This window comes from Petromyzon marinus, chromosome 1 (genome assembly GCF_048934315.1).
Source record: "Petromyzon marinus isolate PM22_M1 ecotype Great Lakes invasive population chromosome 1, UKy_Petmar_22M1.pri1.0, whole genome shotgun sequence".
Lineage (NCBI taxonomy): Eukaryota > Metazoa > Chordata > Hyperoartia > Petromyzontiformes > Petromyzontidae > Petromyzon > Petromyzon marinus.
Window position 1 is genome coordinate 14,595,549 of NC_133667.1, and position 72,089 is coordinate 14,667,637.

At 50.4% G+C, this 72,089-nt stretch overlaps 3 protein-coding genes across 3 annotated transcripts in view; 1 reads left to right on the top strand and 2 right to left on the bottom strand.

Moving 5' to 3' along the window:
- Positions 1–23,556: 23,556 nt before the first annotated feature.
- On the bottom strand, positions 23,557–35,195 carry LOC116944907 (histone chaperone ASF1-like). Its single transcript, XM_032958857.2, has 4 exons — positions 34,512–35,195; positions 30,819–30,934; positions 29,462–29,638; positions 23,557–27,954 (listed from the first exon to the last, which is right to left on the bottom strand). The coding sequence occupies exons 1-4, from the start codon at positions 34,618–34,620 to the stop codon at positions 27,688–27,690; spliced, it is 669 nt and encodes a 222-aa protein (XP_032814748.1). The 5' UTR covers positions 34,621–35,195; the 3' UTR covers positions 23,557–27,687.
- Positions 35,196–38,936: 3,741 nt separating this feature from the next.
- LOC116941611 (hemicentin-1-like) lies at positions 38,937–59,319 on the bottom strand. Its single transcript, XM_076062823.1, has 18 exons — positions 58,010–59,319; positions 55,895–55,978; positions 54,895–55,050; positions 54,579–54,734; positions 53,418–53,573; positions 52,915–53,070; positions 52,594–52,749; positions 51,373–51,528; positions 50,819–50,974; positions 50,331–50,486; positions 47,779–47,934; positions 47,261–47,416; positions 46,078–46,233; positions 44,954–45,109; positions 44,436–44,591; positions 43,109–43,174; positions 42,489–42,582; positions 38,937–41,797 (listed from the first exon to the last, which is right to left on the bottom strand). Exons 1-18 carry the CDS (start codon positions 58,047–58,049, stop codon positions 41,710–41,712), a joined length of 2,400 nt encoding a protein of 799 aa, XP_075918938.1. The 5' UTR covers positions 58,050–59,319; the 3' UTR covers positions 38,937–41,709.
- A 3,013-nt stretch (positions 59,320–62,332) lies between these two features.
- The window catches only part of TRAPPC13 (trafficking protein particle complex subunit 13), a 26,851-nt gene continuing 17,094 nt past the window's right edge, over positions 62,333–72,089 (top strand). Inside the window, 1 exon segment of the mRNA XM_076062881.1 lies at positions 62,333–62,441. Within this exon segment, the coding sequence (XP_075918996.1) occupies positions 62,399–62,441 (43 nt within the window). The 5' untranslated portion in view covers positions 62,333–62,398.

Genomic DNA, 72,089 nt, shown 5'->3' on the forward strand with positions numbered 1-72,089 from the left:
CAGAGACCCACAGAGACTCGCAGAGACCCACAGACTCGCAGAGACCCACACAGACTCGCACAGAGACCCACACAGACTCGCAGAGACCAACAAAGACTCGCACAGAGATTCACACAGACTCGCACAGAGACGCATAAAGACTCGCACAGAGATTCACACAGACTCGCACAGAGAACACACAGACTCGCAGAGACCCACAGAATCGCAGAGACCCACAGACTCGCAGAGACCCACACAGACTCGCAGAGACCCACAGAGACTCGCAGAGACCCACAGTATCGCAGAGACCCACACAGACTCGCAGAGACCCACACAAACTCGCAGAGACCCACACAGACTCGCACAGAGACCCACACACACTCGCAGAGACCCACATAGACTCGCACAGAGATTCACACAGACTCGCACAGAGACCCACACAGACTCGCACAGAGATTCACACAGACTCGCACAGAGATTCACACAGACTCGCACAGAGACCCACACAGACTCGCACAGAGATTCACAGAGACTCGCAGAGACCCATAGAATCGTAGAGATCCACACAGACTCGCACAGAGATTCACACAGAGTCGCAGAGACCCACAGACTCGCAGAGACCCACACAGAATCGCAGAGACCCACAGAGACTCGCACAGAGATTCACACAGACTCGCACAGAGATTCACACAGACTCGCAGAGAGTTCACACAGACTCGCATAGAGACCCACACAGACTCACACAGAGATTCACACAGACTCGCACAGAGACCCACACAGTCTCGCAGGGATTCACACAGACTCGCACAGAGATTCACGCAGACTCGCAGAGACCCACAGACTCGCACAGAGATTCACACAGACTCGCAGAGACCCACAGACTCGCAGAGACCCACACAGACTCGCACAGAGATTCACACAGTCTCGCAGAGACCCACAGACTCGCAGAGGCCCACACAGACTCGCAAAGAGATCCACACAGACTCCCAGAGACCCACAGAATCGCAGAGACCCACAGACTCGCAGAGACCCACACAGACTCGCAGAGTTCCACACAGACTCGCAAAGACCCATAGAGACTCGTAGAGACCCACAGACTCGCACAGACCCACACAGACTCGCAGAGATCAACACAGACTTGCAGAGACCCACAGACTCGCAGAAACCCACACAGACTCGCATAGACCCACACAGACTCGCAGAGCTCCACAGACTCGCAGAGACCCACACAGACGCGCAGAGACCCACAGAATCGCAGAGACCCACAGACTCGTAGAGACCCACACAGACTCGCAGAGACCCACACAGACTCGCAGAGACCCACAAAATCGCAGAGACCCACACAGACTCGCAGAGACCCACACAGACTCGCAGAGACCCACAGACTCGCAGAAACCCACACAGACTCGCACAGAGACCCACACAGACTCGCATAGACCCACATAGACTCGCACAGAGATTCACATAGACTCGCACAGAAATTCACACAGACTCGCACAGAGATTCACACAGACTCGCACAGGGATTCACACAGACTCGCACAGAGACCCACACAGACTCGCACAGAGATTCACATAGACTCGCACAGAGACCCACACAGACTCGCACAGAGACCCACACAGACTCGCAGAGATCCACACAGACTCGCAGAGACCCACACAGACTCGCAGAGACCCACACAGACTCGCAGAGATCCACAGACTCGCAGAGACCCACACAGACTCGCAAAGACCCATACAGACTCGTAGAGACCCACAGACTCGCACAGACCCACACAAGCTCGCAGAGATCAACACAGACTCGCAGAGACCCACAGACTCGCAGAGACCCACACAGAATCGCAGAGACCCACAGACTCGCAGAGACCCACACAGACTCGCAGAGACCCACACAGACTCGCAGAGACCCACAGTATCGCAGAGACCCACACAGACTCGCAGAGACCCACACAAACTCGCAGAGACCCACACAGACTCGCACAGAGACCCACACACACTCGCAGAGACCCACATAGACTCGCACAGAGATTCACACAGACTCGCACAGAGACCCACACAGACTCGCACAGAGATTCACACAGACTCGCACAGAGATTCACACAGACTCGCACAGAGACCCACACAGACTCGCACAGAGATTCACAGAGACTCGCAGAGACCCATAGAATCGTAGAGATCCACACAGACTCGCACAGAGATTCACACAGAGTCGCAGAGACCCACAGACTCGCAGAGACCCACACAGAATCGCAGAGATCCACAGACTCGCAGAGACCCACACAGACTCGCAAACCCACACAGACTCGCAGAGACCCACAGACTCGCAGAGAACCACACAGACTCGCAGAGATCCACACAGACTCGCAGAGGTCCACAGACTCGCAGAGACCCACACAGACTCGCAGAGACCCACAGAATCGCAGAGACCCACAAAGACTCGCATAGACCCACACATACTCGCAGAGATCCACAGACTCGCAGAGACCCACACAGACTCGCAGAGACCCACAAAATCGCAGAGACCACACAGACTCGCAGAGACCCACACAGACTCGCAGAGACCCACAGACTCGCAGAGACCCACACAGACTCGCACAGAGACGCACACAGACTCGCAGAGACCAACAAATACTCGCACAGATTCACACAGACTCGCACAGAGACCCGCAAAGACTCGCACAGAGATTCACACAGACTCGCACAGAGATTCACATAGACTCGCACAGAGACCCACAAAGACTCGCACAGAGATTCACACAGACTCGCAGAGAGTTCACACAGACTCGCACAGAGACCCACACAGACTCACACAGAGATTCACACAGACTCGCACAGAGATTCACACAGACTCGCACAGAGATTCACAGAGACTCGCACAGAGATTCACACAGACTTGCAGAGACCCACAGAGACTCGCACAGAGATTCACACAGACTCGCACAGAGATTCACACAGACTCGCAGAGAGTTCACAAAGACTCGCATAGAGACCCACACAGACTCACACAGAGATTCACACAGACTCGCACATAGACCCACACAGTCTCGCAGGGATTCACACAGACTCGCACAGAGATTCACGCAGACTCGCAGAGACCCACAGACTCGCACAGAGATTCACACAGACTCGCAGAGACCCACAGACTCGCAGAGACCCACACAGACTCGCACAGAGATTCACACAGTCTCGCAGAGACCCACAGACTCGCAGAGGCCCACACAGACTCGCAAAGAGATCCACACAGACTCCCAGAGACCCACAGAATCGCAGAGACCCACAGACTCGCAGAGACCCACACAGACTCGCAGAGTCCCACACAGACTCGCAAAGACCCATAGAGACTCGTAGAGACCCACAGACTCGCACAGACCCACACAGACTCGCAGAGATCAACACAGACTCGCAGAGACCCACAGACTCGCAGAAACCCACACAGACTCCCATAGACCCACACAGACTCGCAGAGCTCCACAGACTCGCAGAGACCCACACAGACGCGCAGAGACCCACAGAATCGCAGAGACCCACAGACTCGTAGAGACCCACACAGACTCGCAGAGACCCACACAGACTCGCAGAGACCCACAAAATCGCAGAGACCCACACAGACTCGCAGAGACCCACACAGACTCGCAGAGACCCACAGACTCGCAGAAACCCACACAGACTCGCACAGAGACCCACACAGACTCGCATAGACCCACATAGACTCGCACAGAGATTCACATAGACTCGCACAGAAATTCACACAGACTCGCACAGAGATTCACACAGACTCGCACAGGGATTCACATAGACTCGCACAGAGACCCACAAAGACTCGCACAGGGATTCACACAGACTCGCACAGAGACCCACACAGACTCGCACAGAGATTCACATAGACTCGCACAGAGACCCACACAGACTCGCACAGAGACCCACACAGATTGGCAGAGATCCACACAGACTCGCAGAGACCCACACAGACTCGCAGAGACCCACACAGACTCGCAGAGATCCACAGACTCGCAGAGACCCACACAGACTCGCAGAGACCCACAGAATCGCAGAGACCCACAGACTCGCAGAGACCCACACAGACTCGCAGAGACCCACACAGACTCGCAGAGACCCACAAAATCTCAGAGACCCACACAGACTCGCAGTGACCCACAGACTCGCAGAGACCCACACAGACTCGCACAGAGACCCACACAGACTCGCACAGAGATTCACACAGACTCGCACAGAGATTCACACACACTCGCACAGAGATTCACATAGAGTCGCACAGAGATTCACACAGACTCGCAGAGACCCACAGAGACTCGCACAGAGATTCACACAGACTCGCAGAGACCCACAGATTCGCAGAGACCCACAGAGACTCGCACAGAGATTCACACAGTCTCGCAGAGACCCACAGACTCGCAGAGACCCACACAGACTCGCAAAGACCCACAGAATCGCAGAGACCCACAGGCTCGCAGAGACCCACACAGACTCGCAGAGACCCACACAGACTCGCAAAGACCCACACAGACTCGCAGAGACCCACAGACTCGCACAGACCCACACAGACTCGCAGAGACCCACACAGACTCGCAAAGACCCACACAGAATCGCAGAGACCCACAGACTCGCAGAGACCCACACAGACTCGCAGAGACCCACACAGACTCGCAGAGACCCACAGACTCGCAGAGACCCACACAGACTCGCAGAGACCCACAGAATCGCAGAGACCCACACAGACTCGCATAGACCCACACAGACTCGCAGAGATTCACAGACTCGCAGAGACCCACACAGACTAGCAGACACCCACAGAATCGCAGAGAACCGCAGACTCGCAGAGACCCACACAGACTCGCAGAGACCCACAAAATCGCAGAGACCACACAGACTCGCAGAGACCCACACAGACTCGCAGAGACCCACAGACTCGCAGAGACCCACACAGACTCGCACAGAGACCCACACAGACTCGCAGAGACCAACAAAGACTCGCACAGAGATTCACACAGACTCTCACAGAGACCCATAAAGACTCGCACAGAGATTCACACAGACTCGCACAGAGAACACACAGACTCGCAGAGACCCACAGAATCGCAGAGACCCACAGACTCGCAGAGACCCACACAGACTCGCAGAGACCCACAGAGACTCGCAGAGACCCACAGTATCGCAGAGACCCACACAGACTCGCAGAGACCCACACAAACTCGCAGAGACCCACACAGACTCGCACAGAGACCCACACACACTCGCAGAGACCCACATAGACTCGCACAGAGATTCACACAGACTCGCACAGAGACCCACACAGACTCGCACAGAGATTCACACAGACTCGCACAGAGATTCACACAGACTCGCACAGAGACCCACACAGACTCGCACAGAGATTCACAGAGACTCGCAGAGACCCATAGAATCGTAGAGATCCACACAGACTCGCACAGAGATTCACACAGAGTCGCAGAGACCCACAGACTCGCAGAGACCCACACAGAATCGCAGAGACCCACAGACTCGCAGAGACCCACACAGACTCGCAAACCCACACAGACTCGCAGAGACCCACAGACTCGCAGAGAACCACACAGACTCGCAGAGATCCACACAGACTCGCAGAGGTCCACAGACTCGCAGAGACCCACACAGACTCGCAGAGACCCACAGAATCGCAGAGACCCACAAAGACTCGCAAAGACCCACACATACTCGCAGAGATCCACAGATTCGCAGAGACCCACACAGACTAGCAGAGACCCACAGAATCGCAGAAAACCGCAGACTCGCAGAGACCCACACAGACTCGCAGAGACCCACAAAATCGCAGAGACCACACAGACTCGCAGAGACCCACACAGACTCGCAGAGACCCACAGACTCGCAGAGACCCACACAGACTCGCACAGAGACGCACACAGACTCGCAGAGACCAACAAATACTCGCACAGATTCACACAGACTCGCACAGAGACCCGCAAAGACTCGCACAGAGATTCACACAGACTCGCACAGAGATTCACATAGACTCGCACAGAGACCCACACAGACTCACACAGAGATTCACACAGACTCGCACAGAGATTCACACAGACTCGCACAGAGATTCACAGAGACTCGCACAGAGATTCACACAGACTTGCAGAGACCCACAGAGACTCGCACAGAGATTCACACAGACTCACACAGAGATTCACACAGACTCGCAGAAAGTTCACACAGACTCGCATAGAGACCCACACAGACTCACACAGAGATTCACACAGACTCGCACAGAGACCCACACAGTCTCGCAGGGATTCACACAGACTCGCACAGAGATTCACGCAGACTCGCAGAGACCCACAGACTCGCACAGAGATTCACACAGACTCGCAGAGACCCACAGACTCGCAGAGACCCACACAGACTCGCAGAGACCCACACAGACTCGCAAAGACCCATACAGACTCGTAGAGACCCACAGACTCGCACAGACCCACACAAGCTCGCAGAGATCAACACAGACTCGCAGAGACCCACAGAATCGCAGAGACCCACAGACTCGCAGAGACCCACACAGACTCGCAGAGCACCACACAGACTCGCAAAGACCCATACAGACTCGTAGAGACCCACAGACTCGCACAGACCCACACAAGCTCGCAGAGATCAACACAGACTCGCAGAGACCGACAGACTCGCAGAGACCCACACAGAATCGCAGAGACCCACAGACTCGCAGAGACCCACACAGACTCGCAGAGACCCACACAGACTCGCAGAGACCCACAGACTCGCAGAGACCCACACAGACTCGCAGAGACCCACAGAATCGCAGAGACCCACACAGACTCGCATAGACCCACACAGACTCGCAGAGATTCACAGACTCGCAGAGACCCACACAGACTAGCAGACACCCACAGAATCGCAGAGAACCGCAGACTCGCAGAGACCCACACAGACTCGCAGAGACCCACAAAATCGCAGAGACCACACAGACTCGCAGAGACCCACACAGACTCGCAGAGACCCACAGACTCGCAGAGACCCACACAGACTCGCACAGAGACCCACACAGACTCGCAGAGACCAACAAAGACTCGCACAGAGATTCACACAGACTCGCACAGAGACCCATAAAGACTCGCACAGAGATTCACACAGACTCGCACAGAGAACACACAGACTCGCAGAGACCCACAGAATCGCAGAGACCCACAGACTCGCAGAGACCCACACAGACTCGCAGAGACCCACAGAGACTCGCAGAGACCCACAGTATCGCAGAGACCCACACAGACTCGCAGAGACCCACACAAACTCGCAGAGACCCACACAGACTCGCACAGAGACCCACACACACTCGCAGAGACCCACATAGACTCGCACAGAGATTCACACAGACTCGCACAGAGACCCACACAGACTCGCACAGAGATTCACACAGACTCGCACAGAGATTCACACAGACTCGCACAGAGACCCACACAGACTCGCACAGAGATTCACAGAGACTCGCAGAGACCCATAGAATCGTAGAGATCCACACAGACTCGCACAGAGATTCACACAGAGTCGCAGAGACCCACAGACTCGCAGAGACCCACACAGAATCGCAGAGATCCACAGACTCGCAGAGACCCACACAGACTCGCAAACCCACACAGACTCGCAGAGACCCACAGACTCGCAGAGAACCACACAGACTCGCAGAGATCCACACAGACTCGCAGAGGTCCACAGACTCGCAGAGACCCACACAGACTCGCAGAGACCCACAGAATCGCAGAGACCCACAAAGACTCGCATAGACCCACACATACTCGCAGAGATCCACAGACTCGCAGAGACCCACACAGACTAGCAGAGACCCACAGAATCGCAGAAAACCGCAGACTCGCAGAGACCCACACAGACTCGCAGAGACCCACAAAATCGCAGAGACCACACAGACTCGCAGAGACCCACACAGACTCGCAGAGACCCACAGACTCGCAGAGACCCACACAGACTCGCACAGAGACGCACACAGACTCGCAGAGACCAACAAATACTCGCACAGATTCACACAGACTCGCACAGAGACCCGCAAAGACTCGCACAGAGCTTCACACAGACTCGCACAGAGATTCACATAGACTCGCACAGAGACCCACAAAGACTCGCACAGAGATTCACACAGACTCGCAGAGAGTTCACACAGACTCGCACAGAGACCCACACAGACTCACACAGAGATTCACACAGACTCGCACAGAGATTCACACAGACTCGCACAGAGATTCACAGAGACTCGCACAGAGATTCACACAGACTTGCAGAGACCCACAGAGACTCGCACAGAGATTCACACAGACTCGCACAGAGATTCACACAGACTCGCAGAGAGTTCACACAGACTCGCATAGAGACCCCCACACAGACTCACACAGAGATTCACACAGACTCGCACAGAGACCCACACAGTCTCGCAGGGATTCACACAGACTCGCACAGAGATTCACGCAGACTCGCAGAGACCCACAGACTCGCACAGAGATTCACACAGACTCGCAGAGACCCACAGACTCGCAGAGACCCACACAGACTCGCACAGAGATTCACACAGTCTCGCAGAGACCCACAGACTCGCAGAGGCCCACACAGACTCGCAAAGAGATCCACACAGACTCCCAGAGACCCACAGAATCGCAGAGACCCACAGACTCGCAGAGACCCACACAGACTCGCAGAGTCCCACACAGACTCGCAAAGACCCATAGAGACTCGTAGAGACCCACAGACTCGCACAGACCCACACAGACTCGCAGAGATCAACACAGACTCGCAGTGACCCACAGACTCGCAGAAACCCACACAGACTCGCATAGACCCACACAGACTCGCAGAGCTCCACAGACTCGCAGAGACCCACACAGACGCGCAGAGACCCACAGAATCGCAGAGACCCACAGACTCGTAGAGACCCACACAGACTCGCAGAGACCCACACAGACTCGCAGAGACCCACAAAATCGCAGAGACCCACACAGACTCGCAGAGACCCACACAGACTCGCAGAGACCCACAGACTCGCAGAAACCCACACAGACTCGCACAGAGACCCACACAGACTCGCATAGACCCACATAGACTCGCACAGAGATTCACATAGACTCGCACAGAAATTCACACAGACTCGCACAGAGATTCACACAGACTCGCACAGGGATTCACATAGACTCGCACAGAGACCCACAAAGACTCGCACAGGGATTCACACAGACTCGCACAGAGACCCACACAGACTCGCACAGAGATTCACATAGACTCGCACAGAGACCCACACAGACTCGCACAGAGACCCACACAGACTCGCAGAGATCCACACAGACTCGCAGAGACCCACACAGACTCGCAGAGACCCACACAGACTCGCAGAGATCCACAGACTCGCAGAGACCCACACAGACTCGCAGAGACCCACAGAATCGCAGAGACCCACAGACTCGCAGAGACCCACACAGACTCGCAGAGACCCACACAGACTCGCAGAGACCCACAAAATCTCAGAGACCCACACAGACTCGCAGTGACCCACAGACTCGCAGAGACCCACACAGACTCGCACAGAGACCCACACAGACTCGCACAGAGATTCACACAGACTCGCACAGAGATTCACACACACTCGCACAGAGATTCACATAGAGTCGCACAGAGATTCACACAGACTCGCAGAGACCCACAGAGACTCGCACAGAGATTCACACAGACTCGCACAGAGATTCACACAGACTCGCACAGAGATTCACATAGACTCGCACAGAGACCCACAAAGACTCGCACAGAGATTCACACAGACTCGCACAGAGATTCACACAGACTCGCACAGAGACCCACACAGACTCGCACAGAGACCCACATAGACTCGCACAGAGACCCACACAGACTCGCACAGAGATTCACACAGACTCGCAGAGACCCACACAGACTCGCACAGAGATTCACACAGACTCGCAGAGACCCACAGACTCGCAGAGACCCACACAGACTCGCACAGAGATTCACACAGACTCGCAGAGACCCACAGACTCGCAGAGACCCACACAGACTCGCACAGAGATTCACACAGTCTCGCAGAGACCCACAGACTCGCAGAGACCCACACAGACTCGCAAAGACCCACAGAATCGCAGAGACCCACAGGCTCGCAGAGACCCACACAGACTCGCAGAGACCCACACAGACTCGCAAAGACCCACACAGACTCGCAGAGACCCACAGACTCGCACAGACCCACACAGACTCGCAGAGACCCACACAGACTCGCACAGAGATTCACAGAGACTCGCAGAGACCCATAGAATCGTAGAGATCCACACAGACTCGCACAGAGACCCACACAGACTCGCAGAGACCCACAGACTCGCAGAGACCCACACAGACTCGCAGAGACCCACAGAATCGCAGAGACCCACACAGACTCGCATAGACCCACACAGACTCGCAGAGATTCACAGACTCGCAGAGACCCACACAGACTAGCAGACACCCACAGAATCGCAGAGAACCGCAGACTCGCAGAGACCCACACAGACTCGCAGAGACCCACAAAATCGCAGAGACCACACAGACTCGCAGAGACCCACACAGACTCGCAGAGACCCACAGACTCGCAGAGACCCACACAGACTCGCACAGAGACCCACACAGACTCGCAGAGACCAACAAAGACTCGCACAGAGATTCACACAGACTCGCACAGAGACGCATAAAGACTCGCACAGAGATTCACACAGACTCGCACAGAGAACACACAGACTCGCAGAGACCCACAGAATCGCAGAGACCCACAGACTCGCAGAGACCCACACAGACTCGCAGAGACCCACAGAGACTCGCAGAGACCCACAGTATCGCAGAGACCCACACAGACTCGCAGAGACCCACACAAACTCGCAGAGACCCACACAGACTCGCACAGAGACCCACACACACTCGCAGAGACCCACATAGACTCGCACAGAGATTCACACAGACTCGCACAGAGACCCACACAGACTCGCACAGAGATTCACACAGACTCGCACAGAGATTCACACAGACTCGCACAGAGACCCACACAGACTCGCACAGAGATTCACAGAGACTCGCAGAGACCCATAGAATCGTAGAGATCCACACAGACTCGCACAGAGATTCACACAGAGTCGCAGAGACCCACAGACTCGCAGAGACCCACACAGAATCGCAGAGACCCACAGAGACTCGCACAGAGATTCACACAGACTCGCACAGAGATTCACACAGACTCGCAGAGAGTTCACACAGACTCGCATAGAGACCCACACAGACTCACACAGAGATTCACACAGACTCGCACAGAGACCCACACAGTCTCGCAGGGATTCACACAGACTCGCACAGAGATTCACGCAGACTCGCAGAGACCCACAGACTCGCACAGAGATTCACACAGACTCGCAGAGACCCACAGACTCGCAGAGACCCACACAGACTCGCACAGAGATTCACACAGTCTCGCAGAGACCCACAGACTCGCAGAGGCCCACACAGACTCGCAAAGAGATCCACACAGACTCCCAGAGACCCACAGAATCGCAGAGACCCACAGACTCGCAGAGACCCACACAGACTCGCAGAGTCCCACACAGACTCGCAAAGACCCATAGAGACTCGTAGAGACCCACAGACTCGCACAGACCCACACAGACTCGCAGAGATCAACACAGACTCGCAGAGACCCACAGACTCGCAGAAACCCACACAGACTCGCATAGACCCACACAGACTCGCAGAGCTCCACAGACTCGCAGAGACCCACACAGACGCGCAGAGACCCACAGAATCGCAGAGACCCACAGACTCGTAGAGACCCACACAGACTCGCAGAGACCCACACAGACTCGCAGAGACCCACAAAATCGCAGAGACCCACACAGACTCGCAGAGACCCACACAGACTCGCAGAGACCCACAGACTCGCAGAAACCCACACAGACTCGCACAGAGACCCACACAGACTCGCATAGACCCACATAGACTCGCACAGAGATTCACATAGACTCGCACAGAAATTCACACAGACTCGCACAGAGATTCACACAGACTCGCACAGGGATTCACATAGACTCGCACAGAGACCCACAAAGACTCGCACAGGGATTCACACAGACTCGCACAGAGACCCACACAGACTCGCACAGAGATTCACATAGACTCGCACAGAGACCCACACAGACTCGCACAGAGACCCACACAGACTCGCAGAGATCCACACAGACTCGCAGAGACCCACACAGACTCGCAGAGACCCACACAGACTCGCAGAGATCCACAGACTCGCAGAGACCCACACAGACTCGCAGAGACCCACAGAATCGCAGAGACCCACAGACTCGCAGAGACCCACACAGACTCGCAGAGACCCACACAGACTCGCAGAGACCCACAAAATCTCAGAGACCCACACAGACTCGCAGTGACCCACAGACTCGCAGAGACCCACACAGACTCGCACAGAGACCCACACAGACTCGCACAGAGATTCACACAGACTCGCACAGAGATTCACACACACTCGCACAGAGATTCACATAGAGTCGCACAGAGATTCACACAGACTCGCAGAGACCCACAGAGACTCGCACAGAGATTCACACAGACTCGCACAGAGATTCACACAGACTCGCACAGAGATTCACATAGACTCGCACAGAGACCCACAAAGACTCGCACAGAGATTCACACAGACTCGCACAGAGATTCACACAGACTCGCACAGAGACCCACACAGACTCGCACAGAGACCCACATAGACTCGCACAGAGACCCACACAGACTCGCACAGAGATTCACACAGACTCGCAGAGACCCACACAGACTCGCACAGAGATTCACACAGACTCGCAGAGACCCACAGACTCGCAGAGACCCACACAGACTCGCACAGAGCTTCACACAGACTCGCAGAGACCCACAGACTCGCAGAGACCCACACAGACTCGCACAGAGATTCACACAGTCTCGCAGAGACCCACAGACTCGCAGAGACCCACACAGACTCGCAAAGACCCACAGAATCGCAGAGACCCACAGGCTCGCAGAGACCCACACAGACTCGCAGAGACCCACACAGACTCGCAAAGACCCACACAGACTCGCAGAGACCCACAGACTCGCACAGACCCACACAGACTCGCAGAGACCCACACAGACTCGCAAAGACCCACACAGAATCGCAGAGACCCACAGACTCGCAGAGACCCACACAGACTCGCAGAGACCCACACAGACTCGCAGAGACCCACAGACTCGCAGAGACCCACACAGACTCGCAGAGACCCACAGAATCGCAGAGACCCACACAGACTCGCATAGACCCACACAGACTCGCAGAGATTCACAGACTCGCAGAGACCCACACAGACTAGCAGACACCCACAGAATCGCAGAGAACCGCAGACTCGCAGAGACCCACACAGACTCGCAGAGACCCACAAAATCGCAGAGACCACACAGACTCGCAGAGACCCACACAGACTCGCAGAGACCCACAGACTCGCAGAGACCCACACAGACTCGCACAGAGACCCACACAGACTCGCAGAGACCAACAAAGACTCGCACAGAGATTCACACAGACTCGCACAGAGACCCATAAAGACTCGCACAGAGATTCACACAGACTCGCACAGAGAACACACAGACTCGCAGAGACCCACAGAATCGCAGAGACCCACAGACTCGCAGAGACCCACACAGACTCGCAGAGACCCACAGAGACTCGCAGAGACCCACAGTATCGCAGAGACCCACACAGACTCGCAGAGACCCACACAAACTCGCAGAGACCCACACAGACTCGCACAGAGACCCACACACACTCGCAGAGACCCACATAGACTCGCACAGAGATTCACACAGACTCGCACAGAGACCCACACAGACTCGCACAGAGATTCACACAGACTCGCACAGAGATTCACACAGACTCGCACAGAGACCCACACAGACTCGCACAGAGATTCACAGAGACTCGCAGAGACCCATAGAATCGTAGAGATCCACACAGACTCGCACTGAGATTCACACAGAGTCGCAGAGACCCACAGACTCGCAGAGACCCACACAGAATCGCAGAGACCCACAGACTCGCAGAGACCCACACAGACTCGCAAACCCACACAGACTCGCAGAGACCCACAGACTCGCAGAGAACCACACAGACTCGCAGAGATCCACACAGACTCGCAGAGGTCCACAGACTCGCAGAGACCCACACAGACTCGCAGAGACCCACAGAATCGCAGAGACCCACAAAGACTCGCATAGACCCACACATACTCGCAGAGATCCACAGACTCGCAGAGACCCACACAGACTAGCAGAGACCCACAGAATCGCAGAAAACCGCAGACTCGCAGAGACCCACACAGACTCGCAGAGACCCACAAAATCGCAGAGACCACACAGACTCGCAGAGACCCACACAGACTCGCAGAGACCCACAGACTCGCAGAGACCCACACAGACTCGCACAGAGACGCACACAGACTCGCAGAGACCAACAAATACTCGCACAGATTCACACAGACTCGCACAGAGACCCGCAAAGACTCGCACAGAGATTCACACAGACTCGCACAGAGATTCACATAGACTCGCACAGAGACCCACAAAGACTCGCACAGAGATTCACACAGACTCGCAGAGAGTTCACACAGACTCACACAGAGACCCACACAGACTCACACAGAGATTCACACAGACTCGCACAGAGATTCACACAGACTCGCACAGAGATTCACAGAGACTCGCACAGAGATTCACACAGACTTGCAGAGACCCACAGAGACTCGCACAGAGATTCACACAGACTCGCACAGAGATTCACACAGACTCGCAGAGAGTTCACACAGACTCGCATAGAGACCCACACAGACTCACACAGAGATTCACACAGACTCGCACAGAGACCCACACAGTCTCGCAGGGATTCACACAGACTCGCACAGAGATTCACGCAGACTCGCAGAGACCCACAGACTCGCACAGAGATTCACACAGACTCGCAGAGACCCACAGACTCGCAGAGACCCACACAGACTCGCACAGAGATTCACACAGTCTCGCAGAGACCCACAGACTCGCAGAGGCCCACACAGACTCGCAAAGAGATTCACACAGACTCCCAGAGACCCACAGAATCGCAGAGACCCACAGACTCGCAGAGACCCACACAGACTCGCAGAGTCCCACACAGACTCGCAAAGACCCATAGAGACTCGTAGAGACCCACAGACTCGCACAGACCCACACAGACTCGCAGAGATCAACACAGACTCGCAGAGACCCACAGACTCGCAGAAACCCACACAGACTCGCATAGACCCACACATACTCGCAGAGATCCACAGACTCGCAGAGACCCACACAGACTAGCAGAGACCCACAGAATCGCAGAAAACCGCAGACTCGCAGAGACCCACACAGACTCGCAGAGACCCACAAAATCGCAGAGACCACACAGACTCGCAGAGACCCACACAGACTCGCAGAGACCCACAGACTCGCAGAGACCCACACAGACTCGCACAGAGACGCACACAGACTCGCAGAGACCAACAAATACTCGCACAGATTCACACAGACTCGCACAGAGTCCCGCAAAGACTCGCACAGAGATTCACACAGACTCGCACAGAGATTCACATAGACTCGCACAGAGACCCACAAAGACTCGCACAGAGATTCACACAGACTCGCAGAGAGTTCACACAGACTCACACAGAGACCCACACAGACTCACACAGAGATTCACACAGACTCGCACAGAGATTCACACAGACTCGCACAGAGATTCACAGAGACTCGCACAGAGATTCACACAGACTTGCAGAGACCCACAGAGACTCGCACAGAGATTCACACAGACTCGCACAGAGATTCACACAGACTCGCAGAGAGTTCACACAGACTCGCATAGAGACCCACACAGACTCACACAGAGATTCACACAGACTCGCACAGAGACCCACACAGTCTCGCAGGGATTCACACAGACTCGCACAGAGATTCACGCAGACTCGCAGAGACCCACAGACTCGCACAGAGATTCACACAGACTCGCAGAGACCCACAGACTCGCAGAGACCCACACAGACTCGCACAGAGATTCACACAGTCTCGCAGAGACCCACAGACTCGCAGAGGCCCACACAGACTCGCAAAGAGATTCACACAGACTCCCAGAGACCCACAGAATCGCAGAGACCCACAGACTCGCAGAGACCCACACAGACTCGCAGAGTCCCACACAGACTCGCAAAGACCCATAGAGACTCGTAGAGACCCACAGACTCGCACAGACCCACACAGACTCGCAGAGATCAACACAGACTCGCAGAGACCCACAGACTCGCAGAAACCCACACAGACTCGCATAGACCCACACAGACTCGCAGAGCTCCACAGACTCGCAGAGACCCACACAGACGCGCAGAGACCCACAGAATCGCAGAGACCCACAGACTCGTAGAGACCCACACAGACTCGCAGAGACCCACACAGACTCGCAGAGACCCACAAAATCGCAGAGACCCACACAGACTCGCAGAGACCCACACAGACTCGCAGAGACCCACAGACTCGCAGAAACCCACACAGACTCGCACAGAGACCCACACAGACTCGCATAGACCCACATAGACTCGCACAGAGATTCACATAGACTCGCACAGAAATTCACACAGACTCGCACAGAGATTCACACAGACTCGCACAGGGATTCACATAGACTCGCACAGAGACCTACAAAGACTCGCACAGGGATTCACACAGACTCGCACAGAGACCCACACAGACTCGCACAGAGATTCACATAGACTCGCACAGAGACCCACACAGACTCGCACAGAGATTCACACAGACTCGCACAGAGATTCACATAGACTCGCACAGAGACCCACACAGACTCGCACAGAGATTCACATAGACTCGCACAGAGACCCACATAGACTCGTACAGAGACCCACACAGACTCGCACAAAGATTCACACAGACTCGCAGAGAGTTCACACAGACTCGCACAGAGACCCACACAGACTCACACAGATATTCACACAGACTCGCACAGAGACCCACACAGACTCGCAGAGGTTCACACAGACTCGCACAGAGATTCACACAGACTCGCACAGAGACCCACACAGACTCGCACAGAGATTCACACAGACTCACAGAGACCCACAGACTCGCACAGAGATTCACACAGACTCGCAGAGACCCACACAGACTCGCAAAGAGATCCACAAAGACTCACAGAGATCCACACAGACTCGCAGAGACCCACACAAACTCACATAGACCCACACAGACTCGCACAGAGATTCACACAGACTCGCAGAGACCCACACAGACTCGCACAGAGATTCACACAGACTCGCAGAGACCCACAGACTCGCAGAGACCCACACAGACTCGCACAGAGATTCACACAGTCTCGAAGAGACCCACAGACTCGCAGAGACCCACACAGACTCGCAAAGTGATCCACACAGACTCGGAGAGACCGACATAATCGCAGAGACCCACAGGCTCGCAGAGACCCACACAGACTCGCAGAGACCCACAGACTCGCACAGACCCACACAGACTCGCAGAGATCCACACAGACTCGCAGAGACCCACACAGACTCGCAGAGACCCACACAGACTCGCAGAGATCCACAGACTCGCAGAGACCCACACAGACTCGCAGAGACCCACAGAATCGCAGAGACCCACAGACTCGCAGAGACCCACACAGACTCGCAGTGACCCACACAGACTCGCAGAGACCCACAAAATCTCAGAGACCCACACAGACTCGCAGTGACCCACAGACTCGCAGAGACCCACACAGACTCGCACAGAGACCCACACAGACTCGCACAGAGATTCACACAGACTCGCACAGAGATTCACACACACTCGCACAGAGATTCACATAGAGTCGCACAGAGATTCACACAGACTCGCAGAGACCCACAGAGACTCGCACAGAGATTCACACAGACTCGCACAGAGATTCACACAGACTCGCACAGAGATTCACATAGACTCGCACAGAGACCCACAAAGACTCGCACAGAGATTCACACAGACTCGCACAGAGATTCACACAGACTCGCACAGAGACCCACACAGACTCGCACAGAGACCCACATAGACTCGCACAGAGACCCACACAGACTCGCACAGAGATTCACACAGACTCGCAGAGACCCACACAGACTCGCACAGAGATTCACACAGACTCGCAGAGACCCACAGACTCGCAGAGACCCACACAGACTCGCACAGAGATTCACACAGACTCGCAGAGACCCACAGACTCGCAGAGACCCACACAGACTCGCACAGAGATTCACACAGTCTCGCAGAGACCCACAGACTCGCAGAGACCCACACAGACTCGCAAAGACCCACAGAATCGCAGAGACCCACAGGCTCGCAGAGACCCACACAGACTCGCAGAGACCCACACAGACTCGCAAAGACCCACACAGACTCGCAGAGACCCACAGACTCGCACAGACCCACACAGACTCGCAGAGACCCACACAGACTCGCAAAGACCCACACAGACTCGCAGAGACCCACAGACTCGCACAGACCCACACAGACTCGCAGAGATCCACACAAACTCGCAGGGACCCACACAGACTCGCAGAGACCCACACAGACTCGCATAGACCCACACAGACTCGCAGAGATCCACAGACTCGCAGAGACCCACACAGACTCGCAGAGACCCACAGAATCGCAGAGACCCACAGACTCGCAGAGACCCACACAGACTCGCAGAGACCCACACAGACTCGCAGAGACCCACAAAATCGCAGAGACCCACACAGACTCGCAGAGACCCACACAGACTCGCAGAGACCCACACAGACTCGCACAGAGACCCACACAGACTCGCACAGAGATTCACACAGACTCGCACAGAGATTCACACACACTCGCACAGAGATTCACATAGACTCGCACAGAGATTCACATAGACTCGCGCAGAGACCCACAGAGACTCGCACAGAGATTCACACAGACTCGCACAGAGATTCACACAGACTCGCACAGAGATTCACATAGACTCGCACAGAGACCCACAAAGACTTGCACAGAGATTCACACAGACTCGCACAGAGACCCACACAGACTCGGACAGAGATTCACATAGACTCGCACTGAGACCCACACAGACTCGCACAGATATTCACATAGACTCGCACAGAGACCCACATAGACTCGCACAGAGACCCACACAGACTCGCACAGAGATTCACACAGACTCGCAAAGAGTTCACACAGACTCGCACAGAGACCCACACAGACTCACACAGAGATTCACACAGACTCGCACAGAGACCCACACAGACTCGCACAGAGATTCACACAGACTCGCACAGAGATTCACACAGACTCGCACAGAGACCCACCCAGACTCGCACAGAGATTCACAGAGACTCGCAGAGACCCACAGACTCGCACAGAGATTCACACAAACTCGCACAGAGATTCACATAGACTCGCACAGAGATTCACACAGACTCGCAGAGACCCACACAGACTCGCACAGAGATTCCCACAGACTCGCAGAGACCCACACAGACTCGCACAGAGATTCCCACAGACTCGCAGAGACCCACACAGACTCGCAGAGACCCACAGACTCGCAGAGACCCACAGAATCGCAGAGACCCACACAGACTCGCAGAGACCCACAGAATCGCAGAGACCCACACAGACTCGCAGAGACTCACACAGACTCGCAGAGATCCACAGACTCGCAAAGATCCACACAGACTCGCAGAGACCCACACAGACTCGCAGAGACCCACACAGACTGGCAGAGACCCACACAGACTCGCAGAGACCCACACACTCGCACAGAGATTCACACAGACTCGCACAGAGATTCAAACAGACTCGCAGAGGCCCACACAGACTCGCAGAGATCCACACAGACTCGCGGAGACCCACACAGACTCGCAGAGCCCCACACAGACTCGCAGAGACCCATACAGACTCGCAGAGGCCCACACAGACTCGCAAAGATCCACAGAATCGCAGAGACCCACAGACTCGCAGAGACCCACACAGATTCGTAGAGACTCGCAAAGAGACACACACAGATTCGCATCGAGACCCACATACTGACACAGATACACTCACACAAAGGCGCAGCCCTGCATGTGTTTTTTTTTTATCACACCCCTTTCAAAATGACCTACATCGAAGGGTATTCCAAGGAAATTCTACGTATAAATAAGAAATAATAAAATAACATAATAGCGTACGACGTTTCGGTTGCAACACAAGCAGCCATCATCAGGTACAGAAGAGCTACATTTACGAGAGAGAGGAAACACATAACCCCAGATGTATATACAGACACCCAAGTAGGGGGGAACTAACACATACAACAGGGGACACAGAGAGAGAAGCATACCAAACAAACAGGGTTTAGCAAAATTTGTAAACCATATAAAGCAACACAGACGGTCGGTCAAAACACGCTATTTCAAAGATTGCTAATTCTTTGAAATAGCAATCTTTGAAATAGCGTAATCAACCAGCCTATGCGTTAATTGTGTTTTGACCAACCGTCTGTGTTGCTTTATATGGTTTCCAAATTTTGCTAAACCCTGTTTGTTTGGTATGCTTCTCTCTCTGTGTCCCCTGTTGTATCTGTGTTAGTTCCCCCCTACTTGGGTGTCTGTATATACATCTGGGGTTATGTGTTTCCTCTCGTAAATTTAGCTCTTCTGTACCTGATGATGGCTGCTTGTGTTGCAACCGAAACGTCGTACGCTATTTTATTATTTCTTATTTATACGTGACTTTACCGAAAAAACCAAAGAGTAATTCCTGCAGTCACGAAAGCTTCGAATCCAAGTCTGAAGGAAATTCTAGCCTCCTTTACCAAGCTGGCCACCATGCACAGTACTTGCCAATCGATTAGATGTGGTGTATTTATACTATTTAGGGGCGCCACGGTGGCTATGAGAGGTTAACTACCTCGCCTGGTATACAGGAGGTTGTGGGTTCGATCTCTACCCTGATGACGCCTGCTGCTGCTGCATATTTGGAGTTTTCGCGTGTCTCTCTCATTATCATCACGGTGGCTAGGAGATGTTAACTACCTCGCCTGGTATACAGGAGGTTGTGGGTTCAATCTCTACCGTGATGACGCCTGCTGTTGCTGCTGTATATTTGGAGTTTGCGTGTCTCTCTCTCTCTCATTATCATCACGGTGTCTAGATGTTAACTACCTCGCCTGGTGTACAGGAGGTTGTGGGTTCGATCCCGATGCATATTTGGTGTTTGCGTGTCTCTCTCCCCGTGGTCGCGTGGATTTTTACCAGGAACCTTCAGGTTTTCACCACCACATTTATAATCAACATCATCACGGCTTGAGATTATTTGGTTGCTATACATTTCCACACGACGTATAGCCACTTCGTTGAGCGACCATTTGTGAAAAAGAGCGACATATCTCAGTGGGGCTTTCCTGATAAAAAAAAACACACAAGCTTTCCAATGCATACCCTTTCTTTTGCACTCAAAAGTATAAAGTAAAATAAATGCTTTTGACCCCGGAATTCATCAAATGTTTGTGGGTGGCTCGCATGAAGAACATTTTACACGTCGAAAGGAAGGCTACCCACTTTTATTGAGCGCATTAAATTATATTAAGGGGCCGTCCATAAATGACGTCACGCGCCTGGGGGGGGTCAGACATTTGTGACGAGGGGGGGGGGGGTGAGAAATGTGACGTCAAATAAAAATGCGCAACTTTAAATAAATATAGACAACACGTTATACTTAATTAAATAGACGTTCTAATAAATGTTTTCTTCTACAGCATCAGAGGGCAGCGCCACATTAAAAACGCACTACAATGACAATAGTTTAAAGCGATTTGAAGCATGTTATATTTTCAAAATGGAAATATGGTTTTGGGGGGGGCAGAGCTTTGTGACGTCATATTTGAGGGGGGGGTCTGACTTTTTGTGACGTCGTGTGACGAGGGGGGGGGGTTAAAAGCGTCCAAAATCACGTGACGTCATTTATGGACGGCCCCTAATTCCAGGGTCAAAAACATTTACTTTCTACTCGAGTGCAAATAAAGGTGTGCGCATTTAAAAATCTATATTTTTTTCATTACTTTGCTGTATTTTTGTGTCTACTTGGTGCTTTTGCGCAAAGAGGGGGGGGGGTGGACCACAGCGGCCGCTCCGGTGCCATAACGAGCGGCGATAGAAGCGCCCCGTTCATTGGTCAAAGGCTGGCCAGCTACATTCGTTGTCATTGGACCAGACGTTTGGTTGAATGGTAGGGGTGGGCGCGACCATTTGTGATTGCAAAAAAAATGGGGGGGGGGGGGTGGAATGTACGAGTATTAATTAGTAAACATTTAGTTAAAACAGGAATAGACACCACGATGGGTGGGATCTGGAAAGGCTTTTTTTTTTAAACGAAATCTTGAATCGTCACGCGAGGAAACGAGTCGGTGTGTAGACAATTTCAGCTCGTTCAGCTTCGTAGACCTGAATAGCGTCAAAACATTTCAAAATAATATAAACAAACACGGCAAGTTCAATGAAAGTGTGTAATAATAAATGTTTTTTTCATGGTTTATACTGCGGAAGGAGGGGGTGAGGGTATTTATCATTCCTCCGGTATAATTAAAAGTCTAATAAACGTGCCCGTTGTTAAAACAGCTTGGATGAAATCGCCAACTTTCTGGATTTTGCAAGTCCGGTTTGCTAATCATTACTGCACAAGGCCACTCGACACGTGTGTGAAAGAGAGCTTCATAGCTCATCGGATTCCTCCAGTCTACGTGAAGTTTCTGATACGTTAGAAAACATTCTTCTGAACATGTCAATAACTAAAGTATATAACATGGAATGTTGAGTTTTCGGCTCATGAATGATGATGTGCACGTCATCGTACACGTCATCACTTTTTCTTCCGAATCCATACGTTTACGTCATTGTAACAGAATCAATTCCTGGTTCTTTCGGTAGTCACGTTGAAGGGAAACAATAATATAAATATAAAACAATACAATGATCACGTTTCGACTGCAACAGTCATCACACCTGATAATCACACCTGATGCTGACTGCTGCAGTCGAAACGTCGTGAGAATTTTATTGTTTTATATATTTTATTGTTTCCCTTCAACGTGACTTTACCGAAAGAACCAATAATATGAATCACTGCGGTCACGAAAGCTTTAAATAAAAAAAAATAGAATCAATTCCGTAACGGAATCGGGAAGTAAAAGGCCACACGTGGAGGGGGCCTGACTCTTTGGCGCCAGATATCGGAGAGCACGGCGGTCGTGTCGCTAGGGTTGTCTGCGGCGAGTAACGTCTTTAAAAACACGGCGCTGCGAATTACGCCTCCAGATAAAAAAATTAACGGCGAGTCGCTTGTGATGTTCCCGAGATTCGACGGCGAACGGACGTCTCGGAACGGAAATGCGTTATCGCAAATCTGTTTCTCTCTTAAAAACCAAGGAAAAACCCTGTTAACTTTGCAGTGCTTTATTATTATTTTTTATTGCAGAACCTTTGACAGTGCTAAGTAGAAACAATTTGGGGGGGGGGAGGGCGTATGTACAGTATGACAGATGTTTAGTTTTCTTTACACGACAGCCCATTTAGAATCATCCCTTGTGCAACAGAGACCCAGGGGGTAACACAAAGCATTGTAGCACACACGTGTGCACAAACATGGGGAAGCAAACAAAAAAACTTAAAACAAATCCAAACAACCCCCCCTACCCGCCCCACCATGCACAACCTAAAAAAAGTACAACCAAATCCAAAAAAAAAATTCAAGGCGTTACCGCACGCAATACGAACACGTTATTAAACTGTGACGGCATTCTTTACATAGGGGGGGTGAAACACTTGGCGCGCAAAATCTGGTGACAAAAGCGACTTTTTCCGACGCCCGCAAGGGCGATGGGCATCCTTCGTGACAAGGGGTCCTGCGCAAAGGAACGCGGGCGACATTTCTAAAATCATTACGGCGCTGTCAAATGGCTGCGTCTCGAACCGTGGATGATGATACCCCGTCCCATACGGTAACCACGGGAGGATGTTCAGCCTTAAACCACGCTTAGCCTCAATTCTTAATTAATCCCCCGTGAAGGTCTCGTCTCATCGGAGGGCCGAGCGGAAGCCACGTGGTGGTAAGCAGCAGCAAGCCACCGCCACCACCACCACAGGGTGACCTACAAGCTTGCAGTGACATCTTGATAGCTGGCCAGCTTTGGGATAACTTCGTTCGCGCGTGCGTGCGCATCGATTAGCGCTGGTAATCCGACGTCGAGCGGCGTCACACAGGATGCCGACCCAACGCCACAGCCGCCGTCACCCCCCCCCCTTCCAAAGCCTACTGGGTTCGACTCTTGGCCATGGCTGGCGAGAGTAGCAAAAAGTGGCGAAATGGGCACCACGAGACCGACAACACCCCCCCCGGGCGCGTCTCCAGCAAGGTTGATTCGCCGTTAACCGTTGGTTTGCGGGTGCAGGGGATACAAGGGAGTCGGCCCCGTATCCGGAACGTGTCCCCTCGCGTGCCGTAGCAGGCGCTGGCCGTCGTAGGCGCTTGCAGATGGCGATTGCCCCCCCCAGCAGGCAGTAATGGAGGGGTGGGCGATCTTTAAGGCCAAAGCAAGGTCAGGCAATATGTGATCGTAGAAAGGAAGCTTGCGTACGCGATTTTCCCAATGACGGGTCCAGCGTTAATTGTCCGGCGAGCAACCGTTCAACGTGCCTTGCTTGTTGTTTAGCTTGTCTTCCGCACCCCCCCGCCCACCGCAACCTCTGATTAGCATGGTTGGTAAAGTACGGTGCCAGATAAGTTCAACGTACACACGAGCATACATGTGCCGAAAACAAAGATTACGGGATGATAATTTACGTTAAAAAAAACCTGCTATGTAAAACACGAATTACACATTTTCATAAAGAGTGTGTGAAGAAATACATAAATGTTACTTTATTAACTATACATAGTACTTGTATAAAATGCATTTATTTTTGACTCTACAACTTCAAAATGGTCGCTCTGGCGCGCAAGCGTGACAACTCCGCTTTAATCCCACGCACAACCCTTTTGTAAAGAACTCCAGGGAACGAACTCTCTCCGCAACTTACTCCGGCCTACCGCGCACCGCCAATAACGATAAAACCACACACACACCACCACCTCCACTTCTAACAATGGCCAACAAAACATTAATCTGATTCGCTATTAGCCCGTGCTAACCAAGGGGGCATGCGGGAAGTTGTGGTCTTTACCGGCCTAGGTGGCGAATGCTAGCAGCATTCAACTTGACGGCTATCCATCAACACCACTACCACTACCATGGTCAGAAAGGTTAATGTTATATCAATTGTCCGTTTTCATAGACACGCACTTAATATGCATTAAAGATTTTTTTCCCCGTAGACGTTTCCTATCAAATGAGTTCTCCCAAAACAACAATCTATAAAATCGGACATTCTACGGCACCCTTCGACAACATCGTACATATTTGTGATCGAGGAAGAAAAAAAAACCCCACCGCTTTCATAAAATCATTATTAGCATTTGCCACCCTGGCTGGGAAAGATAAGAAATTGTTGAGTCAATTGGCTCAAAGACCCCTCTGGGCCATTGTCATCCACCTCATCATCCATCCTGCCGCACCTCCCCTTAAGCGCATTCATAAAAATAAATATTACAATTAATCAACTGTGTGAGCAGGTGCGAGAACAAAAGACACCCCTCCCCGCACCCCCTTCCGCTCTGCAAATTTGATCTTTCCTAACAAACGTACAAATGCACAGGACATAGGCACCACCACCACAGCGATTCTCAACACGTCAACGACGTCACGACACCGATTTGTGAATGGCGTGTAGCACGACTCGCAGGTAATAGCGTGTGGCCTCACTCCCGTTTGATTATTATTCACATTTGTTCAATGTGCGTTGCCCCTCCCCCCAATTTATATCCCTATTGTGCTACTGCCATGTCATGAGTTACTTTAAAATAATCTAAATTGAAAACGAATTTCTTAAAGAACCACTTTGTGTTCAGTTTAACCTTCCCCCGCACCTCCAATTAGCGCCGGTTGCCAACGTACGGTGCGAAAGAAGTTAAACGTACATACGTATTAAGGCTGACAGTTGTCATCTCGGGAGATGGGCGTCAACACTTGGGCGCGTAATCATAACGGGTCGACACACCGACCGAAATATATTCTCACAACTCCACGCTTCTTCTAAATCGTGCATGGTAACAGGAGTCTGATAACTAACGTTGCGCAAAATACTCTTGCAAATACGCGCCCTGACGTGAGTGTAGGAAAATGCACAGCTAAGACAGGGGTAGCAGGGGAGTGGGAAAAGAGAACACAAACAAGACAGTGCCAAAGGTAGACGAAAATATTATTCTTGAATCAAACTGAAACGCCAAATTGTGACAATTCATTCAATGGCTTTGGGGGGGGGAGGTGGTGTACGGGGGATATGGAGGCGAACGTTGTGACATACCTAGACAACGCCAATTTAGAACAAGTATATTACGTTTTGTGCTTTAATCTCATCTTGTAACTGGGCTGAAACGATTGCTTTGCAGCGCACGAGAAATTGCTCATTTCTTTAGAAATCCAGGAAATAATTTGGAGGGGGGGAGGCAGCGGTAGAGGGAAAAGTGACAATACCAACATAGGCAGGAGCCCACGGGGGGATTATTCAGCCACCTCCAAAATTCTGAATCTGTCACGACAAAAAAAAACGGCAGCGGCTTTTCCGTAGCTTTCCACACTGGAGGTCAACGGCAAGTGACCTCCACGGCGCATCGAAGCCTTCGGCCTACCTCGATGAAAACCCCTCAACTAAACTACTTTTATTTTACCAGGTGTAAGGCCCCACTGAGCTATGTAGCTCTTTTTTCAGAAGGGACCTGGCAATTACAAATGGTAACTCAACGAAGTGGCTTATCATCGTGTGTAAATGTACGAACAGCCAAATACTCTAAACGCGTGACATTGATTCTAAATGTGGGGAGGAAAATCCGTAGGACCTGGATAAAAATCCACGCGACCCACAGGGGAGACATCTAAAACTCCAAAAGGACAGCAGCAGGCGTCAGGATCGGGATCGAACCCATGACCTCCTGCATACCACGCGAGGTAGTTAACATCTCGCCAATGTCACCCCACCCCCGCCTCTCTCCCACCCACACAACCACCCACATCCCGAACCAAACTCTCCGCTCCGTCTGCCTCATACCACGCACACTGGAGCTGTGAGAAGTAAAAAGGAGTGAACCAAAAAAGTAGGGGATAGCAGCTGGGGGGGGGGCGGGGGGCGTTGTGGTGGACGGTCCGCTCCTGACCTGCAAGGGTTTCATGTCGGCAAGCCGAAAAGCAAAGTCGCTTCCTGTCGATATAAAAAGACAACACAAACAAGGCGGTGATGGTGGGGGGGGGGGGGCATCACACCATGCCACGGAACTGAAAACCCTTCCGGAGCACGGTTGCGAGAAACGCACGACGTGGCCGTTGGAACAACTTCACGGTTTTTCTGTTTAGTTTTTTTAATCCCGCGGCAATTTCGGAAACGCGACAAACGACAACGATGGAAGAGGAGGCGCGAAGTCAGAGGCAGTCCATGGAGTTGCTGTTGTCGGGGTGGACGTTGAGGGCAAGGGCGGAGGACGACATGCCGAGCGGCGGTGGCGGTGAGAAGGCTGGCAATCCCTTCGTGGACAGTCCCGGCGAGGCCGTCGCCGCCGTCATGGACGCCGCAGAGTTCGATGCCAGCGCCGGGTCGACGTTCTCACGCTCCGCCACTTTCTGCGAGTCGTCCCAGTTGATCTGGAACCGTGTGACGCGGGGGCTCGTGCCCAGCACGTTCCTCTGGAGCTGGAGGGGAATATACCACGGGAGTGGGCGGGCGGAGAGGGAGCCGTCGTTATTGTGATTCCACCCCGACTGGACATGTGTGAGCTTCATAGCTCATCGGATTCCTCATCCAGTTTAAGTAAAGATTCTGATTCTGTGTTCATTACCAGGGCCCAGGAATAGGAGCTAGGTTGGATACCAAGAGCTGCATTGCAAAGCCTCAAGGACCGAGGCAGGTTAATTATCACCAAAAGCCTGAGAATAGCGCGGCAGGTTCACTATCACAACTAAAACTATTTTTTTATTTTACCAGGTAAGGCCCCACTGAGCGATGTGGCTCTTTTCATAAGCGGCCTGGCTATCACAAATGATGGCCCAACGAAGTGGCTTATTATCATCACGTGGAAATTGAAAGCTAAAAGTCTCTAAAACGTGTGAAGTTGATTCTATACGTGGAGGGGAAAAAACCGGAGGACCTGGAGAAAAGCCATGAGACCACGGGGAGAGAAACTTGCAAACTCAAAATATACAAATTTTCGGGATCGAACCCACAACCTCCTGTATATCAGGCGAGGTAGTTAACATCTCGCCTCCCGTGGCGCCCCAGGAATTAAAGCCTGGTTTAGTTTTAACCGGCTATATCATCAACGATCTCGGACTTGAGCTAAAATTAAGCTTTTAAGTGGCCATATAGGCCACATTTAGTGGTAAAAGGACAGCGATTGGGCCAGGTTTATCATCACGACCCACAGATTAAGCCAGATTAAGTGTTAGGAATATCAAGGGCTGAGCCAGATTAGGCGTGAGGAGCCCAGGAATTGAAGCTAGATTAAGTGTTAAAAGTCAAGAAATTCAGCCCGGGATAATTACCACAGCCCACGAATTAAGTCAGATTAAGAAGTAACGAGGCGATGGATATAACCAGGTTTATTTTCGCAAGGCCCAAAAATAAGGCCCGATTAAAAAAACTAAACTATAAAAACTATTTTTTAATTTTACCAGGTAAGGCCCACTGAACTATATATCTCTTTTTCAGAAGTGACCTGGCCACAAACGATAGCTCAGTGAAGTGGCTTATCACATACAAATGTATAACAGCTAAATACCCTGAATGCACGTTGATTCTCAACGTGGAGGGAAAAAAAACGGAGGACCCGGAGAAAAATCCACACAATCACAGGGAGGGAGAAACATGCAAACTCCAAATATGCATGTTGAACTTCTTTCACAACGTACGTAGCAAACTGTGCTAATCGGAAGTTGCGGGGTAAGGACAACAAACTAAACACAAAAAGCAGTTTTAAATAAATGAGGTTTCAATCTAGATATGAAAGTGCATAGCTCCAGTGGCTTCCTAATATTGGACAGACGGCCGCAGAAGCGCATCCAAAAGCACGCTATGTTTTGACCGTCTTTGTTCGATGGCCAGTCAAATATGCAGCAGGCATCGTCAGGGTCGAGGGGATTGAACCTACGCGCTCCTGCATAACCTGGCACGGCAGTTAATATCTCGCCAACCGTGGCGCACCTTGGAGTAATCAGGTTTGGCGGGAGGGTTCTCCTTGAGCTCGGGGTCGATGTACTCGTTGTTGACGTAGTAGCCAATGCGGATGAACTCCTGGTTGCGGTACGTGCACGTGATGAGCACGACCGTGACGCCGACCGCGTCCGTGTCGGGGATCAGCTCCGGGTTCGCGGCCATCGCCTACAGCGAGCGGGGGGACGCAGATGGAGCGAAAGAGAGAGGGGAGATGGGTTGGAGGGATATGAGATGGAGGGAAGGAGATTGACAGAGCAAGATGACAAGATATAGGAAGACGGAGGGAGATGCAGAGACAGAAAGATAGAGAGATATAGGAAGACAGAGAGAGGGAGACAGGGAGGATGTTTGAGAGAGAAAGAATTTGGAGCAGGCCGAGGAGGAATATGGAGGGAGACAAGTTCAATGGAGGGAGATATAGGGAGACAAAGACACAGAGAGGGAGATAGCATGTGAAATAGAAAGATGGAGGGGAAGAAGATTGAGGGCAGCAACAAGGGGAAGATGGAGCGGGACACAAGTTAACCAACAATGCCATTTTGCCACACTTCCATCTGCTGCCTATAATGTAATAATGCAGCAACAGCAGCCTATAACACTCCGCTGCTTCATGCATAGTGGTCGCCCTTCCAAGCACTATGTACGTATGTATTTGGAACTTCTTTTGCAACCGTGCTCATCGGAGATGTTGAGCGCTAACCCTGCGTAGTTTCCCTACATGACTAAAATCGGGGTGTATTCCAGCAGATTTGGTCACAGGCACTGTAGCACATAAGATAAATTAGAGCAGATTTGACCAAGATTTGTGCACAGTGCGTTCGACGATTAAGGACAACTGTTGGCTATGATGATCATCATTACGATAATGCAGCAGGGGTGGCCAACCTGTACCAGATCATGAGCCAAAAAGTACCCGCGAGTTCTGCGGCCATCCTCCCCGTCCATAGCACGGATAATCGAGTTTATTGTATAAAAGTTTATATATAGTGACAGTTTTCGGTACAGCACGGGAGACGTTCATTATTCTTTGCTACGACTGTGATAGTACATTTCTACGTGATGCCCCTTTGATAGAGCCACGTGATGAATTAAAGAGCCGCATTTGGCTCGGGAAACACCGCTTGGCCACTGCTGCGGTAACGCTACTGGTGACGACGATAGCGCTATGCAACGATGATGTCCAACGCCGAAACGCATACATTCATTCACGAACAAAACGCGACATTTCGAGACAACGCAAAATATAAGGCGCCGCACAAAAAAACAAGACGAAGAAACCGACCGCAATCGCGATGGCACAATGGATGGAGGAAGAAGAGACAGAGAGACAGATCGAGATCGGTACCTGGAAGACGAACATGTGGCAACCGGCGGGGACAGGCCCCACGAGCACCGAGTCCAGCGTCTGGTCGTACTCCTCGCTCTCGGCCGAGCCCACGTAGATAATCTTCCACTCTAGGTCTACGATACAAAAAAATAGTAAAATAAAATTACGTCACAAATTCTGTCCACGTGCTGCATGCATGTTGAACTGCTTTCGCACCGTACGTGGCCGACCGTGCAAAGCGGGCAGAGGTGCGGGGGGAAGGATAACAAACCAAAAAACTAGTTTCTGTAGATTTAGAGGCATGGGGGAAAACCCATGTGAAGCACTAGATAGACGGCCAGAGGCGGCGCCAACAAATGCCCGAGTTCTGTGGTCCTATATTAGAATGTTTGATCAACTCCGTTACGTGTACGTCATCGGAATGGCACTGGCGTGTGGCAGAGTAGAGAGTGGCGGTCGTGTTGCTACAGTCTCCTGTGGTGAGTAACAATGTCTTTAAAAACAACGGCGCTCCTACGCATCCCTAAATTAAGTTAACGATGAATCGCAGATAATCAATTAACTGTGATGATTTCGGGGTCGTCACTCGGAATCGAGGTTGCTTCGCATGTACACTTTTATTAAATACAATACGTAGCGCGACCAAATGCGACCCCCATCTTAAGAACCATGATTGACGTAAATGAATCGTGAGCACAATATTTAGCAGAAAACGTTAAAATTCATTATTACAAACCTGCCAACCCGTACGATTCACCTGTATTATTGTACAGGGAAATTTAGTTTTCAGGCGCATAGAGCGTAAAGCCGTTTCAATACGCGCAAAATCGTTGTTTTTGTCTGTGGTTCTCCCTTGTGATGGGACTTTGTAGGATGAACGTTGAGATTTAAAAGGGCACGGGGTGACCAATAAGATCTGAATTGCTCCGTAATAAGGTAGGGCACTGATAAGGCGTTGACGGGTATGTTATTACAATGTCTGGCTCGCACACACACACACATCGGGCCATGTTTCTCACTCCTTTAGCCGGGCGTTCCATCGTTCGCCTCGACCACCCCACTCGCCACCTCGTCTAGCGACATGGCTTAATATACAAAGCAATGTTTATTGTAATTAAATCACGGAACTCAAGAGAATATTGTAGGTCCAATACGGTGTTGTCTGCGTATGAACAGTATTTCCGTGTTCACCGCTTTTGTCAATCCACTGCTGGAATGAGGGCCTCCCCCACGTCGTGGTGGTAATTTGGACCATACTTCACTGCACCGGTCAGTGCCAATCCAAGGAGTTATGCACAGAAGGTTGAGCATTGTACGGTACAACTAAGTACAGCATTGTTTATTGTTGCCTCTGCTGGCAAAGCATATGAATGTACGACTACTATTTTTCCTCGTATTATTTGAGTTTGTACGAGTGCCCTATGTAATTTACGCGGTTAAACGCTTACGGTGTATTTACACTCGGGACTAAATAACTCCCCCCCCACCCCGCAAAAAAATCGCGCCAAATTGTGTTTGTACGCACAAGTTGCCTCACCAGGGCATGCGGCGTTACTGAATGGCGTTTCGTCTGGCTATATAAGTGTGTCGTTAACCAATCGCGTCGTGCCGTTTAACGCTTAAACATTTCGGGTCGTTTTAATTTGCCGCGCGATTTGTTTTGTCGATTGCAATCGGAACGTCACGTCGCTCGGATGATCGAATTAAAGTCGCCCCAAGCACCATTGCATGCCGAACGCACGGTTTATATTTTTGTATTTTACGTTCTGAAACTATAGCATTGTTGCACGGACGGGGCCTGTCGCTTTTTACTCTTCTTCCACCGAATAACATTTTATCGCGGAGTTTGTCGATTCTCGCGCCTCACAAAGTGAAATGCAGAAAATCGCGCCAAATTGCACTGTACGCCGATGTACAGTGCGCGCGAGTCCAATCTACATTTACACATTCCCGAAAACCGCTTTACCCCGCCGTATAAATCTCGTAGCGTAGGGGGGGGGGGGTCTCTTCATTTTACCTCACGGCTGTTTATATTTAACACTTTTTCGTTATTCATTTGTTTGAAATCTAAACAAAATCGCGCCCAATCGCGTTGTGTACAGTACGCGGCACCGTACAGCATTGACAGCTAAAAAGTGTTCGTCCCGTCACTTGAATAACGCGGACTATTTTTTTTATTTTTTAAACTCTCCGTTGTAATTTAATAACGCGGCGTTCGTATTTGTTTTTTTAATCCCCCGCGTTATTACTAAAAGAGTCGAAACTTAAATTGCGCCAAATTCATTATCGCGCGCTTTTTAGCGCCAAATCAGGGCCTCACGCAATATCCCCACGGCCTCAGATAGATTTAACTTTTTTTAAAACAATACTACAAAAAACACTTACCCTAACACACACAACTACACAGACAAGAACAAAAATACGCAAACCGCAAAAATTAAACGCCGATCAATACACGAAACACGCTAACACTCGTTTAAAGCCTGTAACACAAGGCCCTCAAAAACAACCCATCCACCACCCGCTAACATCGATAAAAACGTTTTAAAATACGCCACGGTAACAAAAAAGTAGTAAGATTTCTTGGCGTAATACGTTAAAGTAGCGTTAACGATATATAGTATCGTTAGGTATAACTATTATAATAACCAGGCGTCACAATGTCACGCTTTTTTTAAAGTGGAGATTATGGCCTTAATAGGCGCGGCGCCGCCTACGTACACTTTATAGTTTCCCAAATATATATTAGGAGCAAAATGTAGTAACACCCCCCCCCCCCCCACTCTGTATCACAAACTCTTAACGATGTCAACGTGTAACTCCACTAAGATGTGAACCACGACAAACCAACGGTGGGTGGGTATAAAAGTCAGACATCACTACATCGGGCCATTTCACGGTTAAAATAAGGTTTTAAAAAAGTACCTAGCAACAATTTGCTGCGACCGTTTACAACAACAAAAGTGTGAGCAATATAAACCGATCAAAACAAACACTACTCATTGTAACCGAGTCACAAGGCAGACAGACGGACTCCCGGTTTTTATCCGAGAGGTTTTTGTTGTTTTAATGAGTGACAATGGGTAACAACATTACGCGGGACCGCGATACATTGGTGCGTTTCAAGAGAAGGAACGGTCTTAAATGTTGTGCACCATAAATCAACAAAAAACACCCCCCGTAGAGAGACTGTGCTTTTTATTAATGTAAGCCTTTCCACAGTCGTTTTAATTTCATCGTATACACTCGGGTTTGTCTTGTTTGTGTGAGAGATCTTCATTCAACGAGCACGATGATCCACATGATTATAACTCGTGATGATGATCCGAATGGTAACTCGCGTGGCGATGATCCGTACGATTATAACTCGTGACGATCTTCCGATGTTGAAATGACGATTGGGCAAGTCGCCACCACAAACGGCCAACGATTCAATTTTCAAGCGCCCCCCCCCCCCCATTCGTCGACGTTCACCGACGAACGCGACTCGAAAACCAAACAACAAACTATAAAACGATCGTGATCACACACCGTGGAGGTGATGCGTTTTAACATTCGACAAGAAGCGTCGACCGCTACCCCACCACCACCACTCCTTCTCCTCCCTCCGCTACACATCCGACACGGGCGCACAGAACAAAACCAACCCCCACAAAAGTAAATCGGCGCCAACGTCAAAATCTATTCGGAAACTCCTCCGACAGCACGAACCTTCGAGCAGATCCTCGGTGCACTCGAAGGTGATCTCGAACTGGAAGGGGTTGAAGAAGGGGGACGGGTTGTCGAGCACCACCACATTATTCACTTGAACCTTCGCCATGGGTGCTGCTGCTGCTGCTGTCCGTGCTCACGTAACTACTCGGGGTGGGGGGGGTGACTTTAGCTGGTTTGTCTACAATTACAATGATTGCCGCTCTTCGTCACCGCTGTTTGTAACGACGACAGGCAGCAGCTTGGTGTAGTGTCTCGCTGTTGTTATTAAGAGACGTTAATTGTTCCCAAGCACGCGCCTCCCCTCCCGGAGATTACCGATTGTGATTTGTTTGACCCAACAACCGCTTGTTTGGAACTCCCAATGCTGCCACAACTCGTAAAATTCGCGATTTTTTCTCTTCCCACTCTCCCCCCCCGACGACGACGACTATTTTACAGTCACCGAATCTGGCCCTCGTGAACGCGCTCCCTTGGTATTACAAACACACGGTAAACGAACCACAAATTAAATGACAACTCTTATCAGCGGGTAGTTCCAGAGGCGCTCTTTCCACGGTCTACGCCTCTCGCCCCGGGGGGGGTCTCCGCTGCGTCTCCTCTCTCGTTCCCGCGTACGCGGCCACGCTTCTTGAACGGGGCGCGAGCCGCGCCTCCCATTGGCCCGGGGCGCCGTCACGTGGTTTTTTTTTGTGGGGGGGGGAGGAGGGAGAGAGGGTAACGATTCTAATTGGTTAAACGATTCAATTCTCTCGGCTAACGATTCTATTTGTCTTTTGTGAAACGGTTCGATTCAATCGGTAAAACAATTTCATTCCCTTTGGGTAACGACTCCATTAATCAGATCGTGTAACGATTCAATTATATTTATTTAACGATTTGATTCAATGGGTAACGATTATATTGATCCTTACGTGTAACACTTCGATTCCTATCGGTTAACGATTCCATCCCTTGAGTAACGATTCAATTTTGGGGGGTAACGATTCCATTCATTTGGGTAACGATTCCATTCCTTTCGGGTAACGATTCCATTTACCTTTGGTGTAACGATTGGATTCAATTGGTAAAACGATTCCATTCCTTTGGGTAACGACTCCATTAATCCTTACGTGTAACGATTAAATTCCAATTGATTAACGCTTTGATTCAAAGGGGAACGATTCTATTGATACATTCGATTTCAATTAGTTAACGATTCCATCCCTTGAGTAACGATTCCATTTATCATTACGTGTAACGAATCCATAGCAACTGGTTCACGATTCGATTCCATGGGTTAGGATCCTTTTATCTTTGGTGTAACGATTCAATTCAATTGCTATAAAGATTCGATTCCGGTGGGTACCGATTCCATTTATCATTTACGGGCAACAATTTGATTTCAAATTCTGCAGATATATAGATGCCACTGGTTCTTTACGTTATGCAGATGTGTAGATGCCACTGGTTCTTCAAGTTCTGCAGATGTAGATGCCACTGGTTCTTCACGATCTACATATGTAGCTGCCACTGGTTCTTCACGTTCTGCAGATGTAGATGCCACTGGTTCTCCACGTTCTGCAGATGTAGATGCCACCGGTTCTTCAAGTTCTGTAGATGTAGATGCCACTGATTCTTCACGTTCTGCAGATGTAGATGCCACCGATTCTTCAAGTTCTGTAGATGTAGATGCCACTGGTTATTTACGTTCTGCAGATGTAGATGCCACTGGTTCTTCAAGTTCTGTAGATGTAGATGCCACTGGTTCGTCACGTTCTCCAGATGTAGATGCCACTGGTTCTTCACGTTCTGTAGATGTAGATGCCACCGGTTCTTCATGTTCTGCATATGTAGATGGCACTGGTTCTTCACGTTCTGCAGATGTAGATGCCACTGGTTCTTCATGTTCTGTAGATGTAGATGCCACTGGTTCTTTACGTTCTGCAGATGTAGATGCCACTGGTTCTGCAGATGTAGATGCCACTTGTTCTTCAAGTTCTGCAGATGTATATGCCACCGGTTCTTCACGTTCTGCAGATTTAGATGCCACTGGTTCTTCACGTTCTGCAGATGTAGGTGCCACTGGTTCTCCACGTTCTGCAGATGTAGATGACATTGGTTCTTCACGTTCTGCAGATGTAGATGCCACCGGTTCTTCAAGTTCTGTAGATGTAGATGCCACTGATTCTTCACGTTCTGCAGGTGTAGATGCCACCGGTTCTTCAAGTTCTGTAGATGTAGATGCCACTGGTTATTTACGTTGTGCAGATGTAGATGCCACTGGTTCTTCAAGTTCTGTAGATGTAGATGCCACTGGTTCGTCACGTTCTCCAGATGTAGATGCCACTGGTTCTTCACGTTCTCTAGATGTAGATGCCACTGGTTCTTCATGTTCTACAGATGTAGATTCCACTGGTTCTTCACGTTCTGCAGATGTAGATGCCACCGGTTCTTCATGTTCTGCATATGTAGATGGCACTGGTTCTTCACGTTCTGCAGATGTAGATGCCACTGGTTCTTCATGTTCTGTAGATGTAGATGCCACTGGTTCTTTACGTTCTGCAGATGTAGATGCCACTGGTTCTGCAGATGTAGATGCCACTTGTTCTTCAAGTTCTACAGATGTATATGCCACCGGTTCTTCACGTTCTGCAGATATAGATGCCACTGGTTTTTCACGTTCTGCAGATGTAGGTGCCACTGGTTCTCCACGTTCTGCAGATGTAGATGCCACTGCTTCTTCAAGTTCTGCAGATGTAGATGCCACTGGTTCTTCAAGTTCTGTAGATGCCTCTGATTTTTCAAATTCTGCAGATTTAGATTCCACTGGTTCTTTAATTTCTGCAGATGCCACGAGTTCTTCATGTTCTGCAGATGTAGATGCCACTGGTTCTTCAAGTTTTGGAGATGGAGATGCCACCGGTTCTTCAGTTTCTGCAGATGTAGATGCCACTGGTTCTTCATGTTTTGCATATGTAGATGGCACTGGTTCTTCACGTTCTTCAGATGTTGATGCCACCGGTTATTCAAGTTCTGCAGATGTAGATGCCACTGGTTCTTTACGTTCTGCAGATGTATGTGCCACTAGTTCTTCACGTTCTGCAGATGTAGATGCCACTGGTTCTTCAAGTTCTGCAGACGGACATGCCACTGGTTCTTCTGTTTCTGCAGATATAGATGCCACTGGTTCTTCAAGTTCTGTAAATGTCTCTGATTTTTAAAATTCTGCAGATGTAGATTCCACTGGTTCTTTAATTTCTGCAGATGGCACGAGTTCTTCATGTGCTGCAGACGGAGATGCCACTGGTTCTTCTGTTTCTGCAGATATAGATGCCACTGGTTCTTCACGTTCTGCAGATGTAGATGCCACCGGTTCTTCACGTTCTGCAGATGTAGATGCCACCGGTTCTTCAAGTTCTGTAGATGCCTCTGATTTTTTAAATTCTGCAGATGTGGATGCCACTGGTTCTTCACGTTCTACAGATGTAGATGCCACTGGTGTTTTCATGTGCTGCAGATGTAGATACCACTGGTTCCTCACGTTCTCTAGATTTCGATGCTACTGGTTATTCACGTTCTGCATATGTAGATGCCACTGGTTCTTCACGTTCTGCAGATGTAGATGCGACTGGTTCTTCAAGTTCTGCAGATATAGATGCCACTGGTTCTTTACGTTCTGCAGATGTGTAGATGCCACTGGTTCTTCAAGTTTTGCAGATGTAGATGCCACTGGTTCTTGACGTTCTGCAGATGTAGATGCCACTGGTTCTTCACGTTCTGCAGATGTAGATGCCACCGGTTCTTCAAGTTCTGCAGATGTAGATGCACTGGTTCTTCAGTTTCTGCAGATGTAGATGCCAGTGGTGCTTCACTTTCTGCATATGTAGATGGCACTGGTTCTTCAGTTTCTACAAATGTAGATGCCACTGGTTCTTCACGTTCTGAAGATGTAGATGCCACTGGTGTCTTCGTGTTCTGCAGATATAGATGCCACTGGTTCTTCAAGTTCTGCAGATGTAGATGCTTTGAAACGGCGATTTACAACAACGCTCAGCCTCGTTCCGTTGACGTCACAGCACACGCGGTGCATGTCACACACGGTGACGTGTGAAACGTGGGAATGGGTTTGACCCCCTTTGTGGCAATAAAACAGGTGTTGAGATGTTCAAACACCTACATTTAAGGTACCTTTTGCAAGGAATCGAGTGTGCATTAGCGACACACACGTACTTGTGAAAACAACAAAAAACATCGAAACAAACATGCTCTGTTATGAATAATAATGTTCGGGAAAGCCTTATCGCTACTTACTACGTGTTTAATTAGAATAGGTTTTACCCCTTTGTGCCAATAAAACAGGAGTTGTTAAGATGTTCAAACACCTAAATTAGATCGCTTTTGCAATGCACCAAGTGTGCATTAACCACACAAAGTACTTCTGGCGAAAACAAACATGCCTTTATTATGGATATTATTGGTCACGGAAGCTTTACTACTAATTTCTACGTGTTAAATAAGAATAGGTTTTACCCATTTGTGCCAATAAAACAGGAGGTGTTAAGATGTTCAAACACCAAATTATATACTTTTTGCAAGGAATCAAGTCTACATTAACCACACACAGTAGTTGTGGCAAAAAACATGCAAACAAACACGATTTGATAACATATGCATTGTCTTTGGAACTTATAGGCCTACACCAGAGACAGCCTTCTATTGTGTTATATATTTAATGCCACATTCTAAACGATGCTCCATCACATTTGATTCATTATGATTATATATTTTTATATCGCATCGTTCGTGCAAAACTGCATCTCACACAAGGCTCTCCAAGACAGAACATAAAATACACAAAGGAAAAATATTGCACCAGGCAAGGCCCACTATAGCTGTGTAGCTCTTTTTTAGACGAGACCTGGGCCATCACAAATGACAGCTCAGCGAAGTGGGATTATCATTACGTGGAAGTGTATTGCAGGTAAATTCTCTAAGCGCTCGTGGATTCTAAATGTGGAGAGAAAACCCGGAGGACACGGGGAAAAATCCACGCGACCATGCGGAGAGAGACACGCAAACTCCAAATATACAGCAGCCAGGCGTCAGGGTCGGGATCGAACCCACCACCTCATGTTTACATAGAACAATGGAACCAAGGTCAACTCAATTGACGGCCAAAGTAAATAATAAGGTTTCTTTTTAATGGACTTCAGACTCAGAATATTTATTTGTACTGGAGGAATCCGATGAGCTATAAAGCTATTTTTCACGCATGTCCAGAAGTTGGGGCACGGGGTCAGAACAACAAACACTGCAAAAACACGATGGGAGTGCAACGTATAGGAAAGGTAAACAAATCATATTAAAACGTATATACAAATACAATTTAACTATATATATGTTTTTTCTTTCCAGGTAAAGCCCACTGAGCTATTCACTTATATTTTAGAAGCGACCTGGCCACAAACGCTAGCTCAACGAAGTGGCATATCACGCGGCAATGTACAGCAGCCACGTAATATAAACGCACGTTTCAGTCCGGTGTTGCACATTAGCGGCACGGTATTTTGTAAAAAAAACAAAACATGAGAGATATTTTCCAAAGGAGCCGACTCTATCAAAAATACAAACGGAACTAAACTATATGTATACAAAAATCCTTGCTTGAATAAGTGTAACGGGACTTAATTCGCAGGAACGTGGAGTGGGAGTGCACGCGCCCACCAACCCATCCAATGCCTTGCGCTTAATTTTGTATCTTTTCGAATGAGCGGCTCCTTATCAGATTAATGAAGTATCCTGGTTGATAGATACTCAAGGTTCCAATTGGTGGGTGGGGCAGCGGTGGGGGGTGGGCGTGGCGGGGAAGCGTGATGACGACACAAGAGATTGGTGCCAGAAAGATGTGGCCACTACCTTAAGAGCGCGCATATTGGTACAAGACGCAGAGGAAAGTGGAAAACAATAAATGACGAAATGTGCAGTGTGGACACCTATGGAGCAACCTGCCCCATGGATCGTGATGATGATGGGGCATGGGCGGGTTGGGTGGGTGGGGAGGCATTGTTTATTGCTATAACGTTCCGAACCCGTGCCCCGACTGGACATCTGTAAAAAAAGAGCTTCATAGCTCATCCGACTTCTCCAGCGTAAATAAATATTCTGACTCTATGGGTGTGGGTGGGTGGCAAGGTTTGCCTCCTCTTTCCATTTGGTTGGGTTGCATTGGTCAAGAATGATTCCGCTTTACTCACAGAGGGTCAGGAAACAGCTGCTCGCGTGATATTTCACCGTTCTTTTTCACACGCGTCGTGTAACGTCACTCGGAAAAAGCCACAAAGACAAAGATTCCCCATCCCTTATAGCCTCTAACAGACTGTTGGGCCAAGTGCTGTTTGCGAATGAGCACCTATGAAAGCCGGAACGGCACACGAGGGGATCGGTGGCCAGCACCACGCCCGGCCGCCTATGTCTCCACCCAGGAGCGATGTTTACTACACACCGCACCAGGTACTCATTTGAGGCTGAGTCGACCTAGGGGAGGCCCAGGACCGGCTCAGATAGTCGTCGCTGGTGTTGGTGGCCGTGAACGGGAATCGAATTCGGGTCGCCGGATTCGTAGCGTAGTGCGCTACACTACCACTCCCCAAAGCCACACACACAAAGACAAAGATCCCCCCTTTTAGCCTTTCACAGACTGTTGGGACAAGAGATACATAGAGATCCATAGAGACCCATAGATATACAGGGTGCTTAAAAAAATGTTAACACGCATATAGGACTATAATTTTTAATGGAAAAGGACGGCTGTAACATAACAAATGTATCTTCATATATCTTCATAGCTTCAAAAAGTCAGAGTCTCCGCTTGTTCACTATCATCGTCAACACATGCCTGGAATCTTCTCATTGGTAGTCTCCAGAGCCCGGAGGCACATTTCTTGTGGTGTTTTTGCAAATTCTCTGAAGCGTTAACATTTTTTTGAAGCACCATGTACATAGATACCAATGGAGGTACATACAGAACCCACAGACTGCAGAGAAGACACATATGAAACTCCAAACGTACAGCAAAAGGCATCGTCAGGGGTCCGGGATCGAACTGGCGACCTCCTGCGTACCAGGCGACGGAGACAACATAATCCCCGCCACTCCGGACGCCCCACAGTATCCCTCCGTGTGCGGGAGCCGGGGGATTTGAGAGCGAAGGAAGCCGTCAAGGAGCCGCGTCCAGGCAAGGCGAGTCCTCCATGACCCCGCTGTCGCTCGTCTCGGACGTACGACTTCTTCTGCGCCTCCCCATTCTGGCAAAGAGACGGTGGCCAGGAGATGTTATCTCCCTCGCCTGGTATGCAGGAGGTCGTCGGTTCGATCCCGACCCTGACAATGCCTGTTGTATATTTGGAGTCTGAGTGTCTCTTTGTCTCTCCCCCATGGTCGTGTGGAATTTTCTCCGGGCCCCACCACATTTAGAATCGATATGCGTTTGGAGTATTTGGCAACTGCTATAAATTTCCATGTGATGATAAGCCACTTCGTTGAGCTATCAATTTGAGCCGTCGGGGGAAAGGGAAGGGGGGCCTGCGCATAAAGAGGTGGGTCCAATAGAAGAAGGGGCGGGGTCTTAAAAGGAAAGGCGCAGATCTGAAAGAGGAAAGGGTGGGGCCTCGTCAGGAAGGGGTGGGGGCCTAAGGCGTAAGAGGGGTGGGGCATGAAGAGTAAAATGAAGGGCCAATGGAGGTTGAATTTTCCTGTTGATATAAAAGGTATATCAACAGGTAATAAAATAATCGAATTAAATATGTGCAGCAGCCAGCGTACCTGTAGTATGTTTTTGTGTTTAGTTTATTGTCCTTCCACTGCACTTCCGATTAGCACGGTCGGCTATGTACGGTGTAAAAGAAATTCAACATATTATGTACATAGATGTAGTGCCGCAGATGCGGGCCACAGGCCGACTAGAATCATTACATTGCTGTTGATTTTTGCCAACACCTGGAGATGAGGACGCCGATGAGGAGGCTGACCCCGCCAACCAGCAGCCCGGCTGGCAGCGACAAGAGCAGGTAGAGGAGGCTCGCCCGGTCAGCTACAAGCACACACATCGCCAGCCAATCACTCGCTGTTCGCTCGATCGATCGCTTGCTCAGTGAACCCGGTCAAGGAGCGTAAACCATCATTGCTTGAAGCCTGGTCATCTTTGCAGCAGCGGCGGCGGCTTTTGGCTATTCGATTGAACAAAAGACGGTCACTGCATCACGCGATGCACTTCTGCGGCCGTCTGGAATGCTCTTCTTTCCAATATTAGGAAGCTACAGGCAGCTGTGCACTTTTACATCGTCTAGTTTGAAAACGAATTTTAGAACTGCTTTTTGTGTTTAGTTTATTGTCCTTCCCCCGCACACAGTGAAACCACAACACTCACTGGCAAGTGTTGTTGAGCTCCACCACGTGCTATGACGACTACAGACCAACGAATCACCGATAATAACGGGTGATACTTTCCATGCAAAATCCTGGAGAGGCTCGCTCTGTCAAAATAAACATCCGCCACAAAACAACCATTTCGAGTGAACCGCGCTCGACAGACAAGTATCTGGATTGCTGTGTCTTACATTTCTGAGGCGAGGGCAGTTTATCGAATTGGGCTTTGTCATCACCATCATCACCATCATCGTCGTCTGTGGAAATATTCATGAAAGAGATTTGTTAATTTGAGGCCTTCAGACTCAACCGGGACACGTGGCGAGCTCGCAGCAACTCCCCCCACTCCATCAGCCCCTCCCACATTTTAGACATAACCACGCCCATATTTTAAACATAGCCACGCCCAATCAACCACAAGCCCAGAATACACATACACAGCGAGAGGCCTCCCCACTCTGGGTGGGCGCCACGGTGGCTTAGAGATGATAACTACCTTGTCTAGTACACAGGAGGTCATGGGTTCGATCCCGACCCTGATGATGCCTGTTGTACATTTGAAGTTTGCTTGTCGCTCTCTCTCATCATCATCACGGTGGCTAGGAAATGTTAACTACCTCGTCGAGTACAGGTCATGCGTTCGATCCCCACCCTGACGATGCCTGTTGTATATTTGGAGTTTGCGGTGTCTCTCTCTCCCCAGTGGTCGCGTGGACTTTTCTCCGGGTCCTTCGGTTTTTCTCTCCGCATTTAGAATCAACGTCACGTGTCATAGGGTACTGGTCTGCTGTAAATTCCAAACGATGATAAGCCACTTCGTTGAGCTATCATTGTGGCCAGGTCACTTCTGAAAAATAGCAAAACAATTCTCAAGCGGGCCTTGCATGGTAAAATATAAATAGTTGTAGTGATTTATAACACTGGTCTCACTTACAGCAAAGAGGTCCCACCCACTACCCAGGTAGCCCCTCCCACTACTCAAGTAGCCACCCCTGACTACCAAGGTACCCCCCCCCCCCATTACCCAGGTAGCCCCTCTCACCATGCAGCTCGCCTCTTCCACCACCCAGGAAGCTCCATCCACCCAGGTAGCCCCGCCCACTACCCAGGTAGTACTCCCACCATCCAGGGAGCCCCTGCCACTCCCCAGGAAGCTCCTCCCACCGCCCAGGTAGCCCCTCCTACTACCCAGGTAGCCCCTCCCACCACACAGGTAGCCCCTCCCACTACCCGGTAGCCTCTCCCACAATCCAGGTAGCACCGCCCACCCCTCAGATGGCCCCTCCAACGACTGAAAAGGCCCAGCCCCACTACTCAGACAGCTCTGACCTTTGCCCGTATCTTGAGTTGAGCATTAAACCAGAACATTTTCATCTGGGATTTCCCCCCCTAATTTTCACAAATGCTTTGGGACAGCTGTGGGAACAGCCTTTCCTAAACCACCGTGAACGTCTTGGCCAAACAAGGCTGGTTGGTAGCTTTACCTCAATATTACACGAACCCTAGCCGATCACTCACCCACACAGGAGGCCTGATCACGCGTGGGCTGGAAGGGCTGCTTGCCGGATGAGAGCCTGAACCCCGGTTCACAGTAGCAGTGGAAGGAGCCTGGAACATTCTCACAGCGACTGCCCTCCCCACACGTAGCCTGGCTCTCCAGGCACTCGTCAACGTCTGCGTCACAAACAGAGACTCCAGTATTCAAAGAAAAAAGAAAAATCCTGCACGTATTTTTTCTTAATGGGGCACATCATTTAAACGTTCGGTTGTGTCCCATCCATCCATTGCTCCCATCTGAAGCACTTTCAGTCGGTGGACGCACGTACAACAGCGCACGTGTCAATGCAACGCTACACATACACAGCATTGTACCCTTCTATAGACTTCCGTTGTAGTTCAGAACTACGACATTTTATTGGTACATTGATGCACCGAGCAGCATAGCTCACGCCAGGTGAGGTGGACCCAGGTGTGGTAGAGCTTACAGTGTAGGTGTCACACTACGCTGCTGTTGTGCCTGTGTGTGCCTCACTCACCCACACAGGAGGCCTGGTCATGCGTGGGCTGGAAGGGCTGCTTCCCGGATGAGGGCCTGAACCCCGGTTCACAGTAGCAGTGGAAGGAGCCTGGAACGTTCTCACAGCGACCGCCCTCCCCACACGGAGCGCGGCTCTCCTGGCACTCGTCAACGTCTGAGCCACAAACATCTCAATCAGAACTACAACATCTCATTGATTTACCTAGCAACACAGCTCAAGCCAAGTATGGATGTATCTTGAACGTCTTTTGCACCATACGAGCCAACCGTGCGAATCGGAGGTGTGGGGGTAGGACAACAAAGTAAACATTCTAAATAAGTGAATTTTCAATATCGAAATGAAGATTTTTCTCCGGGTCCTCCTGTTTTTCCCTACACATTTAAAAACACGTGTTTAGAGTATTTGGCCGCTGTAAATTCCCACACGATGATAAAGCCACTTCGTTGACCTATCATTTGTGGTCAGATCGCTAATGAAAAATTAGCAAAAAATCTCAGTGGGCCTTGCCTGGTAAAATAAAAAAAGTCGTTATCTATAACGACGGTCAATCTTACAGCAAATAGGCCCCACCTACTACCCAGGTAGCCCCTCCCACAACCCGGGTAGCCCCTCCCACTACCGGGTAGCCCTCTCCCCCCATTACCCAGGTCACCCCCCACTACCCAAGTAGTCCCTCCCCACCACCCAGGTAGCCCCTCCCACCACCCAGGAAGCCCTTCCCACCACCCAGGTAGTCTCTCCAACTACCCAGGAAGACCCTTCTACCACCGAGGTAGCCTCTGCCAACACCCAGGTAGTGCCTCCCACCACTTAGGTAGCCCCTTAAACTAACCGGGTAGCCCCTCTCACAAAGCAGGTAGTACCGCCCAGTCCTCAGATGGCCCCTCCCACGACTCAGATGTTCCAGCCCCGCGACTCAGACAGCTCTGATCTTTGCCCGTATCTTGAGTTGAGCATTAAGCCAGAACATTTTCAACTGGGATTGTCGCCCCCTAATTTTCACAAATGCTTTGGGACAGCTGTGGGAACAGCCTTTCCTAAACCACCTTGAACGTCTTGGCCAAACAAGGCTAGTTGGTAGCTTTACCTCAATATAACACGAACCCTCGCCGATCACTCACCCAGACAGGAGGCCTGGTCACGCATGGGCTGGAAGGGCTGCTTCAAGGATGAGAGCCTGAACCCCGGTTCACAGTAGCAGTGGAAGGTGCCTGGAACGTTCTCACAGCGACCGCCCTCCCCACACGGAGCGCGGCTCTCCTGGCACTCGTCAACGTCTGAGCCACAAACATCTCAATCAGAACTACAACATCTCATTCATTTACCTATCAACATAGCGCAAGCCAAGTATGCATGTATCTTGAACTTCTTTTGCACCATACGAGCCAACCGTGCGAATCGGAGGTGTGGGGGTAGGACAACAAAGTAAACACGAATACAAAGCGATTCTAAGGAAGTTAATTTCCAATCTAGATTTAAAACTGCATTGCTCCTGTGGCTTCCTAAAATCTAAATGAAGATTTTTCTACGGGTCCTCCTGTTTTTCCCTACACATTTAGAAACACGTGTTTAGAGTATTTGGCCGCTGTAAATTCCCACACGATGATAAAGCCACTTCGTTGAGCTATCATTTGTGGCCAGGTCGCTTATGAAAAATTAGCAAAACAATCTCAGTGGGCCTTGCCTGGTAAAATAAAAAAAGTCGTTATCTATAACGACGGTCCCTCTTACAGCAAATAGGCCCCAACTACTACCCAGATAGCCCCTCCCACTACCGGGTAGCCCCCGACTATCCAGGTAGCCCCTCCCACTACCCAGGTAGTTACCCCTCACCACCCAGGTAGCCCCCCCAACCACCGGGTTAGCCCCTCACATCGCCCAGGTAGCCCCTCCCACTACCCAGGTAGCCCCTCCTACTACCCAGGAAGACCCTCCTACTACCCAGGTAGACCCCCCTACCACCGAGGTAGCCTCTGTCACCACCCAGGTAGCGCCTCCCACCACCCAGGTAGCCCTTCCCACTAACCGGGTAGCCCATCTCACAAACCGCCCACTCCAAAGATGGCCCATCCCACGACTCAAGTGTTCCAGCCCCGCTAATCAGACATATCTGACTCTTGCTCATATCGTGAGTTGAGCATTAAACCAGAACATTTTCACCTGGGATTTCCCCCCCTAATTTTCACAAATGCTTTGGGACAGCTGTGGGAACAGCCTTTCCTAAACCACCATGAACGTCTTGGCCAAACAAGGCTGGTTGGTAGCTTTACCTCAATATTCCACGAACCCTAGCCGATCACTCACCCACACAGGAGGCCTGATCACGCGTGGGCTGGAAGGGCTGCTTGCCAGATGAGAGCCTGAACCCCGGTTCACAGTAGCAGTGGAAGGAGCCTGGAATATTCTCACAGCGACTGCCCTCCGCACACGTAGCCTGGCTCTCCAGGCACTCGTCAACGTCTGCGTCACAAACAGAGACTCCAGTATTCAAAGAAAAAAGAAAAATCCTGCACGTATTTTTTCTTAATGGGGCACATCATTTAAACGTTCGGTTGTGTCCCATCCATCCATTGCTCCAATCTGAAGCACTTTCAGTCGGTGGACGCACATACAACAGCGCACCTCTCAATGCAACGCTACACATACACAGCATTGTACCCTTCAATAGACTTCCGTTGTAGTTCAGAACTACAACATTTTATTGGTACATTGATGCACCGAGCAGCATAGCTCACGCCAGGTGAGGTGGACCCAGGTGTGGTAGAGCTTACAGTGTAGGTGTCACACTACGCTGCTGTTGTGCCTGTGTGTGCCTCACTCACCCACACAGGAGGCCTGGTCACGCGTAGGCTGGAAGGGCTGCTTCCCGGATGAGAGCCTGAACCCCGGTTCACAGTAGCAGTGGAAGGAGCCTGGAACGTTCTCACAGCGACCGCCCTCCCCACACGGAGCGCGGCTCTCCTGGCACTCGTCAACGTCTGAGCCACAAACATCTCAATCAGAACTACAACATCTCATTGATGTACCTAGCAACACAGCTCAAGCCAAGTATGCATGTATCTTTAACGTCTTTTGCACCATACGAACCAACCGTGCGAATCGGAGGTGTGGGAGTAGGACAACAAAGTAAACACGAATACAAAGCCATTCTAAATAAGTGAATATTCAATATCGAAATGAAGATTTTTCTCCGGGTCCTCCTGTTATTCCCTACACATTTAAAAACGTGTTTAGAGTATTTGGCCGCTGTAAATTCTCACACGATGATAAAGCCACTTCGGTGAGCTATCATTTGTGGTCAGGTCGCTAATGAAAAATTAGCAAAACAATCTCAGTGAGCCTTGCCTGGCAAAATAAAAAAAAAGTCGTTATCTATAACGATGGTCCCTCTTACAGCAAATAGGCCCCACCTACTACCCAGTTAGCCCCTCCCACAACCTGGGTAGCCCCTCCCACTACAGGGTAGCCCTCCCCCCCCATTACCCAAGTCGCGCCCCACTACCCAGGTAGTCCCTCCCCACCACCCAGGAAGCCCTTCCCACCACCCAGGTAGCCCCTCCTACTACCCAGGAAGACCCTCCTACCACCGAGGTAGCCTCTGCCACCACCCAGGTAGTCCCTCCCACCACCCCAGGTAGCCCCTCCTACTAACTGGGTTGCCCCTCTCACAAACAAGGTAGAACCGCCCACTCCTCAGATGGCGCCTCCCACGACTCAGATGTCCCAGCCCCGCTACTCAGACAGCTCTGAACTTTGCCCGTATCTTGAATTGAGCATTAAGCCAGAACATTTTCCACTGGGAAAACAAATCCTAACTTTAACAAATTATTTGGGACAGTGGCGGGAACAGCCTTTCCTAAACCACTGTGAACGTATTGGCCAAACAAGGCTGGTTAGTAGCTTTACTTCAATATGACACGAAGCCTAGCCGATCAATCACCCAGACAGTACGCCTGGTCATGCGTGGGCTTGAAGGGCTGCTTGCCAGACGAGAGCCTGATCCCCGGTTCACAGTAGCAGTGGAAGGTGCCTGGAACGTTCTCACAGCGACCACCCCCCCCCACAAGTAGCTTGGCTCTCCTGGCACTCGTCAACGTCTGAGCTGCAAATATCTCAATTAGAACTCTAACATCTCATTGATTCACCTAGCAACATAGCTCAAGCCAAGTATGCATGCATGTTGAACTCTTTTAGCACCGTTCGTAGCCAACCATGCTAATCGTAGGTGCGGGGGTCGGACAACAAGGAAAATACGAAAAGTCGTTCTAAAGAAGTGAATTTTCAACCTATATTTAAAAGTGCATAGCTCCTGTCGCTTCCTAACATCGAATGGAAGATTTTTCTCTGGGTCCTCCGGTTTTTCTCTCCACATTTAGAATCAACGTCACGTGTGTTAGAGTATTTGGCTGCTGTAAATTTCCACACGATGACAAAGCCACTTCGTTGAGCCATCATTTGTGGCCCGGTCACTTCTCAAAAAATAGCAAAAAAATCTCAGCGGGCCTTACCTGGTAAAATAAAAATGGTTGTTATTTATAACGCTAGCCCCTCTTACATCTATTAGGCCCCACCTACTACCCAGGTCGCCCCTCTCACCACCCAGTTATCCCTTCGCACCTCCCACGTAGCCCCTCCCACTACCCAGGAAGCCCCTCCCACTACACAGGTTGACCCTGCTACTACCCAGGTAGCTTCTCCGACCACCGGGGTAGCCTCTGCCACCACCCAGGTAGCTCCTCCCACCACCCAGGTAGCCCCTCCTACTAACTGGATAGCCCCTCTCACAAACCAGGTAGTACCGCCCACTCCTCAGATGGCCCCTCCCACGACTCAGATGTTCCAGCCCCGCTACTCAGACAGCTCTGAACTTTGCCCGTATTTTGAGTTAAGCATCAAGCCAGAACATTTTTACCTGGGAAAACTAATCCTAATTTTAACAAATGCTTTGGGACAGTGGCAGGAACAGCTTTTCCTAAATCACTGTGAACGTCTTGGCCAAGAAAGGCTGGTTGGTAGCTTTACTTCAATATGACACGAAGCTTAGCTGATCACTCGCCCAGACAGGAGGTGTGGTCACGCGTGGGCTGGAAGGGCTGCTTGCCGGACGAGAGCCAGAACCCCGGTTCACAGTAGCAGTGGAAGGAGCCTGGAACGTTCTCACAGTGACCGCCCTCCCCACACAGAGCCTGAGTCTCTCCTGGCACTCGTCAACGTCTGAGTCACAAACATCTGAATCAGACCTACAACATCTCATTGGTACATTGATGCACCGAGCAGCATGGCTCACGCCAGGTGAGGTGGATCCAGGTGTGGTAGACGTTACAATGTAGGTGTCACACTACGCTGCTGTTGTCCCCGTGTGTCCATCCCTCACCCAGACAGGAGGCCTGGTCACGCGTGGGCTGGAAGGGCTGCTTTCCGGACGACAGCCTGAACCCCGGTTCACAGTAGCAGTGGAAGGAGCCTGGAACGTTCTCACAGCGACCGCCCTCCCCACACGGAGCCTGGCTCTCTTGGCACTCGTCAACATCTGCGTCACAAACATAGACTCCAGCTTTCAAAGAGAATAAAAATCCTGCACGCATTTTTTCTTGATGGGCCACGTCATTTAAACGTTCGCTTGTGTCCCATCCAGCCATTGCTCCCATCTGAAGCACTTTCAGTCTGTGCACGCACCTACAACAGCGCATGTGTCAATGCCATGCTGCACATCTACAGCATTTCCACAGACTTCCGTTGGAGTTCAGAAGGAAGGGGTAGTGATACAAATCTTTGTTCAGCCCAGTCCAGACCAACATCTGATGGAGAACGCAGTTTATATCAGCTGATGATAACGCTTATGCTCGTGATGCCATAACTCACCCAGACAGGAGGCCTGGTCGCGCGTGGGCTGGAAGGGCTGCTTGCCCGACGAGAGCCTGAACCCCGGTTCACAGTAGCAGTGGAAAGAGCCTGGAACGTTCTGACAGCGACCGCCCTCCCCACACGGAGCGCGGCTCTCCTGGCACTCGTCAACATCTGAGCCACAAACATCTGAATCAGAACTACAACATCTCATAGCTCAAACCAAGTACGTATGCATGTTGAACTTCTTTTGCACCATATGCAGCCAACCGTGCTAATCAGACTTGCTGGAAGGACAACAAACGAAACACATCGAGCAGTTCTGAATAAATGAGCTTTCACTGTCGATTATTTAAAAGTGCATAGCTCCAGTGGCTTCCTAATATCGGAAGGAAGAGCGTTCCAGACGTCCGCAGAAGCGCTATTGAATTAGAACTACAACATCTCATTGATACATCGAGCAACAGAGCTCAAGCTCAGTGAGGTTAACCCAGGTGTGGTAGACGTCACAGTGTCGTGTCACGTTACGTTGGTGCTGCTGCTGCTGTTTTCCCCGTGTGCCCTTCACTCACCCAGACAGGAGGCCTGGTCACGCATTGGCTGGAAGGGCTGCTTGCCGGACGAGAGCCTGAACCCCGGTTCACAGTAGCAGTGGAAGGAGCCTGGAACGTTCTCACAGCGACCGCCCCCACCACAAGTAGCTTGGCTCTCCTGGCACTCGTCAACGTCTGAGCCGCAAATATCTCAATTAGAACTACAACATCTCATTGATTCACCTAGCAACATAGCTCAAGCCAAGTATGCATGTATGTTGAACTCTTTTAGCACCGTACATAGCCAACCGTGCACATCGTAGGTGCGGTGGTCGGACAACAAGGAAAACACGAAAAGTCGTTCTAAAGAAGTGAAATTTTCATTCTAGATTTAAAAGTGCATAGCTCCTGTCGCTTCCTAACATCCAAAGGAAGATTTTTCTCCGGGTGCTCCGGTTTTTCTCTCCACATTTAGAATCAACGTCACGTGTCATAGAGTATTTGGCTGCTGTAAATTTCCACGTGATGATAAGCCACTTCGTTGAGCCATCATTTGTGCCCAGGTTGCTTCTGAAAAATAGCAATAAAATCTCTGAGGTCCTGAGCTGGCAAAATAAAAATAGTATTCTTGGTTCTTTCGGTAAAGTCACGTAGAACCAAGAACCAAGAATATGAATTCCTGCAGTCACGAAAGTTTTAAGTAAAAAAATAATTAGTTACTCATAACACTAGCCCCTGTTACAGCTAATAGGCCCCACCTACTACTGAGGTAGCCCCCCACCACCCCACTATCCAGGTAGCCCCTCCCACTACCCAGGTAGTCTCCCCCTACCACCCAGGTAGCCTCACCCACCACCCAGCTAGCCCCTCTCACCACCCAGGTAGCCCCTCTCACCACGCAGCTAGCCCCTCCCACCCCCCAGGTAGCCCCTCTCACCACGCAGCTAGCCCCTCTCACCACGCAGCTAGCCCCTCCCACCACCCAGGTAGCCCGTCCCACATACCGGGTAGCCCCTCCCACCCCTCAGAAGTCTCAGCCCCACTTCTCAGACAGTACTCAATTTTGCCCGTAACTTGAGTTGACCATTAAGCCAGAACATTTTCCCCCGGCGGGACCAAAAAAAATCCAATTTTTCACAAATGGTTTGGGACAGCGGTGGGAACAGCCTTTCTTTCGTAAAGCACTTTGAATGTATTGGCCAAACAAGGCTGGTTGGTAGATTTATCTCAATATGACACGAAGCCTAGCCGATCACTCACCCACACAGGAGGCCTGGTCACGCGTGGGCTGGAAGGGCTGCTTGCCGGATGAGAGCCTGAACCCCGGTTCGCAGTAGCAGTGGACGGAGCCTGGAACGTTCTCACAGCGACCGCCCTCCCCACACGGAGCCTGACTCTCCTTACACTCGTCAACGTCTGAGTCACAAACATCTGAATCAGAACTACAACATCTCATTGGTACATTGATGCACCGAGCAGCATGGCTCACGCCAGGTGAGGTGGACCCAGGTGTGGTAGACGTCACAGTGTCGTGTCACGTTACGTTGCTGCTGCTGTTTTCTCCGTGTGTACTTCACTCACCCACACAGGAGGCCTGGTCACGCGTGGGCTGGAAGGGCTGCTTTCCGGACGACAGCCTGAATCCCGGTTCACAGTAGCAGTGGAAGGAGCCTGGGACGTTCTCACAGCGACCACCCTTCCCACACGGAGCCTGGCTCTCCTGGCACTCGTCAATATCTGCGTTACAAACAGAGACTCCAGCTTTCAAAGAGAAGACAAATTCTGCATATATCTTTTTTTAAATGGGGCACATTATTTAAACGTTCGCTTATGTCCCAATCCATCCATCCATTGCTCCCATCTGAAGCACTTTCAGTCTCTGCACGCACCTACAACAGCGCACGTGTCAATGCAACGCTACACAGCATTGTACCCTTCTACAGACGTCCATTTAAGTTCAGAAGGAAGGGGTAGAGATGGAAATCTTTGTTCAGTCCAGTCCAGACCAACATCGATGGAGACCGCAGTTTATGTCAGCTGATGATGACAATGATGACGCTTATGGTCGTGATGCCATCACTCACCCAGACAGGAGGCCTGGTCGTGCGTGGGCTGGAAGGGCTGCTTTCCGGATGAAACCCTGAACCCCGGCTGACAGTAGCAGTGGAAGGTGCCTGGAACGTTCTGACAGCGACCGCCCTCCCCACACGGAGCACGGCTCTCCTGGCACTCATCAACGTCTGAGCCACAAACATCTAAATCAGAACTACAACATCTCATTGGTACATTGATACACTGAGCAACATGGCTTTCGCCAAGTACGTATGTATGTTAAACTTTTATCGCATCGTACGTAGCCAACCGCGCGAATGGAGGTGTGGGGAAGTACAACAAACTAAACCCAAATAGCAGTTTAAAATAAATACGTTTTCAATCTAGATGATGATTCAAAAGTGCATAGCTCCAGTGGCTTCTTAATATCGGAAGGAAGAGCGTTCCAGACGGCCACAGGAGTGCATCTGAAAACGCGTGATGCCGGTGACCATCTTTACTCTTTGGTTCTTTTGGCAAAGTCACGTAGGTATAAAATAAAATGAATTAAATTAAATCACGACGTTTCGGGTGCAACACAAGTGCCCGTCATCAGGTGGAATAACCACAGCAAGAAACAATTGCTGAAGTGGGCAAGAGGAGGCTGCTTGTAACAAGAGGCTATATAAGTAAGAGAGGGTGGGGGTGTGGGGTAGGGGAAGTGCAAGCTCCAACACGAGTACGACAAAATGTCGGGGCTGGGAAGTGTGCGGAGCTAGGGGGTAGGAGGCTGAAGAAACTGGAGATGCGGATATGAAGGCAACAACTATAAAGCAGTTAAGGTTTTACCTGGTTAATAACATCCTTCCAATGATTGCTCAATTTGTATCCATCATCTCGGTTGAAGTTATGCCTATGTTTATATCATTACCATCTTTGTTCGTTGTCCAGCCAATTGCCGCCTCTGTGAGGATTACCGGATTTAACACGATGGTGGTTTATGCTCCTTGGCAAGATCAGCAAGGTATTGTGGTTCATTTGTGCCAAGCGCTCTGTGCGTAATGAGAGCGACCTTCTAATATTTTCGTTCGGCAACCGGAAGCCAATGCACCTCGGTGAGCACCAGACGGACGTGGCCGGATCTTGCAGTACCCGCCACAACACGTAGCAGCTAATGCTGTGATGATGCTGATGTTCGTGATGCCATCACTCACCCAGACAGGAGGCCTGGTCGCGCGTGGGCTGGAAGGGCTGCTTGCCGGACGACAGCCTGAACCCCGGTTCGCAGTAGCAGTGGACGGAGCCTGGAATGTTCTCACAGCGACCGCCCTCCCCACACGGAGCCTGACTCTCCTGACACTCGTCAACGTCTGAGCCACAAACATCTGAATCAGAACTACAACATCTCATTGGTGCATTGATGCACGGAGCAGCATGGCTGACGCCAGGTGAGGTGGACCCAGGTGTGGTAGACGTTACAATGTAGGTGTCACACTACTCTGCTGTTGTCCCCGTGTGTCCCTCACTCACCCACACAGGAGGCCTGGTCACGCGTGGGCTGGAAGGGCTGCTTGCCGGACGACACCCTGAACCCCGGTTCACAGTAGCAGTGGATGGTGCCTGGCGCGTTCTCACAGCGACCGCCCTCGCCGCACGGAGCGCGGCTCGCCAGACAATTGTCGACGTCTGTCGCAAAAGCAGAGGCGACCGGCTTTGAGAGGCGCGCGCATGGAGACAAAAGGTTCCCCCCGGTGTAGCCTCAACGGAGCGTCGGGGGCAAGCGCCATCGGCGAGGAGCGGCACCGTGGCACGCACGAGGGGGGTGGGGTGGCCAGCACCACGCTCGGCCGCCTTTGAATCCCTAGACGCGATGTTTACTACACGCACCTCAGCGATGTACTCATTTCAAAGGCTGAGTCGACCAAAGGGGAGGCCCCAAATCGGTTCAGATAATCGTCGCTGAGTTCCCCTCTCCCCCCCCCCCCCGTGGGATGGACACCAGGGTGAGATGAACACCATGAGATGGACATCACGGTGAGATGGACACCACCGTGGAATGGACACCACCGTGAGATGGACATCACGGTGAGATGGACACCACGGTGAGATGGACATCACGGTGAGATGGACACCACCGTGGGATGGACACCACGCTGAGATGGACACCACGATGAGATGGACACCACCGTGGGATGGACACCACCATTGGATGGACACCACGGTGAGATGGACACCACCGTGGGATGGACACCACCGTGAGATGGACACCACCGTGAGATGGACACCGTGGTGAGATGGACACCACGGTGAGATGGACACCACCGTCAGATGGACACCGTTGCTGTTTTTTCTGGAGCCAGATGGACGAATTGGCTGTCCGGTCTACGAGGCCGACGGGACACCTCCTGAGTTACCTGTTGCTTGATTGTGGTTCGGTTCTGGTTCTTCTCCCCCACCTCTCCCCACCCCCGTGCCCCCCCCCATGACCCCCCACCTTACCCCCCTCCCCCCCCCCCCCGCAGAAACACACCTTTGAGCGCGGCCAGGATCGGAGTCTCGTCCGTGTGGTAGTCGTCTTCGTCGTAAATATCCTGGGCGCCGCACCCTTGGCAGACTGGGGGCGCAGGGGGGGGGGGGGGGATGGGTTAACAAAGTGGGAAGGGAAGGTAACGGGTTAACAGAGTGGGAGTGAAGGAGTTTATAGGGGTGGGAGTGGAAGGTAACGGGTTAACAGAGTGGGAGTGAAGGAGTTGATAGGGGTAGGAGTGGAAGGGAACGAGTTAAGGGTGAGGAAGTAGGGGAGGGGTGGCAGGTCCGGACCACACTACAGGGTGACCCAACAGTCTGAACACTGTGGAATCAGACATTTTCATTGCTTATTTTTCAGTTACTTATTGAGAAAAAAAAAACTACTTTTCTTACTCGGATCGATTTTATTTACTCCTGTGGGGTGGGGTGGGAGGGTCACCACCTCGAATCCGCTTGACCAAGAACCCCGAAGGACGGATTGAGAAGTCTGGTTGATGAATGTCCGATCGGTTCACTCCGCCAATGACAACAATCACGATTCGCTCTTATTCCACCATGCTTCTCGATGACGTCGGCATTCCCAGACGAGTCATTGTTATTGTCATCTCTATCCTGTATTTCGCCGAGGTTGCACCGAGGGGGCGTCCATAAATGACGTCACGCGATTTTGGACAACTTTTGACCCCCCTCCCCCCTTCGTCACACGTCGTCACAAAAAGTCAGACCCCCCCCCCCTCAAATATGACATAACAAAGCTCTGCCCCCACCCCCCAAAAAATATAAAACACGCTTCAAATCGCTTTAGACTTGTCATTGTAGTGCGTATTTAATGTGCCGCTGCACTCTGATGTTGTAGGAGAAAACATTTATTAAAAAGTATATTTAGTTAAGTAGGACGTGTTGTCCATATTTATTTAAAGTTGCGCATTTTGATGTGACGTCACATTTCTCCCCCCCCCCTCCTCGTCACACATCGTCACAAATGTCTGACCCCCCCCCCCAGGTGCGTGACGTCATTTATGGACGTCCCCCTACACCTGTGAGTGTGGTTTTTACGTTTTGATTACAGCACTCCGAGATACTGCAACACGTGAAGGGAGCTTTATAAATGAGAGGTTATCATTATTGTTGTTGCTATCAAAGATTACGATTAGCACGGTCGGCCACGTACCGTGCGAAAGAAGTTCAACATACATACTGCCCATAGACTAACATTGCCCATAGACCCAACACTGCCTATAGACTCAACACTGCCCATAGACTCAACACTGCCCATAGACTCAACACTGCCCATAGACTCAACACTGCCCATAGACTAACACTGCCCATAGACTCAACACTGCCCATAGACTCAACACTGCCCATAGACTCAACACTGTCCATAGACTAACACTGCCCATAGACTCAACACTGCCCATAGACTCAACACTGTCCATAGACTAACACTGCCCATAGACTCAACACTGCCCATAGACTCAACACTGCCCATATACTCAACACTGTTCATAGACTTAACCCTGCTCATAGACTCAATGCTGCACCTACAATTAGCACGGTTGGCTACGCACGGTGCGAACGAAGTCCAACATACGTACGTACATGCATACATATATTAATGTTCATTGAAGTCAATTTGAACATTTGTTCAAATAAATGAAATAACCCTCTGCGATTCGTTCAACTAAATATAATTATCCCATGTGTCCTGACTTTTGGGCCACCCTGTATTACAGCACTAAACAACAGGGATGTTGAACTTATTTCGAATCGTGCGTAGCGAACCGTGCTAATCGGAGATGCTGAGCGAAGGACAACAAACTGAAGACGAAAATAAGTTTCAAATAAATTAGTTTGTCAATCTAGATGATGATTTACAAGTGCACAGCTCCCAGTGGATTCCTAATATCGGAAGGGAAGAGCGTTCCAGACGGCCACAGAAGTGCATCTGAAAGCGCCGCGCGATGCCGGTGACAATCACCGTGGTCCGACGGTTTAGCCAAAAGCTGCCGCTAGCGAAGATGAAGACCGGAGTTCGCGTGACGGTGATTTATGCTTATTTTGTCGAGATCCCCAGCAAGGTAAGTATGTGGTTCACTCGTGGCAAGCTCTGTCTCACCTGCCAGCAGCAACAGCAGCAGACCTGCAAGGTGTGCCATCGGAGCCCGAGCCTGCGGAGTTCTCTTTAAGTGGTCCTGAAGGTCTCCTCCTCTGTAGATGTCCTCTCAATAAGTCTGTCTCCGAGCTGAAGGTGTGGACCAGGAGTGTAGATTTCCACCAGCCGTGTAAAAATGGCCTCCTAGCGAGGCCGATGTTCTCCTCCGGGCGATCCTCAAACTCGTCTCTGTGGCCCTCGAAGATTTTGAAAGTCTCTTCACTGTGATGTTGAAGGTCTCCTCACTGTGATGTTGAAGGTCCCCTCACTATGATATCGAATGTCCCCTCACTATGATGTTGAATATCTGCTCGCTATGATATTGAAGGTCTCCTCACTATGATATTGAAGGTCTACTTCTATTATGTTGAAGGTCCCCTCACTATGATATCGAATGTCTCCTCACTATTATGTTAAAGGCCTTCTCACTATGATATTGAAGGTCCCTTCACTATGCTATCGAATGTCTTCTCGCTATGATGTTGAATGTCTTCTCGCTATGATGCTGACGGTCCCCTCACTATTATGTTGAAGGTGTCCTCACTATGATGTTGAAGGTCTCACTGTGATGTTGAAGGTGTTCTCACTATGTTGAAGGTATCTGAAAGACGTCCAGAATATCCTCCTACCATGAAGGTCCCCTCACTACGATGTTGAAGATCCCCTCGTTATGATTTTGAAGGTCTCCTAGGCTACGGCCCTGCATGGGAGCTGCCTACCAGAGGTTCCCGAATAGCCTCCTTTACAATAACTATTGAAGGTCTCCTTCTCTTCCACCCCGAAGTCTCTCTACGGTCTGGGCTTCTCCTCCCGTGTCTCTCTCTCTCTGGTCCTGAGTCACGCATTGCTGCTCGGGTTTGTGTGTGTGTCCGTCCCCTTTCCCACGAGTTTTGCAACATTAAAAACATGTACCGGGCAGTGGGTTTTGGAGAAGTGGCGGGTTGTTGCCAGGGAGACGTGTGTGGTGGTGTGTGTGTCTGTGATTCCCGCTCACGGTCAAAACCGGTGACAATTATCTGAACCGGTCCTGGCCCTCTCCTAGGCCGACTCAGCCTCAAATCAGTACCTGGTGCGGTGTGTAGTAAACATCGCCACTGGGGAAACAAAGGCGGCCTGGAATCCCTTGGTGCTGGACAGATTCACCACCTGGCGGTCCACCCGTGCCAAGTGGGGGGTTCACCAGCACCTGGGAAGGTCGCCGTCTCACAGAGGAGACGCGAGAGACCCATCCCGGAGTCACCAACGCGCAGCCGGGATGACGCCACGAACCCCGCGCGTGTCCCCCCAGCAGTGGCGGGAGAGCGCGCGGCTGTCTCCCGCACGAAGTGACACGGGCGCCTAAAGCGCTAACCCCCCCCCCCCCCCCCACCATCCACAAGCCCATGCAGTGTCTTTGATGGACAGCCAAGACGTATGTATGGGCTATTGGAAGCTTCGGGTCTTCTTGGCCACGGTCATGCCCTTGTGACACGTGGACCCCCCCGTGAATGGAACATCATCGCCAGTTAGAAGCATTAAGGTTGGCCTGCCTTCCGATCCATCCTGGGTTTGACCAGGCTGGTTTGTGTGAGGAGCTCACAAATCCTCGAAAGATCTGGACACAGTCCCATCGGTGAGCTCCTCCGGCAGGCAAGGCTGCGTTGGCTGGGTCATGTAGCCCGCATGCCCAGCCACCGCATGCCTAAACAGCTTTTGTTCGGCCGAATCGAGGGTGCTAAACGGGCGCGACACGGGCTGGAGAAGAGATGGAGTGACATGGTACAGAAGGATGTGGAGCTGAGTGGACTTGCCGATGACTGGTACCAGCGGTGTCGAGATCGGCCTCTATGGAGGATGCTCGTGATGGGCGCTGCTACTGGGCAGTTGGAGGCAGTCGCGCACCAACAACAACGGAGGGCAGAGGCGCGACGCTCACAACAACGAGCGGAGCGTCGGGCGGCTAAAACGCAGCAAGTTGGCACAGGAGGGGGCACAGGTGGTGCATCGGCCAGTCATCTCAGTCATCTCAGTCAGTCGACCAATGGCACCTGGGTCTGTCGCGTGACCTTTTGCTAGCGGAAGTTCAACACTTCACGTGGTCTTAACGTGCACATAGCCTGGCACAAGCGCCGTGCTGACGTCACCGCCACTTAGTGGCGAATGGGGGTTGTTGTATGTGAGTTCGATTCCGACTCACGGCCACCAACACCAGTGACGATTGTCAGAATCGGTCCTGGGCATCCCCTACGTCGACTCAACCTCAAATGAGTACCTGGTGCAGTGTGGAGTAAACATCCTCGCTGGGGGAGACAAAGGCGGCCGGGCATGGTTCTGGCTCCTCCTACCTCCCACCCCCTCGTGTGCAGTGCCAGCCTTCATAGGTGCTACTCGCTAACAGCACTTGCCCCAACAGCCTGTTAAGGCTATACGGGGGAATATTTGCCTTTGGCTGTTGCGCTATGTTAAAGAACCCCCCCCCGTATAAAACCTGAACAGGCTTTTGGGACAAGTGCCACACACAATGCGGGAAGGGTCACCGGCAAACCCAATGCCGCCCCTCCTCCGACCGCCTTTGTTGCGGGGGGGTCGAACTCTGCATCGGAGGCCAGCGGTGTCGCGTTCACCGCTCAGCGCGCCACCGAGCCCCCCCCACCCCGCCTGAGTGGCCAGGGCGCAGGGGGGGGGGGCATTGCAACGGAAGATGTTTTGCAATGGAAGCGCCCCGGATGTCCCCAAATTGCCTTCCTTCTCGTAAAGAGGAAAGATGGTGATGAGAAAGGTTTTTTGCTGTTGTCCGTCTCACAAATCCTGAGAAATATAACCCCCCTCTCTCCCTTTCCCTCCCGTCTCCCCTCTCCATCCCTCCCTCCCAGCCAAACGCGTGAGATAAACAGACCCGAAAAACCACATCCGACAGGAATGGTTGGACATTTAATTGAATGCAGTGCAGGACAATCCATTTTGGATTTTTGGCCATAACACATCGCAATTCCGACAGATTACCTGCTAATTACTCAATTGGAATGACCCAGCATGGACGTAGATTTGTATGACGTATGTATACCTATGGGACATTTTCGCCAGTATTAAAAATGATGAAAAAATAGGAATATGGTTTTCCCTTTCTGGCAAAATAGAACAGGTGTCAAGATGTTCAAACACCACATAGATACTTTTTGCAAGACATCAAATGTGTGTTGAACTTCTTTCGCCACCGTATGTAGCCAACCGTGCTAATCCGAGGTGCAGGGGAAGGACAAAAAACTAAACACACACACAAAACAAATGTACAACGTCACTGGTTCTAGATTTGAAGCTTTCGTGACTGCAAAGGATTCATACTCTTTGGTTTTTTCGGTAAAGTCACGTAGGTAAAATTAAAATAAATGAAAACAACTAAAACGTCACTGGTGTTGGCCAAAACACAACCCAATGCTGACAGATGACCTGCAAAATTTTCAATTGGAATAACACACAGCAGCAACACCCCCTCCCCTACTGCTAAAGCCTGGCAGGACCCCTCCTTAAAAAGTTTACTTAGAGTCAGTGATAATGACCTGGGTAAACAAGCGTAATAATAATAACACTATAATTGACTACATTATTATCATATAATTAAGGACGTAGATTTGTATCATGCATGTATGTATATTGAACTTCTTTCGCATCGTACATAGCCAACCGTGCTAATTGGAGGTGCAGTGTTGAGTCCATGGCAGTGTTAGTCTATGGGCTGTATGTATGTACAATATGTTGAACTTCTTACGCACCGTACGTAAGCCAACCTTGATTAATCGCTCATCCAGGCACTATCCAGTCTTAAACCGCCACACGTAGTTTCCAACAGCTTTCGAGAGCTTAGAGAGGAGATCAGGCGCGATTTTGGTCCAAACACTGTGCATTTCAATAATAATACATAATAACGAAAACAAACATTTAGAAACATGCGTCTAGATAATTTTGCTGCTATACATTGCCACATGATGGGCCACTTTGTTGAGCTACTATTTGCGATAGCCAGGTCGTTTCTGAAAAAGCAGCTCAGAGCTCAATGGGCTTTACATAGTAAGAAAAACATTATTTAGTTTTGTTTGTTGTATATTTGTTTAAGTTATTTGTTGAACATTTCTATATTTTGAACTCCTATCGTGTTTTTGAATTGTTTGTTGCTGTAACCTTTCTGACCCCGTGCCCCTACTCCTGGACATCTGTGAAAAAAGAGCTTTATAGCTCATCGGATTCCCTCCTCCAGTCTAAATCAATATTCTGATATTGGTAGGCTGTTTGGCACTGCCGATGAGAACGAACAACGGTGATGACGTGGTCACGTGACCGAGCCGGAAGTGGGGGTCGAAGGTCAACTCAGCAGCAGCAATGGATCCTGCACAGAAGATGGATCATCTTCTGGCGCTCAAAGGTGCGTGTCTTCCCTCTCTTCTCTAACTCTCTCGCTCAACACACACACGGGCGAATCGACGACAAGGCGGCTGCGATTTGATCGAGACGTAAACGTAGAGCGTTTCATTTAAAACAAAACTAAAATTAACTTTGGCGGTCCCGGAAGGGTAGGCCCGAGTCGAGGCGCCCGGGAGGACGCAACTCGCCTAGCGGCTCTGCCCGGTGCGTTGAGGGGGAGGAGGGGAGCGGGGGGGGAGCGAGGTCCGGGGTAGCCGGCTGTGTGTTTGGGAGGTATCCACTCCATCGTTTTTAAAATGTAAATGTTTTAAACCGGTCGTGTTGGTGTTATTGAGTACGTGCGCTCAATGACGCCTCAGGCACTTTGTAAAGTTGCTGAGCGTTACCTTGTTTACAATATTCTTCGGGATATTACAGATGTACTCGCACCCACCGTTACGTGTGCGAGATACGAGCTTCGTGGCACGAGTCTTGCAGTGTCATTAAACACACGGTATTGTTTATTATTATTATTTAAATGCACTGTATTTGGACCAACATCGCGCCCGATCTCCCGTCTTAACTTCTCGGAAGCGAAGCGGGGCGGGTTGAGTCTGGATAGTGGCCGGATGAGCGATTAGCACGGTTGGCTTACGTACGGTGCGAAAGAAGTTCAACACACTGTGCATAAATACTGCACATGCATACTGCCCATACATTCCGCCCATAGACACAACGCTGCACCTCCAATTAGCACGGTTGGGCTACGTAGGGTGCGAAAGAAGTTCAACACACTGTACATGCGGTACATACGTATGGGGCAGGGGGCTGGCAAACCGTGGCTCCGGAGCCGCACGCGGAACTTCTTCGTGACGTTTATTTGTGAATCAGAGTATTGTATGTATACTTCAGGAGGAATCCGATGAGCTATAAAGCTCTTTTTCACAGATGTCCAGTTAGGGGGCACGGGGGGTAAGAACGTTGTCAAGGACCCTCCCCACCCGTCTCATTCACCACTTTGCATTTGAAGGCTCTTGAAATATTGAGATGTTATTGTTTTTGTTACCGAATTCAAACCTGTCAACCCCCTTATATCAGTGCCCCACCTTATTATTGACCAATTCAGACCTTATTGGTCGCCCCGTGCCCTTATACATCTCATCGTTCATCCTACAAAGTCCCATCACAAGGGAGAAACGCAAATAAACAGACAAGAATTTGCTTTTGCCCGTATTGAAACAACTGTACGCCTTATGGACCTGAAAACTCAATTTTCCTGTACAAGAATACGGGGTAAACCGTATTGGTTGACGTGTTGCGAATTTGAAAACAAAAATAACCCTGCTCGTTATTTTGGTTTTGCCCGACCGCCGGGCATCGTCGGCGCGATGAGCGGAGGAGGTAGCTAGCTGTGTGGCACAAATCCGTTTGATGTCTCAACAAAGTGTTGAGAGCCACCTGCGGCAACTTGCGGATTCGGAGCCGCTTGCTGGCTCTTTACTTCTTTCCCACCCCTCCCCCCGTAAAGGCAATGTGTTAAATACGGCAGGGAATGGGTCACTATGGAATGTAGACGTAATTTTACGTGAAAGTCGTCTGATGTAATTACTGGCGATACGTCGTACTCAGATTGTTTCTGTTGTAGATTTGTTCTCCAACACACCGGTGTGCTGTGCTAGTAACGCATTGACATGTTATCTTTACGTGACAGACCTTACTAATTGGCTATCGGGTGGTGGCGGGTTTAACGACACGTATTTTTACGTGCTCTAACCCCAAAAAAACCCTGTATTATGGATGATATCGGTCGCGAAATTCCACGTGTTAGACTAAACACAATTTAACGTAAAGGTGATGTATTAAATACGGCAGGGAATGGGTCATTATGTAATGAATGTTCTGGTGATGACAAAATGTACAATAGTCAAACTCTATTGTTAAGGAATAACTCAAGGGGGGAAAATAAACTAAACCTTTGGGACATTTTTTGCAGGTATCCAAATTATGAAAAATAAGAATAGGTATTTTACCATTTGTGGAAATAAAACAGGTGTTAAGATTCTAGATTTGGCGACCTGCGCTTGACTTTCTTCACTCCAACGCTGTCCTCTGGACAGTTTGGTCCCTTCACCTGATGAAGGCCACTTGTGTTGTGGCCGAAACGTCGTGATTTTTGTTTTGTTTTTTTACCTACGTGACTTTACCTAATAGAACCAAAGAGTAGGTGTTAAGATGTTCAAACATTAAATAGAAACCTTTTGCAAGGCATCAAGTACTGCATTTGTGGCAAAACATGCAGACAAATATGCTCCGATAATAATGTATGCATTATCCTTGAAACTGATTGGCCTACACCAGAGACCGCCTCCTTCATGGCATTGTCTCACCACCAGTGTCAGACCAGAGAACGCCAAAAGGTGAACAGCACAAAGACAATGCAAGTATCAGAACACTTACAGCTCGGCGTCGAACAGCTCATTCCATCCCCTGTTTTGTTTATTTACGTCAGAATGTGTGTTTTCATCTGCTGTCTGCCCGCTGCTGTGTGTTGTGTACAAGTAGCTCTGCGTGTGATGCAGCTCTGGAACTATTTTGGTCAAAGACCAAAACACAAAAAAATGGACCCTCTTCTTCTTAGAAAGGTTGCCGACCCCTGACCTAAGTTTGCGTATGTACGTTGAACTTCCTTCGCACCACCGTACGTAGCCAACCGTGCTCATTGGAGTTTCGTCTTCTGGTATCGCCATTCTAACCGTCTATGTCATCGTTGAAACTGACGATAAAAAAAAAATCGGCAAAGTTTTGAGCGTGAATGTTATTTTACAACATCGTTGCTTTGCTGTTGTCTGCCAGTCGAGTCAACCTTAAAAAAATAGATTCTTAGCTCAATGGGCTTTCATCATCATGCGTTGTGAGGTCAGCATTGTTTCACAATTTGGTTCCGGCTCAGCATGACAGAGAGCCGGTGGGAAAAGCCACCGGTACGTTGTGAGCCCCACGCTGTGGCTCGGCTCTAATGTAACGATGTAAAATGGGCACAAGGGCAGAGGACCCTGCCGGGCTTTAATTTCTCAGTAGAAAATAGGGGTGCCACGGTGGCTAGGAATGTTCTGGTGATGACAAAATGTACAATAGTCAAACTCTATTGTTAAGGAATAACTCAAGGGGGGAAAATAAACTAAACCTTTGGGACATTTTTTGCAGGTATCCAAATTATGAAAAATAAGAATAGGTATTTTACCATTTGTGGAAATAAAACAGGTGTTAAGATTCTAGATTTGGCGACCTGCGCTTGACTTTCTTCACTCCAACGCTGTCCTCTGGACAGTTTGGTCCCTTCACCTGATGAAGGCCACTTGTGTTGTGGCCGAAACGTCGTGATTTTTGTTTTGTTTTTTTACCTACGTGACTTTACCTAATAGAACCAAAGAGTAGGTGTTAAGATGTTCAAACATTAAATAGAAACCTTTTGCAAGGCATCAAGTACTGCATTTGTGGCAAAACATGCAGACAAATATGCTCCGATAATAATGTATGCATTATCCTTGAAACTGATTGGCCTACACCAGAGACCGCCTCCTTCATGGCATTGTCTCACCACCAGTGTCAGACCAGAGAACGCCAAAAGGTGAACAGCACAAAGACAATGCAAGTATCAGAACACTTACAGCTCGGCGTCGAACAGCTCATTCCATCCCCTGTTTTGTTTATTTACGTCAGAATGTGTGTTTTCATCTGCTGTCTGCCCGCTGCTGTGTGTTGTGTACAAGTAGCTCTGCGTGTGATGCAGCTCTGGAACTATTTTGGTCAAAGACCAAAACACAAAAAAATGGACCCTCTTCTTCTTAGAAAGGTTGCCGACCCCTGACCTAAGTTTGCGTATGTACGTTGAACTTCCTTCGCACCACCGTACGTAGCCAACCGTGCTCATTGGAGTTTCGTCTTCTGGTATCGCCATTCTAACCGTCTATGTCATCGTTGAAACTGACGATAAAAAAAAAATCGGCAAAGTTTTGAGCGTGAATGTTATTTTACAACATCGTTGCTTTGCTGTTGTCTGCCAGTCGAGTCAACCTTAAAAAAATAGATTCTTAGCTCAATGGGCTTTCATCATCATGCGTTGTGAGGTCAGCATTGTTTCACAATTTGGTTCCGGCTCAGCATGACAGAGAGCCGGTGGGAAAAGCCACCGGTACGTTGTGAGCCCCACGCTGTGGCTCGGCTCTAATGTAACGATGTAAAATGGGCACAAGGGCAGAGGACCCTGCCGGGCTTTAATTTCTCAGTAGAAAATAGGGGTGCCACGGTGGCTAGGAGATGTTAACTACCTCGCCTGGTATACAGGAGGTTGTGGGTTCGATCCCGACCCTGACGCCTGCTGTATATTTGGAGTTTGCATGTTCTCCCTATGATTGCTTGGATTTTTCTTCGGGTCCTCTGGGTTTTCCCTCCACATTTAGAATCAACATGCGTTTAGTGTAATTTTACTGCTATACATTTCCACGTGATAATAAGCCACTTTGTTGAGCTATCATTTGTGGCCAGGTCGCTTCTGACAAAAGCTACACAGCTCAGGGTGGCCTTACCTGGTAAAATAAAAATAGTAAATAGTAAAATTTTGTGCAGGGTCGCTCGTAATATATTGCAAGAGGTTGCCATTTGATGAGTGGCCACATCCAAAGAGAGAGAGAATGGAAATCTTTTTCTGGGTTCTGGGGTGTGGAAACATCTTCCCGTGTCGCTGACCTCAGACAAACCCGGCACGAAACGATGCTGCCCCCACCCCCACTCCTCTTGGCCACGATATGCACACACACACACACGCATACGCACACTGTCAGCCACTTTGTTAAAAAAAAAAACCTACGGCCGCGGGTTTTTAACGCAGAGGAGAGCTGCCTTGAGTCGTCCTCGATGCCCAACTCCCCGCCCTCTAAGCCCGACCTGGAGGTGACGGTGCATGCGTGGAGTGGCTTCCCCGGGCTGCCGCGGCCACCCGACGGCTGCTCCTTGCGCCGCGCCGAGGACACCCTGCGCGACTTCCCGAGCAAAGAGGCCCTGCCGCGGTTCCGCCCCTGGTTTGGGGACCGCGGCCAAGGGGCACCGCAGGCAACGGCGAGGTTGCGTCCGCTGCCGTGGAGGCCCGAGCGCCGCCCGCCCGCCGTCTCCATCGGGGGGGAAGGCTCGCCGTCGCGGCGACGTGCAGAGGAGGAAGAGCGGGAAGAGGATGAGGAGGAAGAGAAGAAGAAAAAGAAGCAGGAGGAGAAGGAAGCGGTGGCACTGGTGGGTCTCAGTCGCCGGGATGCGTTGTTTATGCGGACGTGGTGCGTGCCGGTGCCCGTGCCGAATTGTGGCATCTCAACCACTGGGAGCCTCGCTGGCTTGGGCGGCGGTGGTGGTGATGATGATGATGACGATGAAGAGGACAAGGAGATGAAGCGGGTGCTAGAGCGGCTGGGCTTTGGGCCTGGCCAGCGCTTGCGCTGGGTACTGGGCTGGCAGAGTTTCAGCGGTGGTGGGGGTTTGGAGCGACTGGGACGAGGAGGCAAAGATGGGAAGGGGACACTGACGGCTAATCCGGACCGGATGGGAAATTCGGAGAGGCATCCAGAACGGTCGCAAAAGCCAGCGGACGATCCAGGAGCACTGTCCGGTCAACGCGAGCAAGCAGGAAAGTCCCAGGTTTATCTGGAGCGAACGGACGTGTCGGGACTTGATTTGCAACCAGCAGGGAAGTTGGAGGGTTGTCTGAAGCAGGCGAGGAACCCGGCAGACAATCGAGAACCAATGGCAACGGCCGAGAACAACCGAGAGCTCGCGGCAATATCCGGTTCGGAGCGAGCGAGACCTCTGGTAGGCCGTCCGAAACGTGAGGGCGCGCCCGCAAGTAGTCCCGAGCGAGCGGGAAAGTGGGACGGGCGTGCGGAGCTTGCGGAGCCCACGGATATCCCGGTGATCCCGGTGACCGCGGCGGCCCCGGCAGCGGGCAACCTCAATTGCGTGGGGGTGCCGACGAGCAGCAGCCCGGTGCAAGAGCGGGAGTGGGAAGATGGGGACGGTGGGCGTGCGGCCGACGCCGAGCGGCGCGGACGGGCGGCGCTGCGGGGCGCGTGGTCGCGGCTGTGCGGGGCGATGGCGCGGGGGGAGATGCGTGGGTGCCACGGGCGGCTGCGGGCCGACCCGCCCGAGCTGTGGATCTACTGCGACGCTGGCACGGCTGCCGCGGCAGGGCGGCGCGCCAGGGCGCTGCTCGGCGCCACGGGCCCCACTGCCCTCGCCGTCTACACGCACGGGATCGTCTTCGCCCGCCATGGTGCCGTTGTTTCTCCTGCCGCTACGCCTCTGCGGTGGCGGGGGCAGCTGTCGCCGTAAAGTAAAAAAAAGATAATTTGCGCCGGGCGACGCTGCAGAGAGAAATCGAGTGCACCCCCCCCCCCCCAACCATAATTAGGATCTTCTTTTGTACGGCTGCCGCTGTAGATGCAGAGCATCGACTACGATTTCACATTCAGGTGGTCCAAGCCAGACAACCGCGTCAGGAGTAGCGGAGTGGTAGCATATCATCATTACCGTGATGCCTCCTTCCATATTTGTGGATGGGGGCATTGAGCCATGATAACGTTGTGTGCGGTCTGTTCTGGATTGCCCCATTCGCACACCACCACTGGAGAGTTTTTAATTCTTCCATTTGTGCATCAGCTATCTGCATCTGCTGCCATGGTTTGTGCAGTGGGATACGGCTTAAGGTGTATCATGAGCAGCTTCGTGGAAGATCAAACCCAGGGAATCTTCCGCGTTGAGTCTTTCACAAGTTGGTGTTCGTTTGTGAGTTCGTTTAAACTCCATTCAGTTCTATCAAGCTTCATTAGGGGTTGATTCGCATTGTTTGAGGTTAAGTGCACGGGTAAACCCCCGTCGTTAAAGCACAGTGCAACAGTCGCATATCCGACCGTCACAGATCCGTCTTCGTCCATTTAACTGCCAACACCCGGTTGACAGCACGGCGTAGCTGTAATTTTTCTATCGACGTTTTACAGATCCAAGCCATTTCGCATGCACTGTCGTGGTCTTAATCTCGCGTATATATTCGCTCACTTGTAAGGAACCGGAAAGAGAGGAAGACCAAACAGAGACTACAGCCTGACGACATTCGCATACATATATCTTCACCGGTTTTATAAGCAAAATCGGAAGTTTATTTCCTGAGTAAAGGCCATTGGCAGTGATGACAAAGAGAAACTGCCATTATTTGGATACATGTAGGATGGACGACAACGTGCAAGTTAAAAGCGTGTTGGTCTCCGGAAAGGAACAGGAAAGAGAGGGAGACCTGACAGAGACTATAGCTGGACGTCGACATCATAAGAGATTGGTGTCGGAAAGATGTGGCCACTACTTGACGCATATTGCCACTACAAGACAGGGAGGAAAGTTGAAACAACAAATGACGAAATGTGCAATGGACACCTACTTCGGGCTATTTGCCCCATGCATCGTGATGATAATGATGTAAAGCTCGGTAGAGCCATTTACTCTTTGCACTTATTTTTTTGTTATCCAGTAACTTATTTTTGCAAGGTGGTGGTACTGTTGATTTTCTTGTATAGGTGTTCATATATTCACATTTTTTTTCACGCAACTTCTTGTACTTCGGGTCCCAAGGCATTCGGATTGCAACATCGGACTGTAAATATTTATCCGCACAGCGACGCCTCGTCGTTGAGTCTCAAGAACTCGTTGCGGAAAGCTCTTGCATCGAGGGATTGTTGGGCCCCCTTTTAATCGCTTATCTTTTAACGTGTAAGGTCATCGTGACCACGGGAATTAAGTAATGTTGCGTCGTTGCGAATGTCACGCTTAATTTTTGTGGCTCCAGACACAGTCCGGTCTCCTAGAACGCCGCGTGTTGTCGTTTTTACAACGCAAATTTAATAGAACGCGATGAATGTACCGTATTTTCCCGCATATAACCCATACGCATCTCACCCGCAAACGCATATAACCCGCAGATGCATATACCCCGCAAAAATGGCGTTTTGTGTAAAACAAGTTTCAGATAACCCGCACCTCCATATACCCCGCAGGGTCTTGTTTTGTTTGTAAAAAGTGGTATACCCCGCGGGTTATATGCGGGAAAATACGGTATTCGGGAACACCTTTTCTTCCAATGCGGATGCGAAGTGGATGTAACGCGACCGAGCGAACAGGAACAAGCGGTTGTTACGGCTGCCTCGGTGTAGCTTCACACAAGGCATTGGGATGCTGCTGGATGCTTCTAGATGCTACCCACCACGCGCCTCGGCCTTTGTTCGGGCCCTGCGTTGCGCGCCATCGCGGACTGTTTCCTTACCCCCTATATATTCTTGATTTGAAGCTTTCGTGACTGCAGGAATCCATACTCTTTGGTTCTTTCGGTAAAGTCACGCAGGTAGAAAAATAAAATGAATCACGACGTTTCGGGCACAACACATGCTTGTGATTTAAAAATAAAATACCGAAAGAACCAAAGAGTATCCCTATATATTATAGCAAAGCGATTTTTTTCCATAGGAAAACACAAAGACTGCAGAAGTCACGGTTTGATATTTGTCGTCGCTGTTATTTTGCTCGTGTGCTGCAGTTTAATGCAGTGGGGTTCTCAACCTTTTTTTCTTTGCTACTGTTACCCCCCCCTTGTTGAATTTTGTTTCAACTGAGTAACCCCCCCCCCCCCTCCTTTTGCCTGACCCAACGTGGTGCTGAGAAATCCATGTTCGAATAATGAACGTCAATGTTTTCGCATGATAATAGGTTTTTTTCCCTTTTTTCTGGCAACAAAACAGGTGTTAAGATGTTAAAAACACCAAACTGAAACCTTTTACAAGGAATCACGTCTGCATTAACCACATTGCTTGCGATCAGAATGCAAAAAAACATACTCTGATAATATATGTATCTTTCGATTTAAAGCTTTCGTGACTGCAATGATTCATCTTCTTTGGTTCTTTCGGTAAAGTCACGTAGAATGAGAATAAAATAATAAATTGATAATATAAAATAACACAATAATATTATTGTGACTACGGTATTGTTATTTTATTTTAGCAATTTATTATTTTATTCTCATTCTACGTGACTTTACCGAAAGAACCAAAGAAGATGAATATATGTATCGTCCTTGAAACTGATTGGCCCACACCAGAGACAGCTTTCTTTTGAGCCTCATCTCAAACGGTGTTATCAGAGTATGTTTTTTTGTTTGCATTCTGACCACGAGCATTGTGGTTAATGCAGACATTATTCCTTGTAAAAGGTTTCAGTTTGATGTTTTTAACATCTTAACACCTTAATTAAGTTCTTAATTGATTGTTCACGCTTACAGTGGGCTTTCAGACAGCATACATTATAAAAAATTTCGTCTCCCCCCTCCTCTTTTCAGAATATAGATGGACTAGTCCTGGGTAAACTGCCAAATCGCTGCGCGTGGCGCTAACGTTTTTTTATAAATAAATAAATGCGCCGTTTAAAAATAAATTTATGCAAACCAACACACCTGAAGATGACCGTTTGAGTTATGGTCGAAACGTCGTGAGAATTATTTTTTTGTTTTATATATATTTTATTATTTTGTTGTTTCTCTTCAACGTGACTTTACCGAAAAAACTAAGAATATATCTTAACACCTGTTTTG

What these genes read in the sequence shown, in the direction of transcription:
- LOC116944907 (XM_032958857.2), bottom strand. Translation starts at nt 34,620, where the DNA reads ATGGCGAAGGTTCAAGTGAATAATGTGGTGGTGCTCGACAACCCGTCC. An exon ending in GCCACATGTTCGTCTTCCAG is followed by an intron (nt 29,639 to 30,818) that starts GTACCGATCTCG and finishes CGCTCGCTGTAG; the next exon opens with GCGATGGCCGCGAACCCGGA. An exon ending in CCAAACCTGATTACTCCAAG is followed by an intron (nt 27,955 to 29,461) that starts GTGCGCCACGGT and finishes ATTCCCCTCCAG; the next exon opens with CTCCAGAGGAACGTGCTGGG.
- LOC116941611 (XM_076062823.1), bottom strand. Translation starts at nt 58,049, where the DNA reads ATGGCACACCTTGCAGGTCTGCTGCTGTTGCTGCTGGCAG. An exon ending in TGACCAGGCCTCCTGTGTGG is followed by an intron (nt 51,529 to 52,593) that starts GTGAGTGATCGG and finishes TTTGCGGCTCAG; the next exon opens with ACGTTGACGAGTGCCAGGAG. An exon ending in TGATCAGGCCTCCTGTGTGG is followed by an intron (nt 43,175 to 44,435) that starts GTGAGTGATCGG and finishes ATATTTCCACAG; the next exon opens with ACGACGATGATGGTGATGAT.